Source organism: Micropterus dolomieu, linkage group LG17 (assembly GCF_021292245.1).
Source record: "Micropterus dolomieu isolate WLL.071019.BEF.003 ecotype Adirondacks linkage group LG17, ASM2129224v1, whole genome shotgun sequence".
NCBI classification, from domain to species: Eukaryota; Metazoa; Chordata; class Actinopteri; order Centrarchiformes; family Centrarchidae; genus Micropterus; species Micropterus dolomieu.
Window position 1 is genome coordinate 28,558,386 of NC_060166.1, and position 72,089 is coordinate 28,630,474.

At 39.4% G+C, this 72,089-nt stretch overlaps 3 protein-coding genes across 4 annotated transcripts in view; 1 reads left to right on the forward strand and 2 right to left on the reverse strand.

The window, feature by feature from the left end:
* Positions 1-3,884: 3,884 nt before the first annotated feature.
* On the reverse strand, positions 3,885-43,608 carry traf4a (tnf receptor-associated factor 4a). The gene is made up of 7 exons (XM_046075058.1): positions 43,085-43,608; positions 16,247-16,298; positions 11,671-11,775; positions 11,286-11,447; positions 9,666-9,827; positions 8,657-8,812; positions 3,885-7,430 (listed from the first exon to the last, which is right to left on the reverse strand). Exons 1-7 carry the CDS (start codon positions 43,225-43,227, stop codon positions 6,798-6,800), a joined length of 1,413 nt encoding a protein of 470 aa, XP_045931014.1. The 5' UTR covers positions 43,228-43,608; the 3' UTR covers positions 3,885-6,797.
* Positions 43,609-45,402: 1,794 nt separating this feature from the next.
* On the reverse strand, positions 45,403-58,718 carry nek8 (NIMA-related kinase 8). 2 transcript variants are annotated; one of them, XM_046074886.1, is made up of 16 exons: positions 58,656-58,718; positions 55,580-55,785; positions 54,319-54,551; positions 54,070-54,201; positions 53,462-53,670; positions 53,250-53,329; positions 52,963-53,147; positions 52,823-52,870; positions 52,176-52,323; positions 51,597-51,673; positions 50,619-50,736; positions 50,316-50,466; positions 49,597-49,760; positions 49,168-49,320; positions 47,775-47,933; positions 45,403-46,230 (listed from the first exon to the last, which is right to left on the reverse strand). In XM_046074886.1, the coding sequence occupies exons 1-16, from the start codon at positions 58,700-58,702 to the stop codon at positions 46,202-46,204; spliced, it is 2,139 nt and encodes a 712-aa protein (XP_045930842.1). In that variant the 5' UTR covers positions 58,703-58,718; the 3' UTR covers positions 45,403-46,201. The 2 variants fall into 2 exon arrangements, with proteins under 2 accessions (XP_045930842.1, XP_045930843.1); XM_046074887.1 differs by lacking the exon at positions 52,823-52,870.
* Positions 58,719-65,574: 6,856 nt separating this feature from the next.
* tlcd1 (TLC domain containing 1) overlaps positions 65,575-72,089 on the forward strand; it is a 12,236-nt gene continuing 5,721 nt past the window's right edge. Inside the window, exons 1-3 of the mRNA XM_046074811.1 lie at positions 65,575-66,147; positions 67,229-67,311; positions 69,218-69,300. Of these exons, the coding sequence (XP_045930767.1) occupies positions 65,942-66,147; positions 67,229-67,311; positions 69,218-69,300 (372 nt within the window). The 5' untranslated portion in view covers positions 65,575-65,941. The remainder of the gene's footprint in view (positions 66,148-67,228; positions 67,312-69,217; positions 69,301-72,089) is intronic.

Here is a 72,089-nt window from a genome sequence, read left to right on the forward strand (position 1 = left end):
GAAAAGAATAAAATGTTGCACAGTGAAAGCATCAAACAGGGCTCTAATTGAATTACATGACTCATATGTGGTTAGGGTCTCAGCTGAGTATATCAGATATTTATTATGATTTATGTATTAGATGTGTGTTAGTTACATACTCAGTGCACATCACGATATACACAAATTATGTACAATAAATGTACACCTTTGTAGCTGTCCCAGTTTGTTGTAGAATTATATCAGTGACTCACAGTTAATGCTTTTTGGTTTGGAGGGAGAGGTGGGGTGGAGCTGGTGACTAATAGAAGATTAGATATTGTATAATCCAAGACAGAACGTGCAAGAAGGTCAGATTACTCAATGAGGTTATTCTGATCCTCAACACCTTTCAGGTAGACTCAATCAATGTTGAAAATTTGTTTAACATTTTACCCCACATTCACAGTGTACATACATATGTGGTATCAATAACATACTTAATACCAGGACAAACATATACTGTAAGTGCAAGGGAATAAGACAAGAGGTTAGGAAAAGATGGGGTAAAAGCTTTGTCTATGTTAAAAATAAATTGTACTTAAAGTATTAATAACTAAAGGGTACCTTGATATTGTTATCGGGTAACAATAGGTAACAGTTTCTATATTGCATTGTAACGAAATAAATGATTGTTTCATATATTTAAAACATGTATACTAATTTACAAAGTATTAATTTAGTTTTTATTTATTTCTAGGTCCCTCCTGAATGAAAATATCTTTACGAGCTTTTTCCAGAGCTTTCAACCAGATCTCACAGTCTGCCCGAGTGCATTTTATTGCTTTTGTCAAACTGATGTGTCCAAGGTCAAGAATGAACCTTTGTCCTCAACCAGAGAGTTTCTTGTCAGATGATTTGTCCAGCTTGTGAGTGAACTCCTGCTGTGCATCTCAGATATTTATCACTCCTGGGAGGTTTTTCTTTGCTGTAGGACACCAATTCACCAACTCACACACACCCCCTGCTCAGTTCCTGCGCTGTGAGGCAGAATTGTTTAACTTCAGTATGAGGGACGACAGCATGGCACCACTTCATAAACCACAGCTACTCTTTGATGTGTTATTTTTTTATGGGCGAGGAAAGCCTCATGGGTTGGGCCTTTCTCCGCCTTCACAACCACCACCACCACGTCCTCCTCCTCATCCTCTTTTAACCCAGCTGGCATCTAGCTTTCAGCATACATTGACCAAACATTGGGTGAGCTTACCAAGCAGGAATGACACTGACTGTGTGCACAGTGACTATGAGAACAGGACTGTACCTGCAAATCATTTACCAAGTGGGCGAGGGTGTGATTTGAAAGAGAGCAAAGCCAAAGGACAGCACTGTACACCGAGCTGCATATGACTCCCGCTCTGCATGGGAAACATGGAGCTTGCTAACATGTAATTAGCTGTTGCTATTTTCACTCTGCATTGCCCTGAAGCAGCACAGGGCTGTTGGTTGTACACCGTGTGCCAGGAAAGTTTGAGGCTGTCAGTATGGCTTTTGAGTCTCTTCACTTTAGCTATTAACTTTCTGTATTGGTCTAAGGAGAGACAGAGGGGACTGCCCTGACCAGAGGACCCCTCCCTGAAATTAATGAATGATCCCTCTCACTGTGGGGAAACTTAAAAACAGCTACCCTGAATGAAAAACAAGTTCACTCAAGAAGTTTTTTTTTCAAGCATATTGGCTATATTCTAAAAAGGAAGATATTGTAAAGAAGCAAATAAAAGTCATGCAGTATTCCTAAAGCAGATGTTGTTTTCATTTTAAAGGGGGAAAAAGTAGACTCAGAGAGTTGAGATTATACGTTCTAGGACGACTTTGGCCTGCTATTGCACAGTAAGTGGAAAAGAGGACTGTCCTCCTGAGGGACCTCTCAGTGACTTTGACGTTAAAGCTCATTTTCCTCTTTCCTAAATCCTGCTGCACTGAACATCATCCAAACTGCAAGCTAATGCAAACTCCTGGCTTCGCATCAAAGCAGGGCTGGTGTCTGCCTTACTTCCTCTGCCCCCTTTCCTCTGCTCCTTCGCTCCTTTCCATCTTGAGCAGTGTTGGCGCAAAGACTACAAAAAAAGGCAGGACAGAAACTTCTTTCACCTCTAACCTAGATCACTGAGTAGGTGAGGAAATGAAAATAAAACAAATTTTCTACTGTGGATAGTTCAGAATAGAAGCAGTGCCTCTCTTGGACTGGAGTACTATTATGGCTTGCTGTAATAAAAGTTTTATTTTGTTTGTTTTTTTTAAGACAAACAACCACTTGGCTACTCTTCGCCACTGAGCTAAATGTGAATGCTGAAATGAGCTTTATAGCCTTTCAGTATCATTAAGTATTAATATTCATAATACAATTCATTAATAATTCAATGGTGTCCATGTGTTTTAAATGCATTCAGTACTTAGTGATCAGACCTGTAGTTAATTCAGAGAATCAGTATCTAACTTCTTCAGTCCAAATATATCAAACAAAACTGAGGATATACTGAGGAAGTAAATGTTTTAGTTGGTAAATCATCAGCAAATATTTCCTCATCAACACATTTTTCCATGAAAACCTTTTTTTTCCTTAATAAAGGAAAAGTCCATAAATGATACTTTAGGTCTTCACAGGGTCCTAGTGACAAAGGGTAGGGTTAGGCTGAAAATTACATATAGTCTAACCAGGTTGGGAAAGGTCTTGTTTGTATTGCTTCAAGTCTTTGTTGTTTGTGTGTCAATATATTTAATACCTGAGTGGATCCGAGTGGGCGCGCAATCTGCTTTGATGTGTTTTTTAAGGTAAGATAAGGAGTGTGGTACTGTGAAGTGCAGGAAAATGGCATGGCTGTTCTTTCCGATTGCTGTTACTAGTTGCTTGGTAAGTGCTGCTGCTGCCAGTGTTGGCGTTCTCTCCACATTAAGGTCTAAGTCACCACATTTTGGGTCTTGGCTATATTCAGATCCGGTCTGACTCCCTTTTGGAATTCAAAATGAATTTAACTACGTTTATGTTTTCTACGGGTGAATTTCAGAAGTCAATTTACTTGTCATGGACTACAGATGTTTAACGAAAAGCTGGTGTTACAAATTTGGGTTGTGGAATTTGAAAGACGATCAAAGAAAAGACTACCAAACTGAATTATGGGAAGTGTAGGATGCAGGCTTTTTGGAGCTTGACACATACTTGACTTAAAGCCAAGATGTCTTGGCCTGTGCCGCTTTGATTTTGACCACTTTCTAAAATCTGACCTGAGTACCCCTTAAATACACACAAAAAGGCGTTATTAAAACCAGTGAAACATAAAGTTATTGTCAAGTATTATTCTTGACTTTTTATGTTCACAAAGTGTTTATACAATATGTGCCATGGCATATGGTACATTATATATGGAAGTATGACGGGACATAAAAACATAAAGTCGTACCAGACATAACAATTACAAGGAAGTTCTTGTACACCATAAATTCTAGGTGTGTAGGATCAATTGTTTCACCTAGGATTCAAGTGCTCATTTCAGGAAAGTCACATTAAAAGCATCATCCAGTTGGAAGGATGCAGTAGCATAACTGTGAAACTGGCACTATGAGAGAACATTTGCCTTTAGTATGATTTGTACTTATTTTATCCATCCTTGGATAATGATTTTTTTTATTGGAGGTTGGTTTATTCTTTGAAATTGGAAAACATGTTTGCAAATATGTTTCAAGTTGGTAAGGATGCTGGCAAGTGCTGCTGGCATCCTGTGATTGGTATTTTTTTCCCAGGTCAGATTTACAAATATGGTGTGGGAGCTGTTTGACAATTTGAATTTTACCTGAAATAAAAAAAAACTGAGTATAAGTTATCAACAGTGTGCGAAGTCTGCACTGTTCAAAATACTAATAGGTAAAGCAACTATAATATATGGTATTTTATTTCAGTTAAGAAACTGACAAGCACTCACCAATCAACATTTTAAAACATTTGTGCCATCTGTGCAAACTCACATGACGGCTCCTTAAAATAAATACTTTTAAGAGGAAATAATACAGACAGAATATGTGAGGCTCAAACCACAAGTACAAACAAATTATCCAAATGTCCAAGAGACAAAAGGGTCTGAAAATTCCCAAAGTCAACCCCGACTCTCCAAAGGAAAAGTGTTTGTATAAAACAGCTAAGTATTTTTAAAAATACAGAATCTTACAAAAAAGTTTCATCTTCTCACTTCTTTAAATCACTGTAAAATATCAGCTGGTATTATGACAAGAAATCATGATTTTTTTCCCCATGTATAATAAAAGACAGAATGTGCTTCTGCATTTTTACATTAGTATTCACATACATCATGAGTGCAGTGTATCATTAAAGTCCTCCAGCCCTCTAATGGTGCCGTGATGGAGACAGGTGTATCGCACAGGGCTGCATCCCTCAAAGCGCTCCTCGTTGCCACATTGTGTGCCTAGCTGAAGATAGACACCAGTGACCATGGTAACAAAACAGGAGTAGTCAGTCCCACGACACATATTTGCAGAGATCAAGTCATTAACTATCTTTTCAGACAGCACACCATCCACGCCCAGGCTATTCACAGCCAAGTGTTCATTGTCTTTATAGGTTATATTTCCAAAAGTGTTCACATTTTCTGTATATAAAACAAAAACAAACAACATTAAAAACAAATATTTTTGACAATGTGTCAACTCTCAAACAGTCCAAAAAAAAGAGACGAGATAGCCATCAACGGGAGAGGATTTCAAGAATACAGGTTTCAGTACAAAAATGTGGTCCAGGTGGTAGCACATGAAGCATGCATGTGTTTATGTTGCCCTGCTCAACCCTAAAACCCTCATGCGAAGACATACTGTATAAAAAGGCCACATGGCTTTTCCTTCACTATTAAATGCGCATGTACTCCCCCGACAACTGGCCTCTTTGTCTGCTCTCCTCATCCGAAGACTGACGAAAGGTGCTTCCCACCCCACCCCCATTGGTGGAATCCACAAGACACAAAGTCACTATGAATCGTGTGTTTGGTTCATCTGCAGGCTCCTGAAGCTATTACGACTGGGTTAACTACTGACAAGTTACAGACAGATCTGTAATTTCAATGTTGTCGGGTAAAAAACTTTCAAACTTTTAAAATAAAAGAGGCCTGGTTGAGCTTGACAGTTGCATTTCCTTTCTTTTTGGTGCAGTTTTGAAAGCCCAAAAGATGAATGATTATTAGTTTATAGTGATAGTTAAAAGGAATAGTTTGACATTTTCACATCACATATCTTTCCATTTAACACAAGGCTACAGCTAGTAGCCAAGTATCTTATCTTAGCATAAAAACTGTAAACAGCTGGCCTGGCTCTGTCTAAAGATCTTTGTATGTATTAAAAACAAGATATAAAATATAATGGATTAATTATTGAGCTTTAGAGGTGCTCGTAAGCAGATTTTGTTATCTTTGGAGAAGCAAGCTGTTTCCAGTCTTTATGCTAAGCTAATTTAACCACCTGCTGGTTGTAGCTTAAGGTTTACCATACAGACATGTGAGTGGTATTAATCTTCTCATCTAACTCATGGTAAGAAAGCGAAAAAAGTGTGTTTCCCAAAATATCAAACAATTATTTTAAATATGAAGTTACAGCCAGAAGAGAGTTAGCTTAGCTTAGCATTGAGACTGGATAAAGGGTGCTGGCTTTGTCCAAAGCCATCAAAATAACCTACCAGCACTTCTAAAGCTCCCTAATTTACACATTGTATTTTGTTTGTTTAATCTGTACAAAAAAAACAAAGGGCAAAATTACAATCTACCATTTGCTGGAAGGCTATTTCTCAGGAGCAGTTGCCAGGCACCCAGTGTGAGTTAACTGCGCCCAGCCAAGAAAACAATTGTTTTTTTACTAGTATGCACATATTGAGTATGTAGTGCATAGTATGCGATTTCAGATGCAACCATACTCAGGCATATAAATCACCATAAAATGAGATATAACATTTTAATTAGTGCATGTCTGAGGTGGTGATTTTGTTTCCCCATTTTCTAAAGATTGCTAAGCTAACTGGCTGCTGGCTGTAACCTTGTATTGGACAGATATGATAGTGACGGTGATCTTGTCATTCAACTCAACCAAAGTGTCAGGTTTCCCTTAAAACACAAAAATTGCCTACATTTAAGCTGCAAGTTTCTCACTTGAAAACATCCACTTGATGTTTGTGTGTACACAAACCTCATGAGTAGTCTCTTACCAAGGGCTCTGTGTTTGTTAAGGGATCATTGGAAGTATACTGTATGAGTGTGTAAACAAAAGGCAGTTGGGCTTGAGCTTGAGTCTGCTGAGCTTCCTCTTCTTTAGATCTCCCTAATGGGCGTCTCTAACCAGCTTCTAACGTTCTCTTTACTCTAAGTACAGAGGCTTAGTGAAGCCCTTCACACTTATTTTTATATCTTTTCCATAATCTTTAACATCTGTACTGCAGTAATAACAACAAAAATATAACTTAAGATAAACTCTCTAGGCACTGTTTGATTTCCAAGGCTTTTTGTTGTAGACTGTGATAAAAGGTCAGCAAACAGATAAAAAAATTAATAAAAAGAAACACCAGAGAGTGATGGTTCTGCAGACCAAACACTTTCTCCTCCGCGATATATCAAGGTCCTCCGAGTCAGCTCACACAGCCAAACAGACTCGCTTCAAGCTCTGTGGTGGAGAGGCTGTAAGGGCAGAAAGTATCTAAAGGGTAAGTGTGTAGAAGTTTTCAAGGTTAAGTGTCAGTTTTTGCCAGCCTTTAACTCATCTTTCTCCTTCATAAAAAGAAAACAAAAGATCAGATCTTAAGCCATTATCTTCTGGGGAATCTCTATAGAAGCCTTGATGAAGATGCAGTTGTCTCGGATGTAGTTCCTCTTCTTAATCTCCTCGTGCGAGATGAACTTGGGGTAGCCGAAGCCCAGGGTGCTCTCGTCCAGCGAGTTGCGGCTGCTGCTGGGCTTTTGGAAGTTCTTCCAGTTGGGGTCGGGGTTGAAGGTCTCGGTAATGTGCTGGGGTTTGGAAAGCGACGGGTCGCTCTGGTCCATAATGGAGAAAGTCACCTTGTAGGAGAAGGGCCACTCCAGCAGGCTATCGTACTCTCCGGGCAACACGCGGATGTAGACGGAGAGATGCGAGCCCTCGCCGCTGCCGTTACCATTCAGGAAGGCCGACACCTGCAGCTTGTAGCCATAGCGGTGAGTGTAGAAGGGTGGGCTGAAGAACTCGTGGTTGCTTCGGAGTTTGGCCTCCTGGAGTTTGCGAGTGTAGTCGTTGAGCTTCCAGATGAGAACACCGTCGTGACTGACAGACAGCTCCTCCATCTCTCTTCGCAGCTCCAGAATCTCCTGCCGCTGACGCCCCACCAGGTTACACATCATAGTCAGGTGAGACTTAGTTGTGTCTTCCAGGTGACGCCCGATAGCCAGTTTTGGGCACTGCCAGAGAGACAGCAAAGCAAAGAGATTTATTATGTAGAAGCTGCACAGTGAGTAAGTGAGGAGATGTGTAATACAAACAGATTCTATGCATACAAAGCTACATCATAATATACATGTCCATATTTGGATCTAGATTGCTTGATTTGTTTTTGTTTTCTAAGCCCATTTATATTTCTCACATGTTTAAGTCATAAGTTTAGCTGCCCACAAAATACAAAAAGCAACACAAAATGTTAACCATGTACCTAAATTAATCTAATAATAAAGCTTGATTTGCATGTGAAACCCACCTTCAAAAAAAAGGAAAAAAACTGTCTAAACTGGGTCTAAAAAACTATGTAACAGTTAATAGTCCGGATGGAAATGAATGAAAATAAATTAGGAATCGCATGAGGACATATTTCATGTTTTGATTTGAAAAACATGAGTTTTGTTTATAATGACAGTCACTAACTACATCTTGTCAACTACTACTAAGTCACGCATATTGCCAGGCTTCAATATCGGACAATGAGAGAAACATAACACCTGTGCAACATCACTTTCAGTTATTGAGGATGAACCTCGCCAAAGGTCTGAATATTGAACTTTAAAGTATCTATCTATCTAGTATCTGTAGCCCGTTACCTAAAAATAATGCGAAAATGTGTCTGTTTATCTGATGTTCTTGTATTTGTTTACATCCCCAATATACCATTTACAACTGAACACTACATCCATAGGTGTGGACACTTGGATTATTATATTTAATGATCCCTCTGCTGTTGTTGAGACGTGTTTTTGTGTTCCATAAGGCCATCTGTTAATGTTATACATCATGCTTTCCAGATGCTTTGTAATTCTTAACAGATCGAGGAGCCGACAACAAAGAGTATGATGCTCATCTGCCGCTCTTCCTCGAGCATGTCCACATTTTCTCAAATTGATAACAGTTTCAAAAATAGACTGAAATGCGCTGTCAGAAAACAGAAGCGTTGCTCTCATTAAAACAGACCCTACAGACACTGTGCTGTATGTCAAAAGGAGAAAAATCTTCATTTTGAACCCGATGAGCAAGGGCAGTGAAATAAAAATATAGTAAAAACAAGCTTATAAACAACAAATAAGCTTGGCAGTTAGATAAGAATATATCAACAGTAGTGTTGATATTTGCTTATAAATGTTCCTCCACAGGCAGAAATAATCTTTTATAATAATCGTTCAATGATGCAGGTCAGTCTTACCCGGTGTTTGCAGCCGGCATCTTTGAAGGGGCAGAGAACGAGTGCGCTGCCACAGTTGTCCTTCACATGGTTAGCCAGATCCTCTCGGGCAATGTTAGGAGTGCCACACTGGTTTGGGCACTGAACAGGAAACCGAGGGCAGTGGTACTGGTGGTTCTGTAGAGGAGTCAGGAACAGTGTTTAATATGCAAAAATATAACAGAAAATAAAGAAAACAACTCATCATTCAGCCTGAAGCCACAGAAAATACTGCGGTCACTCTGCCAATAGCATACGCAAAGCCCAGCAAATCATTACATGTACACAAATCTTGCAATCAGTGTAATAAAACACTCAATAACTGACTGGTAGAAAACAGATCAGAGATGAAAAAATTAACTGATGGAGAGAAAATTAATCAAAAGTAAGTAATTTGATAGTGAAGTCATTTTTTATGGTTCTTTCTTTTTCTTAAATTACAATAAACTGAAGATCTTTTTTTTTTAGACTGGTCAGACAAAAAGGCAATCTGAAGATGTCACCTTGGTCTCTGGGAAACTGCAACAGGCAATTTACTCCATTTTATAGACTAAACTATCAATTGAATAATCAAGAAAAGATTAATCAATAATGACAGTCAGGGAAAAAAAACATCATAAATGCATTATAAAACACTGAATCCAAGATTTTGGTAATAACATCTTGGGAGGGGAGAGTGACTGCTCAGCCTCTGGCCAGATGTGTACTGAGGCAGGTGCTTCCACATAAAAGCCCAAACAGCAAAACAGCCAGCTGCCACAGGACAGAGACACCATGAAAGGCAGCATCCTACAGCTGCAGCTGCTCTACTGAGGCTGGAAACCCTGTATGAAGCCACATGCAGGACAGATGACAGGTACTAATAATCTGGCAGGAGTCGCTTTTCACAGTTTTGGCACTTAACTGTCTTAAAGATCAAGTTATTTCACTAATATAAGCAGTCATTTGGGGAGAACTGACAGATTCTGATAGTAAACTTTGTGTGACAGACCTGGATTGTGTCGAAGACAAACTCCTTGCCGCAGTACTTGCAGGGCTGCGTGCGTTTGGGACACTCGGCCATGCCGTGTTGGGACAGCAGACGACGCATCATCCTCGCCCCACACTTGTTCTCACAGTAAACGCTCTCCTGAGGACACACACCCTGGTGGTTCTGGGATAGACAGGAAACACGTGATTCCAATTAAGAACAAGTAGATACAGTAGGTGTTACTCTTTACTCAAATGCATTTTATACACTGCAGTTTGCACTGTTCAAAATCAGACCATACACGACCATCAGTAAAACCAAGTCTTCTAGTACAGACTATTAAAAGTTAACAATTAGCTGCTGGAAGGGTTAAAATAGGGAGTTTTTTTTATTGTTTAATCAAATGTTGCCGATTTTTTGTTGCCGATTTGAATACAATTTTACTTTAGGCTATTTGTGGGGATAGCTGACAATCAAATTTAAGAAACGTTTATAAAGCTACATTTACTCTGCTGGCTTTTTAATACATGATATGCATTCCTTATAATCGGTCTAAAAGTTCAGAAAATGTCTGAATCAATCCAGACAAATGTAAAAAAGTAAGCCAGTGTGACAAAGTACATGACACATACCAATATTTTTAAAAATACTAATCATATCATATATTTATTGTCGTTAAAGATTATTTTAATACAGGTGTGTGCCTTCGTTTAATGCTATAATTTTGTTGTTAACAAACAGAGAAGTGTGTCTAATTTTCTTTAATTAAAAAATACTTTTGTAGAAGTTGTATTTATGTCAAGAGTAAGCTTTTTTCTTTAGTATTGGTATTGAAACTCAAGCAGTGGCGGAGAAAGTACTCAAATCTTTTATATAAGTAAAAGTAGCAATACCACAGTATATGACAGTATACAAAAGTAATACACATCAAAATATACATGTATAAAAGTACTCATTATACAGAATGGCACATTTCAGAATATTGATATTGATACAAGGTGGGGTTAATTCCAACTACTCTGTATACTAGTCGGCAGATTAATTCAAAATAATATGTTGTAATTTATTTGTTGATTTATATGCTGTATTAATATTATAAATCTATAAAGTATCTACTACCTAAAGTTATCACATAAATGTAGTGGAGTAAAAAGTATTGTAAAATTGTGACTGGAAGTGAGTTACTCGGGTATCATTTGTCAAAATGTTTTGAATGACATCTGGTGATAAACATGACATGCATAGTGTAATTTCTATGCCAGACCCAAAAGCTGGATGAAGGCCCCTGTAACTGTGTGCACATGGGGGACCATGTGGGCCAGAGTAAACAGATGATGGGGGGGGGCAGCGTAGTAGAAATGACAGAGGTGTTAGTGAAGTACAGACCGCTCATTGAGGAAAACACATTCAATATGAAAGACCCAGTCAAAGCTTCTTTCCATCTGCCAACACACGCGTTATTTCAAAATAGTCCAAGACTCTCCAAAGGCAGTGACACACGTGCTTTAGTCTCTCCTGCTGCTTTTCACAAAGATGCCTTTCATATAGGGATGGAAATTATATGGCGTCACTTGGGGGTAGTTTATGAAAAGTTCCTGCTGTATTGTAACAGGGAAAGAAAGGTTATGAGTTGGTGTTTACCTCGTAGGCTTCACCCGTGAACTCGCTGCCACAGAACTCGCACTTGACCTTGCGTTTGGGGCAGTCGTGCTGCAGGTGGTCGGGCAAGTCACGGCGCGTCAGCTTGACAGAGCAGCGATTGGGGCAGGGTATCACATTGAAGGCGCAGGTGGAGAAGTGGCCCTGAGGGAGACACAACGTCAGAGAAGCAATGTGTCATAAGACTCTCACACATAACACCCGCATGTTGGGCATTCAGCCAGACCGTTGCCAGAAAACAACACAAGGTGAGGGCAGGGAGGGCGAATAACAGGTATCAGAATCCACAAGGCAGAGTGTTTGAAAAGGCAGCAGAGATAAAAGAAAAGATTGAGGGAACGTGAGAGAGGATATCGAAGCTTCTCACCTGCAGCTGCTTCATCTGGCCAGTCCAGCGGCATCCCTCCTCACTGTGGATGCAGCGGATGGGCAGCGCCAAGATCTGCTGCTCCAGTTCTGGATCAGGGTAGATCTGAAGAAGAAAAGCAGGACAAAGTCACAAGGCGTTACAGTTGGAGCTGGTCATGCTGGAAGTCTGTTATATACCACCCTCATACAACAAATGTGTGCATAACATTTTCTCCCGAGTCATCGCTGTCAAATGCAAACCATGTACCTCCCACTTTTCCTTCCTAAAGTTTTCCATCTTGTCAGTATTCATCAGTTCTTTCATATTCTTCACCGCTAAACATGTAGTAAGCCTCTCTCGGAAGAATCACACTATATAAATACCAAATAAAGTCAAGTTTAAAGGATACGTTTTCCAATTAACTAGTTGACCTATTAGCAAGTGTTGTTTGTGAAGCTAAAGCCAAAACGTATTAAACTATTAAAAGCACATCAGTGAGCCACACTGTTGCAATGGGTGACATTTTCCTTCATTACCATGAACATTTGGACTGTTGTTTATTTTGTGTCAATCCTACATACAATGTCCTGCTGCTGGAAACACTCACTAGAGCACCAAATGTGTATTAGTCTGCAAGAGAAGATAGTCCCTTACAAATACACTATTTACTACTCATTGAGTAATGTTTGCTTACAGTGTCAAGTAGGAAATAAAATACTTACTTAAATAAAATTAAAGTCTGTATTCGTGATTTAAGATTCAGTCTTCAAAAGGAACAAATGGTCAGTGGGGAAGTCTGATCGACTAATGGATTGCTGTTTTGTGTATTTTCATGGGATTTGTTGACAATAACAAAAATATCTTATCAAGTGTTCAAATCTTTTAGGTTTTCTCTGCATGGTTGCTTTGTCACACTTATTGTCACAATATACTTGCTCTCTTGCTTTCTCTCCTGCCCTCTTTTCTCACCTCTGTCTTTTTGGGGGAAGTGCTTTAATATTTTTGCTTGATGAAAGAAAATTAGTGTAATAAAGTTATTTTTAAATTCAGTTCTGTCTCTTACCCTTCAGAGAGTTGATTAAAATATGTTTGAATGTCAATATCAATATATTAATATAAAAAAAGAGATAAAAATACTGGGTGCTCAGGGTTGTAAAGCAGTAAACTCTATGTGAATTCAAAGTGCTCTAGCTACCAGATTAGTAAACTACAGAAAAAAGGAGGCCTCTTGGCTAGTTTCAGGTACACTTTCACTGAGCAAAGCATGTAGTTTATCTGTTGAGGGCATATCAGAGTAAAAAAAAAAAAATCACAAAAGGAGACGCTGACTGGTTGCGACCCACACTGGGTCTTCATCAGGGAATGGCTGGAAAGAGAAGTAAATGTAGATTTATCTGGGTAATCTCCAACATGTAACTTCTGCTAGAACCAGAAATTGACGGTTTAATCTGTTTAATTAAACAAACGGGATACACTGTGTAACATTTTATGCATAGCTAGCCTAAACACGTCCTTCTTTACTGCAGCTCTGAGTTAAGATTGTTACTGACCGGTGTCTCCCAGAAAGAAAGCAAAAAAGTGTTTTTTGCCAAAATGGTGAGATTTCCTTTAAATAATTTTTATTTTACATGTTCATTTCGATATCATATCAGTCAAGGTTGATGTTACATTACAGGAAGAATCTTTCATCCAGACACACAAAGTGTTGGAAACTTTAGAAATCGTGTTATAAAACTGCAGCAGTGAGTCGAGCCAGCCACTGCAGGGATAATGAGTTAGTTTGTGGGTTTATAGGACCTTTGAGAGTGAGAGAGAGAGATAGAGAGATTTTATTTTTTTATTTTAACACACACACTTTTACTGTTTTATTTACTTTATTTATGAACTGTATGAAATTAATTGTTCTTTTGCATTATATTTTAAGCTTTGGCAATATTGTTGTTTAATAAAGCTGAACTGAATTGAAATTGAGAGAGCGAGAGCGAGAGAGAGAGGTGGGGGGAGAGAGGGAGAGAGAGAGAGAGAGAGAGAGAGAGGTGGGGAGAGAGAGGGAGGAAAGATTTATTTTTCCTTGGTCACTGAGCAATGGGGATGAGTCAGTTTTCTGCCCAAACACCCCAAATCCTCCCCTACAGTTTGCTGTCCTGCGGATTTACAGCTCTGCTCTGCATCTCCATCCCCCCATGTTGTCACACAAGCAGAGCACTGGTCAAACAAGAAAAGCCACTTCCTCAAAATGTCACAACAGCCCTCTAATCAAATAACAGCTCAGTAACAGCACGACTGCGCTTATGTGTCTCTGTACTGAAAAACATGGGAGCCAATGGCGTTCAAATTGGAAGTTGATTTGGAAAATAATCTACAATCAAACATTTCCATTTATCTCACTCATTGTTTCTAACTGCCGTGTTTGGAGATGCCTCTGGCAGACTAAATAAGTGTATTGAAGTATGATATTAACCTGTTAAATATGCTCTAGAAATACACAGATACATCTAACATTAAAACACATGCTTGACTTGCTGCACTCTACTTATACAGCAGAAGCAGACAGGTTTTTTTGCTGCCATAATCACATTCTTTCAGGGGAGGAAAAGGGGGAAAAGCAAACTGAAACACTCTCATTGTTCCAGACTTGGAATCTGTGGGGAGAAGGCAATAATGACCTTTTAATAACTTAGTCCCAGGCAGATCAGGGGGGTTAAGCTCTTTGGTGCTCCTACTTGAGGGTTTATTCTGTCTGCATTAGCCATTGTTAGTCCCACACTACTACTATCACTTCAGCTTCACAATGCCTTAATGACTGCAACACTCTTCTTCTGTTGGATCGAGGTTGTGTTTATGCATGTTTTCGAAGGATAATGTGCAGAGAGCAGTACAATAACCCTGACAGCAGACCACCAGGACGGGGTAATTTGTAGGCGACTGGGAGCCTGTGAGGGTAAATAACAATGTCTGACAGGTGTGCCATGAGCACATCCTTCCCGTTGGGAGTCCCTGCTATTACAGACGCCTGCATCGCTCTCAGCACAGCATGCAGACCTGCACTGCTGCCCCGCTGATCCCAATGCAGCTCCAGGCTAATTGCTCAATGGCTAATTCAGGCTAATGCTAACTAAGTGCATGGAAGAATTACATACAACAGTCTACTCTCAATTGATGGCAAAAACTGCTCAGAAACAGGGATGATAATGTACTGTTCATTTGTCTCTCGTGCATAGTTAAGCCCTTATCCTTGTGCTGTACTCTCTCACTTTACAACGGGGATATCACGTGGGAGACAGACATCCTCTGACTCTGAATACAGTTAGCCACTATCTGTTTCCCCCTCCGGGCACAATCTGATTAACCGCCTTTAAATAACAGAGAAAAGGACTTCAGTTGAAATGTAGATCAGTTTCCTTGTCTGAACTGACACATAGTAGACGTAGTGGTTCAGATCAACTGAATGCTCTGCTTTCCCACTGTAATGAAATAAAATGCAACCTCTGACTCTGGGTTAAGGGTTATTGCTTACGTGTTACAGAGATTCACTAGTACAGTTTTTCACTTTTACATTTTAATGTCACCATTCTAAAATAGTTTACCTCTTAAAGGCTTACAATTTGCATCTCATGCGTCAAATACTGCATATTTAGATGTGATATAGAAGGATTATATTTATGTCCCTATCTGAGCTGCTCGTATCCTCTCTGATTTGCATTTGTTCCTGGTTGGTGCACACAAGCTTATTTACATTCTTGCAGCACCTGTATGTTAACATTTTCTCTGTTAACAAACTGGTGTTTCTTATTTCTGCTAAATCTGTAACACATTATAAATCACTTTTAACTTTTTAAATATTCCCAATGTTAATAACTTGTTTTTGTTTTATTTTTTGCACGTTCATCAATGTTTTAATATTTTATTTTGTGTTTTACTTTTAAATTGGCTTTAGCATTATAATTATTTTTAGCTATACTAGCAGCATGATGTCAGTCTGTTGGTCAGACTGAACATCTCTAAAACTAGCGGATAGATTACTTTTGAAGATATTCATGGTCACCAGAGGATGAGCCCTACTGATTTTTTCTCTAGCGAGGTTAACATTTTGAGTAAAATATCTGAAAAACTATTGCATGAATTGCCATGAAATTTTGTAACCTTACACATGTTAATTTCCCCTGCAACATTAATTGAAATAAACTTGGTGATCCACTGACATTTTATTTCTTGCCATAATCAGGTCAACATTTCAATTTGACCAATACATTTGTTTATGACCAAATACCTGCAAAACTAATGACATTCCCATCAACCTCAGCTGTGTTTAGTACTAACTGACAGTACAGCTTCATCAAGTCGATAACACAGCTGTAGAGTCGTAGTCTTGTTATTGTTTACGCTTTTGTTTTACTGTTACACACTTTGTAACTCTTAAAAAAAAAGTAAGTAGATATAAATATAAAGTTTTATAAAGTTTTATTATCATATTTGAGAAGACACTGAGTGGGCTTTAGTGGCACTCTTAAGCTACATATTCTCAATTCATTTTAGCCATCAATTTGGGATGAGGAGTCGGTGAATGTGTGATGTGTGTGAGTGTTAATTGTACCTTGGCATAGTCCAACGGCAGCTGATCCTCTGGACACTTGAAGACGCCCTCACTGCAACAAAACAACAGAAAAGTTTTGTTATTTTTGCAAACACTCAGAATAAAAGACGACTGCAGACAAAAACCGGTTACAAGCATCTCAACAAGGACAATCAGCCATTTTTAAAATCACATTCAGCATCCAGTGAGAGGACTAACTGTGACCCTGACTGAGAACAACCAGAGCTAAAAGGCACTTCTTTGACAGTCTGTAAGAGCAGCGCTGCAGTGTCCTTAGTTTTATTCTGTCTCTTCAAACACAGTTAAAATGAGATCTCTCTGACTCATCACGCTATATGACGTACAAACACACACTCACACACATACTGCACTTTAAAGTCAGATCTTTGAGACACTGGCTTTAATGACTGACTCTTTCATCTTCTCCCCCTCAGAGGATACATCTGCACAGATTTTTATTACAGCAGGGAACAAAATTACAAGTCTGACCCTGATCGGTTTATTTATAATACATAAAGGGATGATTGATGATTCATTTCCCAGCTACTTTTACCATTTCTCTCACAGCTTAGAGTGAGTGGTTAATTTTTGCCCTTGTTTTGCAGTCTAGATAACAATGTGCTAGTTTCGACAGGCTTCTGTTTCTCTAAACCTCTCCATCCTCCTCGAGGCTTTTCCTCAGGAAAAAACAATGATTTGATGGTTTGCTTATGCAAGAGTGAGAAGAGTTTTTGTTCTTTTCCCCTTGCAGCAGTTCAACACGTTTTACTGCAGGCCCGTGCACAGTTTTTGTGGCGCCACAGAGGAGCCCTCACTGGCCTGTATTAGGGCCAGATGAGCGAGTGCCACAACTCATTAAGGCATCCATACCCTGATGTCATCATGAAATATTCACACTTGTAAATAATGGAGGCAGCAGCCACTATGGGTGAGCTTCTACACAGTGTCTAAGCTTGCAGCTGGACAGCAAACTCATCCAGACACACGGAGGTTACTTAAAAAAACAGAAAAGGCAATCAGTGGCTGATGTCTTGAGATGTCAGTGGTGTCGCAACTATCTCGAGCTCCCCTGCTGTTTCTGGATCAGAGATGCTTTAGACTGTCTTCATTTCCAGGTCTTCTCTTTTGATCATTTAACCAACGGCAAACATTACTGTGGTTCCAGCATTTTCATTGACAATGAAAATAATATTTAGCTGCAGCTCTGACTTCTTATATTACTATTTTTTTTGTTTTTCACATGAAATCTACTGAAACTACAGACAAAAGATATGTGTAGAAATGTGTTTTTGTTCAAAAGTCACATGCCCTGAAGCTTGATCTGACCTCCTGTGCAAAGAGGCCTCTCATAACTCCGACCATGCCTAAATTATGTTTAAACTAATTAAGGACAACAGTGGGCAAACAGTAAGTAGATGTCCCTCGGTGCTTTAATTTGGTTGGCTGCAGTGTCACCTGACCGCGTCTCCCAGAGGCCCAGGGACATGTGACAGGATGGGATTGCATGTGCACTTCGCCCCGTCTACCCAGCTGCTATGAATCCAGGGAGTGTGCTGCAGGGGGGATGGAAGCAGAGGTTAGGCCTGAGAGGGGGGGAGGGCTGATGAAAGGGGGGTGGAGGAGGGAGGTTAATGCATGACGAGACAGCAGTAATTCTCCTCCATTAGGGTCACTGTGTCAGCAGGGAGCTGGAGACCAATTAACAAGCCACAATAGGCAGTAAAAGAGGGTCAATCGATTAGAGGCTAAGAGAGCCCAGTCAGCATCTCATGTGTAGTGTGAAGTAATTTACAGTGCTCATCGCCATCACCGAGGAATCATCTCACATTGTGGAGGGAGAAGTAAAGAGAGCACTGCCTGTCCCACAACCACACAGCGAGAGGAGATGGGAAGCGACAGGCTCTCAGCTCTGGACAGGGGATAGCCAGAGGCCCCGTCCAGCTCGGGCCCCGTATCTGATGCACAGAGAGGCAGACAGGCGAAAAGAGCCTAGTCACAGACTGTCAGGATAATTCCTCCCCTGGTTGCAGAGAAGCTCCCGCAGCCTCACATTCATGTGTTCGGCCCCGCTGCTGATAATACCGCTCGACTCTCTTGGTCGCTTGTGAGTCGGAATTGCTGCCACTTTGTGACAGCACATTAGCAGTGAAAGGTGGGGCCTATGTGTAACACAGCGCCAGTTCAATTCCATCCAGCTTGTCTCTGGATATTGAGAGGAGAATGGCAATAAATAATTGAATATCACAAATAGGTCTGTTGAATAATCTATTGCGTTATTTTTCAAATAAATTGATTCATTATTTTGTCCAAAATATGACATATGAAATATGAAAATAGCAACAACTTCTATTACAGCTTCCCAACCCAAACCGCAAACCCAAAGCTTTGCAACCCAAACCCAAAGATACTCAGTTCACTGTGATAGCAAATACTCAGAGAAGCTGCATGGGTCAAGTTAATGTTTTGCATTTTTAGCCATATGCCTACTAGCGGTGTCGCTGTAAATTAGCTAATGTTCGCATGCTAACACGCTAAACTAGGATGGTGAACGTGGTAAACATAACACCTGCTAGCTACACATCAGCAAGCTAAAACTGTCATTGTAAGCAGGTAACATGCTAAACTACGATGTTGTATAATGGTAAACACTGCGACACATCAGCATTTAGCATTTTCATTGTGAACTGCTTATTCTACACCCTCACAGAGCTACTGGCATGGTTGTAGACTAGTCTTTTGCTTGTCAGTTACTTGGTGAAAGGAGTAATTTAGAGGCCAAATGCCAGGTTTGCTCCCCCAGCTTATCAAATGTGAGTATTTGCTCTTTTTTATGATTAAAAACCAAAATACTTGGGGGGTTTGGGGCCGTTGGTCAGACAAAACACTAGGGCACTAGACTAATTGTACAAATAATGCAGAGGTTAATCGTTAGTTGCAGCCCTAATGCAGTCATTGAAGGATAAACATTGTTACACAAAGCCCAAAGGGAAAAATCCTTTGCATTCATCCTTGCAAGTGGGAACTTGCACCTCACGAACCGCCAGTTTCACACAAATGTTTGTCTACCACAGTTCTCTGACCACAGTTCACGCCCTTGTCAATGAACATCCAGGGTGAGAGGCTGATAAACAAGTGTTTCAGTGCAGTGTTGGGATGTCACAGGGGAGCAGCTTAAGACTGGACAGCATACAGTATAATACAATCACCTCATTAAAATTTCATTGCCTCCTTCTGTCCGCTGGTACTAGGAGAGCAGTAGAGGCTCTACAGCTGCTCTGCTGCGAAGACAATCATGTTTAAATCACCTCAAATTCACTGTCAGACAGGCGTACACACATTATCACATTTTGATAGCGTGTAGAAAACACATTCACTCCTCTGCAGGTGAAATGCACCCACTAGTCAAACCCATCATCGCCTCGGACCTTAAATCCCTCTCCCCTCTTATTGCCCTCTCTCTTCCCTGGCCTCAAATCTTCTTTTCAGGCACAGATTAAACAGCCATCCATTCATGCAGCTGATACCACGAGGACAGCCATCACAACATGCTTCGTCACTGTGCGCACGGCTCCTGACAGGCAGACGGTGAGAAGTACAAATCCCTCAGGTTTAATCTCACCGGTGCAGAGCAGAGGAATGTTTTTCAAGCGACAGCGACCAGCCTGCAGGCCACACAGAGAGAGCATGTTGGTGACAGGCCCTCGCCTCACAAACCAGGACCACAGAGTAACCTTGAAACCTGCTCTATATTAACCAACTGAAAGACTACTAAACAAACCTTCCTGTGTTTGCCAATCTAGTGGGTAGGACTGTCCAGACACACTAAACAAACTAAATCAAAAGCATGAGGCCTTTGGAGAGTACAAGTCTACAGCACATTAACACTTTAAACAGACCTCTGTCACACTGGGTATTTTCTCAGATAGCATCGGGAGCCTTGACTGAACTTCCTGCTTATCTCCTGCTGGAGCTCACCGTCAGCATCCATATTTATCCTCCCGCTAAAACCTTTTTGTCTTTTCAAGCTATAACCAGGATTAACTTTTATATACACAAACAAAACCTTAAATTCCACCAGTGCCCTCAGTGCAGGCATCTGGTCTCACAGCTGAAGCCTGCATCTCCTCTCAGGAAGTTGGGAGAAAACAGGAATTTTGTTTTATCTCAGATAGAGTTCCTATAATCTCCCAAATCCATCTGGTTTTGAATTTGTGTACATAAGACTGTGTGCAGTCAAGACTTCTTTCTTCTGAGCCTTGTATAGTAAACAATAATGACTGCTGACAGCATAGAGTGTGTGGTTTTCCTCCATGTATCATCAGTCTGCAATATCAAGTGTTTTCCAGGAGTTTTTCTGATATGTCTGAAAGCTGATTTTTTTTGTTGTTGACACAATTGGCTGCTTTTCTTACATTACATTAAAATTTTATATTTTAGGGTTTTGCACTGTTACTTGGACAAAACGACATGTGAAATACTATATTTGATGACATCACCTTGAACTCTAGAGGATTTTTCACTGGCATTCACAGGACTTTTTCCCCCCACTATTTCCTGAGGAGATTAATTGATTGAAAAATCATTGCAGCCTTACATTTTCTTCTTAGGAATATGAAAACATGATGCCAGATAAAATATTAGTGAGTTTTAGAGGTGCTTATAGGAGGATTTTGTTACCTTTACCTTTTGTTAAAGAGCCAGTAGTAAGCTGTTTCCCCCTGTTTCCAGTCATTGTGCTAAGCTATGCTAACTGGCTGCTCATTGTGACTTCATATTTAGCGTACATACATTACAGGTTGTATCAATTTTCTCCTCTAACTCACAGCAAGAAAGAAAATAAGATTCATTTGCAAAATGTTGAACCATTTCCATAATAATTTTCTGTTGGTGCCTTAAATTACACAGAACTAAAATATCACTGTCCTGCGGAGATGAAGTAGGCTACTGTAGCTCTACTGCATTAACTAAATGAAATATGATTAAGAAGAAAAGCTGATAAACAATGTCCGCCCGAATTCAACTTGTAAAAAAACACAAAACAAAACAGATCTTTGAGGCCAGCGTAACAGATTCCACATTATACTAATATTATATAAAGTACTGTATAAAAAGTACACTACTTAACAAACTGGCTTTTAGTATAGAAGAAATCAGTGTACTTAGCAGTTTTGTACTGACAAATTATGTGTTATTTTGGACAGCTATTGCACTTTAATTATGGAAACTTCACAAAGAGAAAGCAAAATGTTTTTTCCAAATATTTAATAGTTTTTTTTTATGTTTTCCCAGCTGTCTCTGGGACTGTCTTATCACAACCCACAATTTGTTTTAATTTCTTCCAAATGAAAATTGAGGAACATTTCTGTGGCTCAAGCTATTTGGAATAATAGTGTACATCCACCCCTACAGGCGCTGGCACTTCTCAAAGCAACTGACAATCCATCCTTGAAACATCTTGTTCTCACTTCCTGGACTATAAAGCAAAAGGTGTTTGGCCTGCAGAAATTCTTCCTCACGACTAGCTGGATTAACGCCCTCATGTGAGCAGTCGGCACTGAGTAAAGTAGCCCCTAAATGATGTCGAGTGACAGGGGCTGAGGCTGGTTGGTGTTTCCACCAGTGAAACCTTATACACCGTGAGCACAGAGCACTCTTCGCCCACGGCAGAGTTGGCTTTGAGCCGAGCTCTCTGCAGCCCTCTTGTTTGTCTGAAAAGGGAGGAGCAGCTCTTACTTTCACAGAGTGTGATGACACACCGGCCCACAGGTGGATCGACTGCTCCTTCACAGCCTTTATGTGTGGGACATCCACATAGAATGATGCTGTGACAGCCTCTTGTGTGGGATTTAATACCTACAAGATAAGCTGTCCATACCTGTGGTTTGCCAGAGATTATATTGTGCATAAGCCCTCTGACGTTTGTGGTGACGTTCTCTTCTGCCACTTCTAATAGGAAGGCAATGCTAATGTCACCTGCTAACGCACTAAAGCAACGTACCTGATCTAATTAAATGAGTCCACAAGAATTTGTCTGTAACTGAGCTAAGCCTGTTGGTCATGTCTTCCAATATCTAACACTAAAACCAACCAACTATCATCCAATCATCATGTGAAGAGGAGCTGAAATGATTAGTCGATTGACAACCTGCAGTGATCAAGTAATCACTTATCCGTTTTATAAGTAAATAATCCAAAAGTTCCCTTTGTTTAAGCTTCTCAAATGTGAAAATGTCTGCTTTTCCTTGTCATGACAGAAAACTCAACATTTCTGAGTTTTGGACACTTGGTTGGACTCTTGGTTGGACCTTGGTTGGACCTTGGTTGGCAACTGTTATGATGTCATGCAAATGATTGATTGATCGATGTGGAAGATAATCTGTAGTTAGTTAGATGCTGCCCTATACTGAATATCTTTCAGTTTTTGACTGTTAGTCGGAACAAAACAAGTAATTTAGAAATGTCGTCTTGGGAAATTATAATGAGCATATTTCACACATAATAATCTATCAATAGGGAAAACAATCGGCAGAGTGATCGACAATGCAGAGATCTAAACCTTTTAACATGTTGGAGCTGGTTTCTATTGCTATCATCTGTTGATTCACACTACCTTTGGCAAGTTTCCCTGTAAACAAAGCAAGTTAGATACAAAGTCTTACAGGATAACATCTTCTTTATGTATCTTAGTATTGTCCTTCCAGCACCTTGCAAATCCTTTCAGCCAGTTAAGCAGTGGATACTTTAATCCTTAGGAAGAGAGACTGAAAATGATCATCCACTTTTCTGTTTTATGGGATTGGTACAACCTGTCATCCTCCTATAATTTTATAGAATTTGTTAAATTCTTAATCAAATAATTATGTCTGGTGCAAACAGGCAATATTTCTCTTAAAGTATTTGATAACTTTTTGAAGGATTTCAGGAACCTGTTTGTTGAGTTTAGCAGAAGCCTGTCTACAATATGACACCTGTAAAATCCCATCTGACTTCCACTGCTCGCCACTAACAGCCACTGGCAGCTGTTTCATAGGAAGTAACAATGGCTGACAGTGTGCAGGTCATGGTCATCAACAAGACAGAAATAAATTATATCTGACTCAGTGTCAGACAACCCTAAAAAGACAGGCGGAAAATTAAACTGCTTCCAATTGCGATTACACATATTCCAATAAATCAAGCAGAGCTAAACTTTTTTTTCTCCGGCATGTTTAAAATCTCTATTTTATGCTTACTTATCCAGACGAATGCTATTTTTTTATTGTGTTGCTTTGCCAAAGCAGGAAAAATGATGCAAGTGGAAGAAAGGCACTACTACGAGAGCGTAGAGTGTATGTGTGTAGGTGGATGTCTGGCCTCTTTCCCTGGCTTCATCTCCAGCACCCCATGTAACACGCTCACTGGGACCAAATGTGGACCAAGATAGAAAAACCATTAAAAGGATATGAGCTACACTGGCACTACCTAAAAAAATGTGAAGAAAAGAAAGCAGGTTTTTGATGCTGCTGGGATTTTGCTTCCTATCTTTTGTAATATTCCTACGCAGAGATAATTTGTACAACCACACAACAAACACAGTGGATCCTGACTGTCAGAACGCTTGAGGCCATCCCCGCTCATGCCATCATCATCGCTTATGTAATGATATTCGTTTCTCCTTGCAGTTCACCTCACCATGCTGACATTTATGAGCACAAGCCATATGTGAGCGGGTTCACACAGCTATAAAGCATCCAAAGGTTAACAAATTCTCCGCTTGTTTTTCTTAAATGTCAGCTTTGCAGTAGCACTGGCAGCAGATTAAGAGTTATATTACTGTGTACTGTGTGTTGTTTAAGGATTCTGATGGAGCTTATTAATATTTCAACCTAACAACCCAAAATATTTGGTCTTTTTCATAATAGCAAAAGATTGTTAAATAGAAAATGAGTGTGGAACAGAAGTTGATTGCTTATTTGTTACTTTATACCTGGACAAAATTGCAGATAATCTTTTGGCACAGGATAAATATCTATTTAAAACCATTCTGGCTGCAGGCAAACCCTTACAACAAAGAAAGACAGGACTACAATATGAACATTATGCAGAATACTGGAAAAATGTATCATGTATACGTGCCTATAAGATGTAACCCATGTCATAGAAAGACCATGTTCCTGTACAAATATAGTAGTACCTATGTCAACCCACTCCTGTTACTTATAAAAATTATAAAATATAAAAAATAAAGGACAAAAAAAATGACAGGCCAGAAAATCTATTGAGAAGAGGTCTTCTCTCTTTTTTCTGCATTAATAATTGCAGTTAATGGTGTAATAATCCTGTTAACATAATGAATTTCCCAATGATGATACGGTTACTTTTATACATAAGGGCTTAGTAGAACAGAGATTAGACTTATTGTTGTTGGTTTATTATATTCTTTCCTGAAAGCAGACCTACATTTCCTGGATGGAAATATTTGCTTGTGTAATTACAAAAGAAGCTCTGAGAAGCTGCTGCGGCAAAATCAGTCGGTTTGAATTTGTGAGCAATTAGACGATGACTCATCAGATTGCCAGAGGTGCATCTTAGACACAATGTCATGATAGCAAACCGTAAAGGAAAGAGCCACCTGCCAGAGGACAAGCTGGCTACAAAAACAGAGTAAAAAGGAGGAGATGATAGGGAGGAAGGAAGGATGGATGAATAGATGGAGGGAGGGTCAGCGGGAAGAGGAGCAGCCATCTGCAGGCTGAGCGCAAGCCTGCGAGATGCCATAATCCATCCTTAAGTGTGTGAAGAGGGGAGACAGCCTTTGCAAGTATTCATAATCCCCTCAAACTGTCTCCTTCCATCAGTTTGATCGGGCTTTGACATTGAGTCTTTATCACAAAGGGGAGCATTGACATGAAATGCTAAACCAGCTCTTCTTAGTTTGTTTATGTTGACTTTATGAATTTATAGTCCTCATAAACTCAAATTGTTTACTTCCTCCTAACTCATGATATTATGAATTTGGAAGAATTTGACATTTGGGGAAATACGGTTATTTGCTGTTTTGCAGGGCATTAGATGAGAAGATTTATACCACTTTAATGTGTGTCTGTTAAATATGAAGGTAGCACCAGCAGCTAGTAAACTTAACTTAGCATAAAGACTGAAAACAGGTAGTCTGGCTTTATTTGAAGTTTTTTGTATAGATTAAACTAACCAGATGTAACATTAGTGAGCTTTAGAGGTGGTGTTACCTTTAAATAGAGACACGCTTGCCATTTCCCCCTAATTCAAGTGCGCTAAGCTAAGCTAACCAGCTTCTGCCTGTAACTTTATTAGGGCTGGGTATGTTAATGCATTTACACATTAATTAATTAACGCCGACAATTATTTTATCGCACGCTAATGCAGTTTTTATTATTATTATTCTCCTCCCATTACTTTCTGCTGGTGTTTCTGGCTCGACACCTTCTGCTACAATTAATGTTACTAGTACTATTGTTATTAGTATTATTATCTTTAACATTTTGATTATTATCATTAACACTACTATAAATATCTGTACCATTGTTCATTCAGTCTGTACCTACATTACCTTTACTGTGTGTATATTGTGTAGCCTGCCTCCTTCCCCCCCTCTCTCTCTCCCTCCTTCCCTCTCTCTGTCTCTCTCTCTCTCACCCCCAACCGGTCGAGGCAGATGGCCGCCCACCCTGAGCCATGGTTCTGCTCGAGGTTTCTGCCTCTTAAAAGGAAGTTTTTCCTTGCCTCTGTCGCCTAGTGTTTGGTCTTGGTGGGAATTGTTGGGCTTCTGTAAATAACATCACAGAGTATAGTCTAGACCTGCTCTTTTATGAAAAGCGCTCTGTGATAACGGTTGTTGTGATTTGCCGCTATATAAAAATTGAATTTAATTATTTTGAAAGTCGCTGCTTATTGGCTCTGAATACATGTACAGTTGTACTGGCTCTAGACTCTGATGGTAACTTGTTTTAAACAAGCTAGATAAAAGGTAATGCCCTGGCAGTGGCAAATAGCTTTGGTTTAATATTTGATTTGACTGCATTAATGTTTAAGTTGAGATTTACAAGAAATATTTTATTGCTACTGTGTAAAGGGAATACTGCTGGTAAAAATCACCTTCTTTGTTTGAAGTGTTTGCAAACCAGGTTAATGCACTTAAAGCAGTACATTTAAATTAAAAGTGCGCAATACACTACTTTCATTATTCAATTGCGCGTAACTGTGCGATTAAAAATTCTAATTGTTGCCCAGCACTAATCTTTATATTTGGCAGACAGATAAGTAAAAAGTATTGATCTTCTAATCTTACTCTTGACAAGAAAACATAATTCACAAAATGTGCACATGTGATGTTATGAGTTTAGCTGAATAGTTTGACATTTAAGGAAATATCCTACATTTATTCATTTTCTTGCCAAGAGTTAGGTAAGATTGATACAACTCTGTCTGTCTGCTAAATATGAAGCTAGTGCTAGCAGCTAATTACCTTAGCTAGGCACAAAAGCTTAATTAACAAAACGCCTCAAACAAACAATTCAGGAATTAACATGATATTATATTTAAGGTTTAGTTTGTTTAAGGGTGTCATCTGCCAGGTTTTTTCTTGGGGGATGGTGGTAGGCGAATTCTGTTACCTTTGGGCAGAGCCAGGCTAGTTGTTTCCCCCTGTTTTTTCAGACTTTGCGCTAAGCTAAGCTAACCGTCTGTTAAAGACATGAAAGTGGTATTAATCTTCTCATTGACCTATTTCTTCATCACCCTGTGGAAAGAACTGCTGGACATGGATTTCAGTTATGCAGTTCCTTACAGATTTGTTTTCAAATGCGCTTGACAGGCAATAAAATAAACAAAACTGCAAATGTAATAGAATGCTGCAGGATCTTTTGTTTTCCTGGTCGATTTCATTCCCCTAGATTATACGCTCTATGCAGCAGGTACAGGAAAATCAATCCACTTTCATGAACTGCTGCTGATCTGGGTGCAAGGTGGGGGGTTGAGAGACAGAGAAGTCTGTTCCATCGGTTGTAGCGGGAGCTGAGCTCATGCATGCATGAGTGCAGTCACCCTCACACACGCAGTACACAGCAAAAAAAAGAGACCACCATAACAGAGGCGTACCCACACACACACACACACACACACACACACACACTGCGCACATGAAAAGAAAGGAGGGCTTGAAAGGAGATGCTTTACGTTTGATCTGGTTGAAGGAGGACTGCGCCCAGAGATCAATGAAAGTCCTGAGCTTTAACATATCGCACATGTGAGAAGGACCTACTGGTCTGTAAAAGAGTGCTAAAAGCTCCTGTCAAGGTTGCAGTAGGTGTGAAATACCCCACCCTCCATTTTACTACCTTCTGTCACACATTTGTGAAAAATCAAATGCTGCGAAAGAACAAGAGAGTGATTTGCCAACTTAGAAGCCCAAATGGAAGAACTCACAAGCTATAAATTTCCGCAGGCATGTGTAAATTTTATCTATTTTAATCACAGATGATTGGTCTAATTTTAGCTCAGATTCAGAGGGCAGATTTCTGCTCAAAAGGCCGATCTGCAGCGACGGTGGCTGGCTTCGAGGAGCTGTGGCACTGCCACACTAATCCTGTGGAATGCTTGCACTGGACGGAGGGGCTCTAGTATGCCAAGGCATTGCCTGGCCTATTAAAAGGAGAGCTGCCTGCCAAATGTATCCATATGGCATTGGAAAAGCAGTACTAGATACAGTCACTTCATTTTGCCTTCAAACAAGCATTAATGAATCAGCTATTGGGAGTCACTATCATCAAGAAGAACAAGCTGCCTATCAAAATAGGAGTAAATGGATGTTATGCATTTTCAATCAGTAGGCCTATGTGAATTATGTAATTATAATTATTATATAATAAGGTGTGTCATCCAGAAGACAGGAACTTGCTAACGTGCAGGTGTTTAGTTTGAGGTCATTTCTGTTCCAAATTATTTGCCACTGGTTTTCATAACCATATCTGTCCATGATGATGTTTATTATAGCAATAGCTTGACATTTTGGGAAACATGCTTATTCGCTTCCTCGTTTTCTCGCTAAGAGTTAGATGAAAAGATTGATACCGTTCTCGTGTACATATGCTAAATCTGAAGCTACAGGCAGCAACCGTCTAGCTTAATTATCTTAGCACAAAGACTTGAAATAGGGGGAAACAACTAGCCTGGCTCTGTCCAGAGATAATAAAGTCTACCTACAAGCACCTCTAAAACTCACTAATTAACCACTTTATATGTTCTTTGTTTAATCTGTCCAAAAGCCTGTTTCCAGTCTTCATACTAAACTAAGCTATAAGCTAGTTGATAGATATGGAAATTGGATCAGTGTTTTCTAACTCTCTCCAATGTCCCAAAAGGTCATACTATTCCTTTAAGTTTCAGGAAGTGTTTAAACCTCTTTATAAACTTCTGACTGAGTGAACGTATTGCTGATGGCCAGAATATCGGACAGATGGTTGATAGGGAGGTTAGGGTAATGCCCTGTAAATCCATATTCTGTATCATATAGCATTTTACTTTTAACACACTTTCTCTGATTAGTTGGGATAGTAGCAGATAAATCTGTCCTAAACAGGAGATTCACACAATATTTAAATGACATTTAAGCATCCAAAGGACAGGTGCAATTTTGAAATATGAAACCTCCATCAGTCAAAGACAGGATCGAGCTTTAATGGAGTCTTTCTACTATCCTCCCTCACAGTAATAAAGATTAAAAGAAAATCAATCCTGACACAAATCCCACAAGGCGTTTGTGTTAAAAAGCCATTAAAATTTTTAAAAAAGATTTTACATCCAGAGGTTTCATGCTCCTTTAACCAATTAAGACACAGTGTATGAGGTCATTCCATAGTAGGATAATTCACAAGCCTTAAGCTGTGTGGATTTCAGCAAAGCGTCAAAATGCCTTTTTTTGTCAAGACAGTCTTAACTCCATTGAAAGAATGAATAGGGAATATGCCAATGGCTTGTTAGCTGTTCCTAACGGCTCATTATTCCTGTGTAACGACCTCAGTTTGCTCACTGTAGGGTTTGTTTTACGAGTTTCAAAACCACCATGATCTGTTTCCCCCAAGCCCAGAGGCCAAGAGGGACAGTTCGTCTTTAAAGAGAATTTACTCTGCTCTTGGTCACCAGAGGCAGGACATCAATCAGAGGCCACTTATAGTAGAGGTAAAGTTTCACGATTTAGCAGCACCTATTATTACACAAGCTCATAGCACCAGAAGAGGAGGAACGACGCTCTACTGCTTTGCATGCCCTCATCATGAATCACATTTTATAGCAATTCGTAAGCAGAGTACTTCAGTTCACTCATTTATGGAGTCTTCTCTCTATGCCAAAGCCAATAGCAGACAAAGAAGACAGTTGTTTTTACTGCATGCATAGTATACCCCGGGGAAAGAGCCTCAGAGAAATGACAGCTTTCATCACCCTTTAATTAAAGCTATTCTTTTATTGCACAGTGACTGTCACTCCTAAATATGTGGAGCAAAAGTGAGTTGTAAACAAGCTGAGAGGGAAAACAACATAATATCTGCAACCAGACTAAAAATTAACAAAAACAGCTACCACAATACCTTCTTATATCAGACCGACAAGCAGATTTCCTCCAATGCGACCAACAGCACCAGGTGGGCCTTGCAGATAATCCCTCCAACCAGTAACATCTTAAGGACAATGGATCTTTTAATTAACCCACACCTGTTAACCCCGTGTACCAGAAACAGAAATACCTTCAATTTCAATCGGTTTTAAAATGTTTGCTTGTAAGATGTTGAACATTTTGATTAAATGAGCCTGTATCAAAAGACACATAATGCGCTTTGAGTTTCCATCTATTTGTTTTAGGCGCTTTATGCATTTCCAATTTGCGCATTAAAAACAAATCGCGACAAAGTGCAATGGAAACAAACTTAGGGAATAAATCATGATAAACATGAAGCATTTGTCTTAAACGTCCACTGAAGAGACAGAAACATCAGACCTGAGTGGAGCGACGAGGAGACTGAAACATTCCTCAAATTAATACATTAATGATATGTCATATTTTCATCATGTTTTTTTTAAATCTAAGGTCTGCTTGGCACTCATCTCATTGTGCCCTCTTCTTCTGCAGTGTGCACCCAGCAGGAGAATTAGCACCCCCCAGTTGTATATCTTGATGAACCAACTTCTTATATTCGCATAAAACCAGTGGATGGAAATTCATTTGCATTTTCTTTTGTTGATTCTCTAGAAATTATGTTCAAATTTATGCTACATTTGAATGAAAACTTGGCTTGTGTCGGCTCTGCATGTAACTCAGGAGAAAAAGGATCATCCACCATTGTTTCTTGTCAGTAGTTCACTGCAGACATGATGCCCTGCTTTGGTGCTTTGAACACAAACTCATCAAACCGCCACTAACACCAGAAAGAAACACTCTGCAGTCATTAACCAGCTGTCTTTTCTTTCCTGTCCTTCATAGATAAGTACTCAATTCCACACACACACACACACACACACACACACACACACGCAATTCTCAAGCTGACCTGCTATGTGCGTGCGAGATAGCAGGTGTGGGTAAACCATTATCAGCTTTGCTATGTGAGGGAGTATTTTAGTCCGATCGCACAAGAACACCTTTGAGAAAATGTGCAATGCCCTCCGTGACATATCTATTAATTAGCTAGGGGTGGAGGAGTCCCATCCTACAGAATCAGAGTACAGATTGAAAATGTTGTTTTACCTGTAGAGACAATGACTTAACCTCATTGATTATTTGTTTTAAATGTTGTGAAACTGAGGTCAGCGCCTGAGGTCACACTGAAGTAAAGACAGTGCAGATATAGGAGATAGAATAATGATTTGGATCTTCCCTTGTCAAAGTCTGTGACCTGCATCGCAGTGATTCACCGTTATCACTGCAGAATGCGGGAAGTACAGACACGAGTCTGATGTGTCATGAGTCACTTGTGTTCCTCTCAGGCTGGAAAACTAAAAACTTTTTTCATCTCAGCCTTGTACTAACTTTCTTCCTAGATGCTGCTTACCTTCAAAAAGTTGTCAAATTGATGCCTCACTTTTCTTCCAGACATCCAAAAAGAAAACAGCGTTATATAATGTGAATTTGCGCTTCTGGCTCATTTGCATTTCCATTGAACTGCGAGCGGAAAAGCTCCTTTTCCTGATTTGTCAGTCTATGAGGTGTGCACATCACTGGCAGTGACAATTTTAGGTCCTGTGCTTTTGTGTCCATGGTAACTGGGAGGGAAGGTGAGGGCTTTTGAGGTGTGTGTGTGTGTGTGTGTGTGTGTGTGTGTGTGTGTGTGTGTGTGTGTGTGTGTGTGTGTGTGTCTCAGGGAGCAGTTGGCAGACAGTGAGCACACACAGACACATGCACTAATTTACAAAAATACAAACAATCACTGCTCACTGCTCCTAAGACATGCTCTGGCTGCTGTTTTTCCTTATCGGTCTGAATCTGGGAAGAGTACATAAAGATAATGTCCAAAAAAATACAGAAAAGCGCCCCAGGCCTGGACATGCCCTCCTGTGACTGACTGTGAGCCAGCTCTGAGCTGCGCCTCCCGCAGTTGTCTACTTCTCTGCTTTGTGGATGCAGTTTCTTTGTTCAGCTAGGCGAGGTGCTGACGTCAAATCGCCTCCTTTGTTTCAAAACGCTTCAGCTGCATTGTTCGTCTAGCATGAATTCTTCAACCTGCCCCTGTTGCTGGGAGCAACAATGAGATAAATGACAAGATTTTTTCAATCAGTGCATAAAAGAGCAGCGGAGGAGCAAAGAAGAAAATGAAAAGAAGAATTAGCAACAAATAGAGACGTCAACCATTCCCCCAAAAAATTGTTGTTTTTTTGGCAGCTAAATTATATGCTTCAGCTGCAGCATCAGAACTACTCAGTTGTTTATTTTTTTTTTACCGTTACATTCTGCAACAAGTTGGTTTAATAAGCAGCGGTGTTCCTTAAGGCCTGCAATTGACCAGATGTTTATGCATTGTATTGTGTTTTGAATAATTTCAATTACTGTCCCAACTGAGAATATTTTCTGCCTTTCTTTGTTTTCTATGAAAGTAATCTCAATTTGTTTTGATTGTGGACTGTTGGTCCAACAAAAAAAGCGATTTCAAGATGTCACTTTGGGCTTTGGGCATTTTTTTTTAATACTATTTAACGATTAACTGATTGATCGAGAAAGTCATCTTAAGATTAATCGCTACAGAAAATAATTATTAGTTGCCAAGTGCAGTGTCCCACTTGTTAATCTACCACCATAATCAGCCAACCATTTCCATGATGGGTGAGCAGAGAAAGTCTAGAAAACAAGCGCTTCTTCATCCTGAATGATCCATCTGGACATGCACCTGACAGTGACTTCCTGTACGACCCTTTCATGGGATCAATAGTTGACTTGTGCTGAGGGAGGAAGGAGGAGGTTCAGAGCAGTAACGCTGTGTTGACATATATGTGAAAATTAGCTGCGAGTGAAAGCCTGAGACACAACACAAGGGAGTTAGTGTACTTGACAGAGTCATTGAGCTGTTTGGTTAAAGGGCCGCCGCAGTAAACACACCAGCTGATGAGAGGAAGATGGAAGAGTCTTGGCAGGAAGGAAGCCCTCATCGCTGGGAGAAAAAAAAAAAGGGCGGAAAGGCTGAGGGGCAACTGGACAATGACCTTAACATTGATAGGGCCCCTGTGGATAAATGACTATAATTCAGACTGTGTGCGCTTCAAGTGAAGGGCTTAACTGCTCTGCCGACACCTGTTCAGCTCTACAGAGGAGCCTTTCACCGAGGACAGGTGCCTCGGCAGCGAGCCGCCAACTTCCCTTCGCTCTCTGCTCCGCTCCCAGCTGCTCTCCTTTCAAACCTCAGACAGATTCCTCACATGCCTGCCTGTCAGCTCAGCAACCACTGCAGCGGTCACTCAGCTGCCTGCTACTATATGGACAACTCCACAAAACTAACGAGGCATCAACCAGAGCATCACAGGATTATCTCACATTATGTGGACATTGGTGATTAAGTGGAAAACTGCAGGGTCAGTGTGTTAATGATAAATGTGTACATGCTGCATATTTGTACACTTACAAAACAAAAAAGATGTATTAAAGCACTTTTCTCAATCTATTCTTGATGGGAGACAAGTTCCCTAGAGTATGTACAAGCTTCACTTCCAATATGAATAACAACATGACATCCGTTACAATCATCTGTTCTTGTCAAAACCAAGACAAGAACTTGCTGTGTCAATCATTTCTTGACTTCATTTCCTAACTGGGAAATTGCAAGAGGGAATGATACTTGTGGGAAGGGCTGCTGCAACTAATAATTATTTTCATTACTCGTTTAATTGGATTAATGAGCAAAGTACTATTTAGATTAACCTGTTAATCATTTGATCTATAAAATGTCAGAAAACAGTTTTTAAAAATGCCTGTTCCGATTTCATAAAGCTCAAGGTGACATCTTCAGAAAGAAAGAAGAAAGCCTCACAATTCAGAGGCTGAAACTAGGGAATATATTGAATATTTAAAAAAAGACTTAAACTGTTCATTGATTATCAATCAGTCCTAATTGCAGTCTCATGGATATCTGACTCTGCATTCAGAAATTATTTAACACACTGTTTTGGAAATTCAGTTATGCAGAAACGCTTGATGCAAATCTGACTTTTTCTTTTCTTTTTCTTTTTTAAAGCATCCTGCTGGAATAATATCTGTGGGAGTTTGAACATGTGTGTTGCTGTATGCCCACTAGGTCTGTCAGTTCCCTGCGTTGCTCAGTGACCTGTGCAAAAGACCAACAGATTGGGGGCCTGAAAATGAACAGGCATGGAGAATGTATGATAAACATACCTTTATCTAAGCTGTTTCACATAGCATGCATACCCGGGCACGTGTAATCATTAGCCATGCTTTTCAGATGTGGGCCAAGTGGCTGCAGTCCAGCAGCAGCAGGGCTGGGTTTGGCGGCTTGGTCTCAGCATGCTCGCTGTGTGAGTGGCAAGGTGCTTCGCTGCATAGCTGGAATGTTTTCCATCTTTGTCTGCCCCAAAAGGGTGGGAGACTCATTTTAAAGGGTTTCTTATGGAAGAGGGCAAGTTGAGGCATGTCTATAACTGGCTGCATACACATTGCTGCTGCTGCTGCTCCACTCAAATCATATGAGCTGTCATTTTGTAGTCATTGGATTTAGGGATAGTAATATTTTAGTTATCCAACAGAGTTTACACACATAACTCTGTTTGAGTATAAGATTGAGAATAAGAATATAGAGACGTAATCACCGACACACAAACCTCATATCTTTACAGAAGAATTCCATTTTTAAAATTTTTTTTTTAGAACTTTGAATCAGTATTGTTAATAATAAAGAAAAGAAGCTTTATGGGGCCAGAAACACGAGCGGTCAAACGACCAGACAGGTGTTGAACAAATCACCTGGACAGTGTACTATATTTGGAAGAGAAAACAAATTATTACCCAAAACTGTCGGTTGTAAAATTGCCTGTTTTGTTGCACCAGCTGTCCAAAATCTTTGAAGACTGAAAAGAACAGCAAATATTCATATTAGAGAAGTCAGAGGCAGTGACGTTTTGGCACTTCATATTAGAGAAGTCAGAGACAGTGAAGTTTTGGCACTTAAAAGATGACTTTTGAGAGAGAACATTAATATGCTGTAAAATGCAATTTAGCATTTACTCAGCAGTTTTGTCGATAAAACCTTGGTTGGTCTGGTATGAACCGTAACTTGTAGGGGCTAATGTTAGCAAACTTTACATAGATACTGTTTTAATAAAAGGACATTAGTGAGTAATTTTGCTGTCTTGTTAGCTCTTCTCTTCTTGCGAATGCACTACTGTCAACGGCAAAAGTTACATAGTATCATAGTAACAACTCATGTTTTTTGATCCGTTAAATGTGTTTTTAGCGATGCCTTAGCATAGCCTTGTTCCCACATCAGAAACTAACTTGGTCAGTATTTTGTCACCATAAGCAGCAGAAATTACCATGAATTTCCCCTTCCCCTCTATTCAACAACAACCAAACCGCCTGTGACAATGAGTTCAGCTCAGCTTCATGTAACTTGAAGGCAAACAGTAATTGCAGCAATTTGAAGTTGTTCTCCGTGAGTGATTCAGGTGTATGAAGTTGAGTCATGGCTTTAGGACTTTTACTAAACCACAAATTGCCTTTGTCTAAACGTTCATATTGTTCTCGACCACATAGCAGATAAAAGACACTGTGTGTGGTCACTGATTTCGACAAGCAGTCATGTAAAAGTCAACCAGAGTTGAGTTAAAGTACTCAGAAATGAGCAAGTCGGAGCATTTAGGATGTATCCTTGTCTAAAGCTGCAGCTGGCTGAAATCTCAAGGCTGTTTTGCTTGTGAATGAAGAATCAAGTCTTTCAAAGCAATGAATTATGCTTGAACTGTCCCTCGCAGCAGACAGATGATGTGACACGTGGAGAGTTGCCCCGTCACAACAAGAGGCTAAAACATCTCAATGACAAAATCCACCGAAGTCCCCCTCCATCTTCCGAGAGTTTCATCCCGACACAAGTGCCTTCTCTCGTTCTTTACATTCAGCTGTCACAATACTGAGTCTCATTATATCATCTTCTTTGTGTTGGGGGACCTCTGCAGCTGTGTGAAATGGTCAGGGTACTTTCTCTCAGCGATGTCATCATCACAGCTGCATCTCTAAAGCCTCTCGGTTTCCTCCCGTGAGATTCGCCACAATTACCTTATCCTGAAACAGGCCATCTTACATCTATCTGTCCGTCCGTCTCTGTGGTGATGGAGCTTTGTGAAGAGCAAACGCTCCAGAGCAAATTCACAAATGTCTTCCTCTGCTAATGTCTTTTTGGCCGTCAAAACCACAACTAGTTACTGGATAAGAACAAGCAAAATTCTGCAATTTCTTTGTTTTCTTTACTTCAAACCATAGTGGGAAAGTGTGCTTTTAGCTTACAGGCGAATCAGGGCATGTAAACAAAAGTCAAATGGGCTCACATGTCATCTGTCATGGTGTTTGTTAGAGAAACTGAATTATTTGACTGTCTGTAAAAATCTACCTTCTCTGGTGTTAGTCATAGTGCACTCCTTTTTTAACTGCAGATTGATTCATTTTTTTCATTCTAGCCTTTCTAAACAAACAACTACTGGCTATCGAATGTCAACATCCATTTCCTTACACTCATTAAAGACTGTGATTTAGGGTTGTTTCCTGTTGTTTGTTTAGATTAGATTTGTTTTCATATTCAGCTTGGTGCAGTTACTTTAATGCGCATCCAAGTTCAAGTGTCACCGGTTCTAGTCTCTCACATGTGTGAATTTGTTGCTTTATAACTGTAAAGTAAAAGATTTGGGGGTTTTATGTTGTTTTTGGTTAAAACAAGCTATGGAATATGCCACCTTTGTCATTTTAAACTATTTTCTGAAATCTTGCAGACAAAATGATTCACCAATTCATAAAGAAAGCACCGTCAGATTAATCAATAGTGAAAATAACCGTTTGCTGCAAACTGAACCAAACTCCATGAGTCATAAGTCTCCATAAGTCCATATTTTGAATTAAACGCTTCAGACATGCCTTTGCTGCAGGAACTCTTTTTCGAATTCAGAGAGTAATATGTAAGTAGCAGTAGAAGTAGTAGTAAAAGTAAACAACCATGTTAAACTTTAAAGATCAACGACTTCTCATGCAGTCATTAGTGTCAAAGTCCATGAGTGTGATGACGTGCAAAGTTCAGTAGCATTCAGCAGCCCTGCTAGAATAAGGCTAAAAGAGTGGGCGGCACTACTTCACAACAGCTGGTGTTTGTCCCTTGACTTTACAGGTACGTCACATCATGGAAGTGTAGGTACATTAAAGTAGAGTACGAGCACTGACTGTTCTTCTCCCAGACAAATGCTTTAGTTTCTCACAGCATTTCTTTTCTCTGCACTTGTCTCTCTTCTCCGAGTGAGCGTCTCCTTCTATGCATTGATGTGTTAAAATTTACTGAGCTGTAAAAAAGGGCGGAAAGGCTGAGGGCTCCGTCACCCCGAATACATCAGCTGACAGCAGCCTCAGTGGCCTCCACAGACCCCAAAGTGCAGAACGGAGGCCTGAAGGCTTTTCACTCAGCAAAACACAACATCCCTCTGTGTGCAGCGCACTGACCAGCGTTGTCGTGAGAGAAGGATGAGACAGCAGAGTCCCCTCGAACTTTCCGGATCTGGACCCAGGATGTCTGTGCAGCCTTCAGACACCTGCGGGGGACTTTGAATGTCTCTGTGATGGGACTGAGAGATGGGGATGGTAATGAACACACAGTCATTCATCAGCCATCCATGGCATTTCTCCCATTCAGATACAGATACCCACTGAGACACAAAGCCACAGCTGCCTCAAGTGGCAGACTTACACACAACATTGAACACCAATGCAACACAGCTCCATTTAGCCCTTTAAAAAACACCCTGTCACAGTGGCCAAAGTGCCTCACTTTACATCCCTCTGCACGGTTGTCCGCACAATGGACAGAAGTGGATTCATCATGTGTTTAAAGGAGAGAAATAACCTAGATTACTACATGTTGACAGAGCCAAAGGCATTTCAGATTTTCTGTTTGATTTTAAATCACTTTCTACAGCTTTACAGTCAGTTATCAGCCATTAATCAAAATAACTTTTGGGTTATCACATTGTGAATGATTCCTCTGGCAGGTGTTTCTGTTTCTGCTCCACCAGGACATTGTCTTTTCAGCTCTGTAAAGGAACAGTTTGACATTTTGGGAAATCCACCTACCAGCACCTCTAAAGCGCACTATGGGGTTTATGTGCCAGATATATTCTTTTTTTGTCAGAGAACAATGACTTTTGCAAATTGTTGTTTTTCCATTTTGGTTTTTGTACAGATTAAACAAATAATTAATTAAATTAATCAATGAGCATTAGAGGAACCAGGCTAGCTGTTTCCCGGTTCCTTTTTTCTCTTTATGCTAAGCTAAGCTATGCTAAACTAAGCTAAGAGGTTGCTAGCTGTAGCGTTTATGGCTTAATAGAAAGCATTTCTTGATCTATTCCCAATGTTTATAACTGCATCATCACCAAAAAGAAAGGATACATAAATAAATACCAGTCAGAGGGATTCTACACAACCTGGTAACCCAAAAGCTGCCAAAAGTTAGTTGATTGGTCAATCATCAGAAAATAGCTCAAAACTATTTTGATAATACATTAATCATTTAAGTTGTTTATCTTGCAGCAAAACATGATCCTGCCTTTTGCATTTGCTGCTTTTCTCTGTTTCATTTAACTGTAAATTGATTTTGGACAAGACTACACATTTGAAGAGGCTTTTTGTGATAGTGATGGCATTTTTTACTATTTTCTGTTTTTTTATCTACTAAACAGTTAACTGAATAATTGAAAATTACCCTAAAGATTTATTGACACATTATATTCCCTTAACTTATAAGAAACTAGTATTGATTTATCTCTGCCCACATACTCAAATGAGACAGACAGTTGCAGGTGGAAGAAGAGTAAATGACGGAAGAGGTGTTGGGCTGTAGAACTTATAATGCTGGTGATTGTGCATCAGGGCATTCAGATTATAAAAGCGTGGGAGAGCGCAGCAGAAGAAGTGAGTATCACCTACATCAATGAGAAGAGAAAAAACTGCACTACACACAGAGGATGTGTCAAAGTTAAAATGAATCACGGCCCATTCCAAAAAACACTCCCCTGGCTTTTGGAAAGTGAATAATCGAGCAGTGAAAAATTCTCATATTAGCCCACTTTGGAGTTCCTCGTGACTCTGGGTAAGTCAGCAGTTGCAGCACTACACGACTGCATGGAGGCCTGTAGGAAGAGGCTCCCGAGCCGAACAAACCAATTACACCCCTGTCAAGGTCTTGGCACAACACTGCATCATCCCCATAGAGACACCACTGTCACATTGCATGGCATTACACTGGCTTAGTACTCCCAGGACTGATGAGCCATAAGACCTGGCATGTGTGGTACGGCCATAAGCCCTACAATTAAGTGTTGATTCTCCTTTATTAAGGAAGCAGTGTTGCTAAAACAAAGGCCTGCCCCGGTCACCACGCACTCATTGTTAAAGCATGTGACTCATGTTTGATTGCTGTGAGTGTTAAGGCCGCAGGGCTGGGCTGCTTTTTACCCCATGACTCTCCCTCGGAGCTGGGTTAGACTTCAGGACTGCTTTAGAGTATTTACACATTCCTCCCAGGGCGGAAACACAGCCCATTAGCATCACATGCTAACATGCCTGTGGACATGGAAAAGTAAGAACAATTTATGTGTTTCCTCGAATGCATCTCAGGAAAGTTTATTTTGAAATCCTTTGAAGTGAAAATACAGGATTAACCCTTTTTGAAGTAACCCAGTGTGACTGAAGTAACTCTGACTGAGAACTGGAGAACACGTTAGCATGTAGTAGATAAACATCTAATAATGGTTTATGACCATTTAAGGGGGCGTTTAAGCAAAGTGATAAGGGACTATTTCTTGAGATAGGATGATTACTACTGAAGCAATGCCATGCAGTAGCATTCTTGGGTGGCATGTTGCAACAGAGTAGCACGCTCTAGAGAAGGCTCTAGAGAAGCTGTCAGTGTGAAAGTGGGCAGACTCGGCTGGCAAGCCCGGACTGGATGTTACACAGCCTTCAATAATTACAGAAAAAGGATCAACCTAGTTGCACAATGGGCAAAGCATTACCTAACTACTATCTGTCAGCCTCAATAAACTTGACTTGTAGTCTCCTCACAAAAGATGCATGTGCTTGACAGAACTGGGCGAAATTGGCACACTTTGTTAATTGAAGAGGTGAATATGCAGCCGGTCGCCTCAGCTGTGGTTTTGTTGGAGTTAGTGAGAAGAAGAGCAGCTGAAATATCATCTGCTGTTGATGTAAATGTTTATTTAAGTTTTATTCTACTTAAGAAGTGAACCAGGGACTCTTATGTAAAGCAGCAGCTGAAATGAGTTGAGTTCTCAGTGAGAAACAATGTGATCTCTCACACCGAGATGCCAACACATTGATTATGTGAAAAATCTGAACGACTGAAACAATTCCTTTGGACTATCTGATGTAAAATCTGATATACGATCATAAGGTTCCGCTTTTTAATAAGGCACCCTTTATGAAAAGTTAGAATATTATTTATTAACAATTAATGAAGCCATTATAAATCCTTTTTGAAGGGAGCCTTCAAGAAGTATTTTCCTGCAGATTTGTGCACGCATTGTATAAAAGTTGTACAGATCTCACAGATATGGCACCACATCTTTAGGCCAGGTCAGACAGGGAGGAATCATATTCATATCTACACTCACATCCAGACCAGTTACTCAACAAAAACTTTTAGAAGTTGGGAAACTTTTCTGAATTCAGTCTGTGGGAGTAAATAAAAAAAAGAGCGTAAACTGGAGGACGAAGGTGGAGGCGGGCAGGATGAGGCAGACAAAGTGGCGGGCCAAACTCATTGATCAGCAGCGAACGCTGTTCCTCCCTCGCTCTCTTTGTTCATCTGAGTTTCTGCTTTTCAACCAGATGCAATTTGCTGCTGTTTAGTAAGCCAGAGGAGGTTTCCTGATGACTCAAGGTGCAAAGTAGGAACTCACGACAGAACTACTCTGTATTCAGAGCATTTACATCTCCACCTCTCTCCTGTCAACTAGTAGACTATTTTTCTGACATAGGAAGGTAATGAAAAGTTGATATAAAGATGATACTTTATAATTACATTAGATATTCTTCATTCCTAATAGGAAGTGTTGCTTTTAAACAAGTTGTATTTGCTTGTGAGCTTCCCTCAGCCTGTCTTCAAGTTTCATGAAGTAAAACTGAAGATATTTTAAGATCTTTTTCATTGCTGGTAGCAGTTAAATAACAGTAAGACCATTGTGTAACTGAATAAAACTGCAAATCGGTCAGACTGAGTTGATTTCTCATTAGAAATACAGCACGCAAAGAAACCAGTGTTAAAACTGACTTTAACAATTAAAATGCTCTTTAAGTACATTTGAGAGCCTTAAGGCTTTAACTTCTCAACAGAGAGTGACTCGAACAAAAATGAGCAAACAGCAAGTTTCTGTTTTGTCTTCCTCTCTTTATTTTTCCATCACTGAAACTCTGGTTTCATTCACGCAACATATCAACATCCCAGGTCAGCAGCACAAAGGCTGCTCATATTCATCTAGAAAACACAACATTGCTCTGTGTGTGAATTATGAATATCTACTTTCATTCACAAAATACAAATGAATTCCGTTTTTATTTTATTTTTGTGCCATGCATGGCATTGACTGACGTATTAATTAATCAACTAATTGTTGCAGCCATATTAACAACCATTTCAGAGATTTGTGGGCCATTTCATAGGGACAAAAGAAGACATGTGAAGGCGTCACCTTGGGTTCTGGGAAACTGTGATTAACATTTTGTGTTATTTTCTGACATTTTAGAGATAAAATAACTAATCAGGAGGAAGGCAGGAAAATAATAATAATCATTAGCTGCAGCCCTAGTTTGTGCTGTACAAAAGAACACCCAAAACAAATAAACTCTCATTTTTGAATCTGCCAGAAGAATACACCTTTGAACTATTATTATAATAACTTAAGATCTTTGTCTTCTAGAAAAACGAGACGTAACATACAATTAACTTTTCTTCAAACATCAACAAAGGCACAAATTATTCATGTCCAGAATATCATCCTACTGTCATCCTATGTTATCCATAACATCCTCAAAGACTGAACATGGTTCTTCTGCACATGGAGAACTGTGTGATTTTCTCCTCATAAACACCACACACAGAGATAAATCTCCAGTCACTCTGTCTCCATCTAATAGAAGTTTACTTAATGACAAGGCCACACTTGCAGTGTATCAGCCTGGCAAAAAAGTTCATGATTTGCAGGTAAGTAGTGGTTGGTATTAAAGTTGAGTGCATCATGTGAGTTTCTTCCTTCTGGTGTGTGTGATAATTAGTGACTGTTTTAGGACAGTGCAGTCTACCTAAAGATAAAACAAAGGCTTTCTGTCTACAAGTCTTAACACAGACTTCAATGTTCAGCAGATTAGGAGGTGAGGGGGGCAAACTACCCAACACACACACACACACACACACACACACACACCATCCTCCAGTGGAGACCCATGTAGACTCCCACCCCGGGGCAAAAACACAGACAGGATGGGGAGACAGGGGCCCTCTGCAGGACACACCACAGAATGAAAGATGAAGCCTATTAACACTAAATCACTTTACCCTAAAATTGTTTTTGTATTTAACGAATAAAATCTGCAAAATCACAAACTAAATAATAATTTGTAATAATAATTGCAAGTGTAATTTTTTTCACTCATGGATGATGAAGCCAAAACAAAACCCCTCAGCTTTGTTTGAACAATGACAACATCATAAACCTGTCCTGTATAATACCCCCATGACTGATCCAACGAAAATGATCCTCAGTCATGTTTTTATGTTGAAACAGCTCATTAAATCTTTATGTTGAGCAGAGAAACACACCTGCGACTAAAAGGACGGGGATTCAACCCAGGCGCTGTTTACCAGGCCCTGTGCACTTGTGCAGCGACATGAAAGACTAAAATAAATCTAAAATCCTGCTGAGAAAAGGTGAGGACACACCTACACACCCTTTTATTTACTGTCGCTCGACCGAAACTAGACAAGGCTGTACTGTCGCCTCCAGTATCGCCTACAGAGAGGCGGCTCTCTGTCTCAGATTTCTCATCTGGACAAACACACAACGTACCTGAGGAATTCTTGCAGACAGGTGTCACAGAACCGATGTCCACAGGTAGACACTTGGACGGGCTCCCGCATAGCCTTGCTGCAGAGCGGACACTGGAACCGTCTCTTTGGCTTTTCCAGAAACTTGTAATCAAACCCGGGCATTTCTACAGGTTCCGCCGATATTTCTCGGCCTTCTACTGCAGGTTAAATGTATTTAAGTGTTCTCTCTGATCCTCAGTTAACCCCCCACACCCCCTGAAAACGGTGCTATTTAAGCTGCACGGCCGTTTAAGCGGATGAGGGGTTCATATCACGTCCCTTCCTTCCGCCACCGACCGATCGGGCTTCAAGGAGGCGAGTCCTCCCCAGCTTTTTCTTCCTGCAGCCCGGCGACTGATGGCAACAAAAGAGCAGGACTGCACCGTCCAGGAAAAGGCTGCAGCAGCGCTCTCAGATATGTCCTCTGTGCAGGTTTATAGCTCAGAGTTAATGTGGCCGTGAGTGGCCCTGTCTCCTCTCTCTCCTCAGTGGATGCAGCACTGACACACTGAGCACAATGCATTCATTACCCCACCGTCTGTTTAGGTGCACTGAGTCCCGCCTCCTCCTCCACGCAGGAGGAGTCAAGAAGCCGAAACACTCTGTTCACACCATTTTATCCCTCTGATCTCTCTTTATGGAGCTTTAATTGAGCTTTTGTGCGGCTGCAGCATCCTCTAATGAAATACATTGTTTTCCATGCACATGTTTAAGATTTATTATTTATTTGGCAGATGTAAACCAATATACTTTAATACGTACACAAGACATAGTCATTACTTAATTAAATATTAAACAAATATAGGTCTAATTAGTAAAAAAAAAAAAAAACAGAGGTGAGGAAGGTTTTGTTGTTATGGTATAAGTGGAATTAATATAAAAAGTGACCTAATACAGAGGCCTACAGTAGAGCCAGACATGGCAGGTGCCCTCTGGTGGTAGAGCAGGCAGACAAAGTGAAGAAATATAATATTTTCTCCCTGTATTTCATGTTGAAATATTGCCTTTGTTCATAAAATAAAGCCTGACTAAAATTGTTACACTCACACACTAAACGAAACGTAAACTGGAAATCATTTTTCTGACAGTGAAAAATAAAGAGTACATCCACATATTCAGATCATTTTTCACCTGCTGGATTGCCACCAGATTACATCATCATTGCATCATCACACAAGACAACAATGGTAAACGATCCATGTCCTCAGAAAAGGTGTGAACCCATCTTAAATACGAAATAATTACTCCAAAATTTCTTATTAGATTATTGATATATTGATGAAAAAAGCATATTAATCTACAGTATAACCAAAAAAAAATAATATTAGACAATATTGATAACAGCTCTGTGAAAACTACAGATTAGTAACATTTCCTAGTCACGATATGGACGTTTAATATTTTATTTCCAGACATTTTATGTTTAGGTTTATTCATTTAGCTGACGCTTTTATCCAAAGCGACTTACAATTGCTATACCTGTCAGAGGTCACATGCCTCTGGAGCAACGATCGGTTAAGTGTCTTGCTAGGGGCCACAATGGTGGATGGTTCACAGTGGGAATTGAACCTGGGTCTCTCACACCAAAGTCATGTGTCTTACCCACTGCTACATCACCCCCCCCACATCCATTAGCAGCCATTTTTTTCTCTGAAAAAGATGTGTCTGATGACTTTTCACTGTGAAAACTCATACAACATATGGTTTATCACAGGAGTTGTACATCTTATTGCACATTTAAGTTCAGATTTCAATTTCAGATACTTGTGACGATAATTCTTGTCTTTTTTGTCTTGTCTTGTTTTTTCATCATGACAATAATCATGACAATCATAATCATAACATTTGATAACATTCAAGAAAATGTAAATATAAAAATACATATGTACTACAAAGATTTCCCTCCACCAATGGTGGAGAGTAACTAAGTACATTTACTCAAAAATGTACCCAAGTACAGTATCTCCATGATACGATACTTCACTACATTTATTTGGCATCTTAAATTAATAATTACTATGCAGATTCAGATTATTAATACAAATTATAATCAACTAATAATTGATAATGTATTATTATAGATTAACCTACCTGTAAGTATATACACTAATTCAATTTTATTAAGCAATTAGTACTTTTTTGACTTTTGCTTACACCGAGTATTTCTAAACTGTGGTATTGCTAGTACTTCTTCCTTCACTTTGGCAGTTTTCAATTCTCACTTCACTTTGGTAGACCAATGAATACAGTTTACACAATACACAATATACAATGATTAAGCAAACTGTAGATGATTCATATGTGTGAAATCTCAATTTACTGCTCGCTACAATGTAAACTACTGAGTGTCTACTGTGTAAGGAGCAGTGAACGAGTGAACGAGTGAACAATGGAGTGATTTCGGACACAGCCACATTCTCTAAGTCATAAAGACGTTGTTCAGTTGAACCCTACACAACACATCATTATCTGATTTGAACGCTTCTGTTGAGTTACAAATGTATTGGCGGGCTAATCCAATAAAGCACAATGTGGCCACTGACGACGTCATCAAGATTACTGTGTTTGGTTCATTTGACTGATGAGTTACTAAACACTCAAGTGGCATTTATTCTTTGCGTTTCTTTGAATTGTATCATCTCATTCAATAGTGGCTTAAGAGAGCTCAAACCAGTTTGGCTTTTACTGGTCTTTATCATGCTAACCCTGCACGTGAGAGAGGACAAAAGCTCACTGCGTGAAAGCTGCCTAATGACTTCCTGTAATCCAGCTAACAGTGTTGCAACATTCCTTTAACTCACCTGTTGTGAGATACACCTGCCGCAACACACAGGTTTTGACCTTTTATGTGCTTTGCGGCCTGATATCAAACCACCAAATGAAACAAACATTCATTCCAGGAGGAAGGGGTGAAAAAACTAGATGGAGAGGAAGACCAAGTGAAAGTCTGAGGCCACAGCTGCAGTATGAAAGGGAATCTTTCAACTGCAGCACAGATGGGCCTCTGGGAGGAGTTATTCAGAGGAAGCTGTCTTTCACCTCATGCCACCGCCGGGCTTCATGACGAACGCTGAGTGGGTAGGTTTTTAGAAAAAAATCATCTCGGGACAGGTTCCTCAAGCAAAGCTGAAACAAGGGGAAGAAAGGGACATGGGTAACAAATCAGTACAGCTGAAAGCACAAGTCAATTAATCAATGACTTGCTGGTTTTCTTCATCATGGATACTAGTTATCTGAGTTATCTCTTGTTGTACTCACTGTTATATGCTCCCTTTAAAATGTATGTTGTTTTAATTCAATTTGTTCTGTTTTCCTAGATAAAAAAGAAGTGGGCGTGTCTTGCACACAGATTGTACAGTTACACCTGAAATACCTGTACATTGCTTGTTTGTTGCAAACTCACTTACAACACATGACTTGTTAATTCTCTGGCTCTGAATAGGTGGGGTAAAGAGTTTTAGTGTCCGATACCAGTCCAAATTACATTTTAGATGCTCATGTCATAAAAAATTACTAAGAAATACCTGGTATAAAAGTAGTCCGATTTCAAGATATTAAATATCTGCAGAATAGTTGGAGACTTAAAAAAAACCCATCAATATTGGTTTCATCTCTCATCATGACAAAAGTCAGCTGTTGTCACAAAACCTCTGTGCAGGAAAAAGACCTCACAGACACACTGGAGAAAGAGTTTCTGACTCAAATCCACACCACCACCTAACTATGATTTTGTTGGTTTGTTAGTTAACTTTAAATAAGCCCCCCTAAAGACATGACTTTCGCTTCCTGTCCATTCATGATAGAATATGCATTTAATTTTTTAATAAAATCACAGTGTTTGTGTGTTTAAGATTAAGTGTTCAAATACTGCTTTTTGATCCAGTAAAAAGTATATACTGTACACAAAAACATACATCATTACTGTTCAGCTTCCGGTACTGTCCGATCAGTATTATGTAGACCCTGCTAATGACATCTGTGAGTGTTAGTCCATGTTGGTCTCCATGTCCTTGTCACACCTTGCAGGTCAAAGAAACATTTAAACATCAGCCTTGTGGCCTGTAGCGAGGATTACCAACGTCTCTGTTACTTATGAAATTGTGATGCAGTTTAATCTTCTCTAAATCTGCAGCTATTTTCAATTTGGAGTGTAGAGGGATGATTTAATCCCACATTCACTGTTTTTCAGTTTCTATTAGAATCTGTGGCTTTTGCACCGTCACTGTTGGGAAAAAGGTACAACTTGCTCTTGTGTGTTCCTCTAGGTAGGAGGTCTATGGCCATTTCATTCAGTTCAGTCTAAAATCTATCTAATCTTCAATCCAATGTTACTAATGTAACATTGGACTGAATTATTACTTTTGGCATGCAGATGGAAAGATTCTGATCCAGTTTGCAAAGTATAGCTGAAAGTAAGTAGTTTGTTGAGACTGGAAATTCTTTATAGATGTATTAAAGCTAGTGTCATGTCTTTAGCCAGTGAGCTTTCAAACTTACAAATGACTCCCTCCACAATTCTGCATGGTAAACCATGCGTCTGTGTTGACGTTATCAGGAAAAGTTTATCTCAAGTTCTTTCATCTGGGGATTAGCACTCTCTGAGATAGATTTCACCGCATCCCAACATCTCCCAGTGCTTGTTAACAAAGGAGTAATAAGCAAAATATTACGTTTCACTGCCAGCAGAGTGTTGCCATGACAACAGGCCACTGATGTCACTGCGAACGAGTGACTCTCGTCAAGCTGCACCGCCTTCGGTATCCCAGAATCCTCCTCTTTTCTTCCGAGGCGGCCTCGGGCGCCCTTTCCCCAGGTGTACACCTCCCCTTCTGTAGAAACATGGGAGGAGAAAGAGCTGGTCACCATTTCTCCAAATTCACAGCACAAACCACAGGATGCATTAATTCACACAAATCTTTAACTGACAGCTCTGTCTCTCCTGCAGTGGCAGCATAATGGCTCAATCTGAAGCAAGTGAAAGCTGAACAAAGACTTTCCTCAACAAAAAACCTACAGGCAAGGCTGGCACTGCTGGCTTTCTCCCCAGGGAGCCAATCGCTGGCACAATATGACATTTTACCCTCCGGTGTAAGAAAAAAAACATACACTTACAGACACGTAAGCACAAACACACACATATGTTACCGATCTGTTAACCCACATGTTTAAAGAACCATACTAAGGGTTTTGTATGTTTAGCCCACTAGCTAAAAACCTTGTAGAGTCACATGACTGCTAACCATTTTCATGTACTACAACCATTAGTTTTAAACTTTCAGTTTGACATGAAAATAAACTTCCAGATACTTAAAATCCCTCACAATGAACATTTAATCTGTTTTGTTTGAGTTACACTGCTGTTGTGTGGTCACATAGGGCCATTTGAAACAGGATGACTCTCATTAAAATGCAGACTCCTCCCCTTTTCTTCCAAACCTCAGATATCAGTGGTGTTGTCTCAACTCAGAGCTGAGATGAACCCTATTGTATTTACTCCTTCTCAAACATATCTCTAAACAACTTCTTTAAAGCGAGTGATTAACAGTAAGGTAAAATAAAGAGAGGCTTTTAAAATATCTTTGCTTTGTGCTCAAAAGCTTGTTGGAAAATCGGCAATCTCAAGTCAGCTGTAAAACCACCACCTTTTGCGAGACTCTTCAAAGTCCAGTTGGTTTGGATTGACCTCTCACTCATGAAATGTAGTTTGTTTATTTTCTTGTTTTATACCTGCACAGTGAAGTAATATAAGCCCCTGCTTTTGGCCACAGCATACAAGGAAATTTCACCTGGCTGGTCTGTCTGCAGCTTAAGGCCTACGTGTATGTGTGTGTGTGTGTGTGTTTGTGTGTGTGTGTGTGTATGGTGTGTTTTATCAATATCTCCATGACTCTCCTGTTAGCCTTGTTACACCTGTAACAATGGGACAAATTAATCACTCTTATTAGTTCACATATGCCCCAGCCCATCTTCAACATGAGCAGAGGTCTCATTAGCCAAAATAAGTGAAAACGCCTGTGAAGGTATGCAGGGCCTTTAAAAACAGACACAGTCCTCTCTACTCACCAGATCCAATAGCTAGGGTGAAAGCATCTCCACAGGCAGCCATGGTGATGCCCTGCAGCCCAGGCACCGGGTAGGGCACACGGCTGTTTCGACGGGAACTGCAGCCCATCTGGCCATGCTGATTGCTGCCAAAGGTAAAACACTGACCCCTTTCTGTAGAAGGACAATGTGGACGAAAGTGGTGATGCTTAATTTAAAAATCAATATCAGTGTTAAGGCTTTTAACACAATAAATGAAACCATGCTTGATTATTAGGTGCTACAACTTTGCTGAAGAAGTTGAACAAGTTGGAAGTGATTTTCCCAAGCAGCCTTCATGTAATCTGGTTTTTAAAAAGATTATGGAGGCAATCACACAAAAATGCATATAAGCAAAACAAGTCTGCTGCAAAAATGTTATTTTACTGGTTAATAATTATAATATTTTACCTGTAACAGCCACAGAATGGGCAGTCCCAATGTCAATGTAAACAATCGTCTCACTGCTGAGTGGGGCTGACTGGACAGGAGTGTAAGAATGAACTTCTTCCACCTGATTCGAGGGATTTGGTTCTTCTCCAGCTGTTATTCTATCCAGCCCAAGCTTGTTGAACCTGACCACAACAACATCAATGTACTTATAATAGAGAAAAAGATATTCATTTTAAATCACTTCTTCAATATACAATGTATGTTTATCACAATAATATTGTATGTATGTTTCCTTGTCTACAGGTAGATACTGAGTTAAAGGTATTTGAACAATGCTGCTCCTACTCCAGAAATGAAAGCTGTTTACTGTTATTTACTGTTGCTTCTCTGACTCATACACAGCTATACATCTAGTCCAAAACCTCTCTGAGAGAGAGAGAGGGATTAAAAATAGACAAAACAAGAGTTTGTCATTTTAGGAGAATGCTGTCTCATACGTTGTGCATGAGGAAAGTACCTCTGTGCACCATAGGAACTCCTTTCATCTATCACCACCCCACGCACATGAGGTTTATAGCATACCTACACCTACAAATCGCTTACAGAAAATTTACAGTGGCAAACGGAAAACAGTGAAATTAGATGTTTCACTGCTGATCACTGGCTCAGGTCAGTCAGTGACATGTTTACAGAGACTACTGGCCATAGGTTTGGGTGGAAAAATATAGAGTAACTACCTGTTGCTTCCACAAGCCACAATGCTGTATTGGGTGCTGATAATTATGGAGCAGTCAACTCCACACACCACCTTCTGGGCCTCAAATTCCACAGGTAAACACACCTGCTGTGGAGAGTTATGGGTGTCTTGGGTGCCTAGCCCGAGGCGACCTACCAGAAAGAGGAACAGGGACAGAGACCCAACAATTCAGCTGTGTACTGAGTTGCTGCTGTCAAAAACCAGTCACATGCAAACAAACACCAAAAGATAAATACTAAGATAGATTGAGTGAGTTCAAAAATAACTGGATCGATTATTATACCATTGTCTCCTCTTCCCCAGGCAAATACTTCTCTTTCATTGGTCACAGCGAGTACGTGGGAAGCACCACATGACACCTGAACCAGCTCGTAGCCGAGGAGTGCCTCAACTATCTTGGGCTGAGTAGAAAAACAGAGAGAGAAAAAAGAAATGTGATCATTGTAATGTTTATATTACAGCTTTTTATCAAACATCTGAAGGGAAGCGGTGCCCTGGTAACCCAGTCATTAACAGATATACAATATAACTTTCACATCCCTGGTTCGATTCAAGACAGGGACCTTGTGTCACACCACTCTTTATCTCTTCCCTTGTTTCCTGTCTGCCTCTCTACTATCAAATTTCCGCTAAAGGTTAAAAGACCAAAAGAAATTCTTTGGCAAGTTGCTATAATTATGGACATTTCCTCACATATAAAACACATGTAAAAGAACTTAGGACTGTGTGGAATTCACAGTATATGTTTCATAAGCACATACAGTATGAAGCAAAAATCTACAGTAAGTAAAAACAAAACTTTGGAAGACACATGGATGTATTAATGCACACTGTATTAGATTAATAAAGATGTTGCTGTTAAAATGAATGGGATCCAGATGGTGTTGTGACTTAAAATTGCATACTTTAAATCAAAAGTTAACAAAATCTGTTTACTGTACATAGTGGAGAAATACTAGAAATACTATAATAATAAAATGAAGTCTTGCAATAAATCTGGCGTCCATGAAAGTTCAAATTTTAGAAAGGTGTTGATGCAACTTTATGATCACTGTGGAATATAGAGTTGGTGGTTCTGTTTAACCATATTGTATTGTACATAACATAACAAAATATTAGAAACACCAATAGACCTTATAACAGGACTGTTTTATTAGACTGCATCAGTTTTAGTTAGGTGTAGCTCACAAACTGCCAACTGAGTGTGCATTTAATATGAGTGCAACATTCAAATATTTGCCTTTAAATGGTGGATATGTACCTGTGTTACATCATTGAAGTTACCGTGTCCTAGACAGCCATTGCTCCCACTCCCAAACGTCATGATAATACCCCTGTCTGCAAATTGAAAATAAAAAGAAGGGATTAAAGACCCTATTAGTTGAGTGTTTAGTGTAGGTGTATTCTTACGTAGACCAACAGAATGCTTCTAATCCACATCTAGGAAACGCTAATCTGCGTCACTATAGTGAAAAGCGATGAAATAGAGGCCACTGAGCTGAGAGGAAGGGTCTTTAATCCTGTGTTATCTGCTTTGCAATGCTGGATGGACTGACAACAGCCTCCTAAAGCACACTGACTAACAGAGCACCAAGAGAAACTACTTCCAAACTGCTAGGTAAGCATGGTGAGGTTTATTTTATCCACACTATCTGTTAAAATCTGGAAAAGAGCTGACTGTATCCACACTATCATATGTACGTTCAAATGCTGTCTCAGTGCTGCACAGCCATGTGGTGCAGTGTGAATAAACATTGATTTCCTTTAGCAGAGCTCCCTGCTAAGCTGACTAGGCACGGATGTGATGTCTTACTTATACAAAGCGTTGTGGCCCACCAACCTGTCATGCAGGTGGTAAAAAGATCGCCGCAGGACACAGACTTGATGGTGACTCCAGACTGACCCTCAAGGAAACGTGAAATGAACTGAGGCTGCATTTGCTCCACCACACCAGGCAGATTGGCCTCACCAGACCCCACTGATGGCGCCTGAGATAATAAATTATTATGAGTGTGATTAGCAGAGATTTGATTAGTCTTAATGGGGGCAAAAGAGTGATAATGTAATTCTTTCCTGGAAAATATAAGTAACTAAAAATGTTAAAGAAAAAATCCACCATCTGATACACCATTAGGAACCATCAATCTGTGATGTTCAATGCCTTCCAGCAGATATTTTATTATTAAGTACCCATATTCCCCAGCCAGCCTCATTTAAGTCTACATATCCTAGAGTTTCCTAGAATCCAGGAAATCCAATGCAATACATGTTGCTTTTAGCAAATTGGTGGTGGCTGTTTGCACTGATGGTAACTGCTGGTGTAGAAGCCATAAGGGGCTGATGCCAAAACCGGATTCTTATTGATATTTTTGATAGCTGAAAAAAATGAACTACATTATAGCTGCAGTAAAAATATATCAGCGTAACAATCGCTAAACTGTATTTGACTAGTTATCAGTGAGAATAGGAAAACATACATCCTCGTACATCAACAAGTTGACCCAGGAGTGCAGAGTAGATCACAGCTGTTCCGTCCTATAGGGAGGTTTTTTCCTTTATAATGCATCACTTTGTAAAGTCAAAACATGTAAAAACTAAAATAAAAATAATTAAGGGTTTACACAGACCTCCCATGTAATCAGCCGGCCTGACTTGGTCACCCCCATCTTCTGAGTGCGGCCCAGAGACACCTGAAGTACCTCTGTGTTGAGCATCGGCAGACGGAGAGGCGCTGATATACCACTTCCCCACGTATACACAGAGGACAGCGGCAGGGAATGTAGCTTCCCTGATCCCAAACTGACTGATCCATCTGTTTATGCCCAAGAAATAAAAAACAAATTGGTAATTAAAGTACTATGATCAACCTGGTCCAGCTAGTTCTCTTGTCAGATAACGGTATATTGTTCCTAACCTCTCGACCTGTTGGTAGGAACTCTCCCTCCTGGTCTACCTTGACAACCAGTTTGCACAGCAGACAGTGGTTTCTCAATCCTAGAAAAAGCCACAGGAGGATTTGTTTCATAGAATAGAGAAGAAAGAACTCATTACACAAAATATAGGAAATCTTAATCTCAAATCATGTGTTAAAACATCTATCTAGGAATTAGTCATGCATTCAGACACCTGCGCATTTTGACATTGCCTATGTCTGTGTAGAGGTTAAGCAGGGGCCTGATGCATATGGGCAGAGCCATTATTTCATTTAGTTGAGGCCGTTTGGATGGATCCAGATTGAGCATGTTGAGGATGAGCTGTCGAAGCTCAGGGCTGTACCGGTCTGAAATTGGAGCAAATGTTCCGCTCATGATCTTCAGAACGAGGGCGGGTAGATTCTGAGAGCAAAAATAAAGAGCATTATAGAGTAAAATTACAAAATGCATTATAAATATGATGAATCCCCTCCAAAAATCTCTACTAAAAGATTTTCACATGTTCAATTGTGAATTATCGATCTGTGTTAGAATCAAAAGAACCAGGCAATCTGCTTTAGAGTTAAACATGGGGACAACTTCATATTAAATATTATGAGCAATTGTAAGAATCCATCTCCTATGGTGTACATTGAGTGTAGCTCTGATGGTTTCCTTGCCTTTTTTCACAGCAATGTTTTATGCATTACACTTTAAATTAGATGGAAAATACTTCGAAAGTTAACACAAACATTGTTGCATTACTTGAATCACTACATCCAAGTAAGCGAGGGATTTTTGTAAAGAAAATGTTTTAAGTACAGCAGCCTCGAATGCTCTCTTAAGGCTCGCTAGCTCATAGAGCACACAGCCCAAAGCCCAGATGTCACTCTTCTGGTTATACGGCTTTCCCTCACACAGCTCTGGGGAGATGTAGCATGGGGTCCCGACCACCTGCAGAGTGAAAAACAGAGGCATCGATTTGTGCTTGCACATGTTAGGATTCAACACATAGGGAAATGTATGTTACTGAAGTCATTACAATTTGAAAACAAAGGCAAATCAACTCACCGTGTAAGCTTTGCTCTTGCTGACAAGGATTTTGGAGATGCCAAAATCACCAATTTTGACAATCATCTGGTGCTTGTCCAGAAGAATATTCTGTGTCTTAAGGTCTCTGTGTAAAATAAGTTTGTTGTGGACGTGGTACAGGGCAAGTAAGATCTGTACAAAGAAGTGAAGGATGGTGTCCTCGTCCAGCAGAGAGTTACAGCGCTTCTGTATGTAATCAGCCAAGGTTCCACCTGACAAAAACAAAACATTGTTTGTTAAACCCATAATAACTTAGAAATCAATCAAGTTACTGGGCTGAGCAGTGAGATGATGATACCAAAGCCAATAAGAAAAGGATTTAACAGCCGTTCAGAACACAGCAGGGGCTCTTGTTGCTCAAGTGAAATGTTAATGTCAACAAAAAACAATAATCTAGTGTAAATATCTTTTTATCTGCTACAATGAAGCAGTGTGCTTTAGATTTTTTTTTTGTATACCAAGCTAATAAACAATTCTTGCTTCAAGAAATGTTTCAAAAAAACTAAATTTTACACCCTCCTTCAGTGATTTGCCTTGATGTCAGGAAACACGACCCAATCAAACGATCAAACCATTTTGTAGCAAAGCAGGGCATTTAACACAAAATGTTATTTTGTACCATTTGTCATTTTCCTACTAAACTTTAATTTAGATTAGTTGAGAGTCTGAGGTAACAAAGAGGACATTAAATCACAGCCCTGAGCCAACTACAAAAATGTGAAGCATGACAAAATAAAACTTACCTAAACCAAACTGAACTACTAAAGCAATAGTAGGATAATGACAACAACATGGCATGATAATGACAAATAATTAAAACAATAAGATAGAAGACTTAAAAAGACTGTAAAAAGACTGAACTATGTCAAGTTGCTATGGGAGTTTAAATATGGGTTTTGAAGCTTTGAATTTCACTTTTATATCAAACAAATATAAATATATCAGTTTTAGTAATATATGGTGGTTCCACCTGCAAATCAAGAAACCCAGGCTGAATACTGGCACTGGGTCTTGCTGCAGAAATTTGGACTAACCTTTTTCACATTATGCTTTGTAATATAACAGAATGATACCTGTCCCTAAAAACAGCACCACACAGATTAGATGTTCTCGTTTGGCCTTTCCAGGCTGACATGGGAATGAGTTAAGGTATGGAGCCCTACAGCACTAAACCATGGGAAAAGTGAACCGCTAGACAATGAACAAAAGGCCATCATGTAATAAGATACAGTAAGCTTACCTGGTGCATATTCCATAGCTATCATGAGGGCCTTGTCTTCAAGGAAGTTCTCATAGTACTCTATGATGTTTGGATGGTTGAGCAGTTTCAGGACCTGACACTCGTTTTGAGCTGCCAGACGTTCATCTCGTGACATCTGCTCCACTGGGATCTCCTTCAGGATGACAAAAGCCCCGTCGTTGCGCCTGCGACACAGGTGAACAATCCTGACAAGGTAGGAAAATGAAGAAAAATTAGATGTATATTTTATTCCATACACAATATAGTAGGATGATCTTTTGTAGTTTAGGTCTGGTGTTCCAGTGTTACTGAGCAATGGCAATCATCAATCTGAAAGCAATTTTATATATATATATATATATATATATATATATATATATATATATATATATATGTATATGTATATATATATACACACACACAAAAGTGAGTACACCCCTCAAATTTTGTAAATATTTGATTATATCTTTTCACATGACTGAACAACATGACAACACTGAAGAGACACTTTGCTACAATGTAAAGTAGTACCCTCAAAATAACACATCACACACCCATTAACGTCTAAACCACTGGCAACAAAAGTGAGTACATCCCTAAGTGAAAATGTCCAAATTAAGCCCAAAGTGTCAATATTGTGTGTGGCCACCATTATTTTCCAGAACTGCCTTTGGCCATGAAGTTCTTCAGAGCTTCACATGTTGCCATAGGAGTCCTCTTCCACTTCTCCAACAACATCACAGAGCTGGTGGATGTTAGAGGCCTTGCGCTCCTCCACCTTCCATTTGATTTGTCCCACAGATGCTCAATAAGGTTTAGGTCTGGAGACATGCATGGCCAGTCCATCGCCTTTACCCTCAGCTTCTTTAGCAAGGCAGTCGTCGTCTTGGAGGTGTGTTTCAATACTGCCCTGGGGCCCAATCTCTGAAGGGACGCTCTGCTTCCGTATGTCACAATACATGGTGGCATTCATGGTTCCCTCAATGAACTGTAGCTCCCCAGTGCCGGCAGCACTCATCAGTACTCCTCACCTGTTTGCTGCCACACACGCTTGACACTATCTGAATCAAAAAAGTTTATTTTGGTCTCATCAGACCACAGGACATGGTTCCAGTAGTCAGTTTCAGTGTTGTCACATGAAAAGATATCATCAAATATTTACAAAAATGTGAGGGGTTTAATCACTTTTGTGAGATACTGTAGGTGTATTTGCACTAAAATGCAATATAGTATCAAAAGACAAAAACACTCTTTGGATCACACAAGAATATTTCCTATCACACTGCTTAATTACTGTTGTGTTATTTTTTAAGAACTACTGTACTGTATATTTTAATGTTGTATGTAACCCAACAATTCCACACACTGCTGGTTTTGTGTTAAAAAGGGTAAATAATGACAAAGAACCAACCAACATGGTCCTTCCAATTGCTTATTATGTGTGAAGAAGGGAAATGTGTGTTTCCTTCTGTAAAGTCCAAGGCCAGTCAGACAATGATTTCCAAAAACAATCACTACATATTTAACACAGATAAAGATGTAATGCACAAAAATACAGATTTACATTATTTTCTGCAATTGACAGTAAGTTAATAACGCTCTTATATAAAAAAATATTATTATAATATAATATTATTATAAACACATTTCTGTCACTCTGGCTCATTAAAACTCATTAAATAATAATAATAATAATAATCTTTATTTATAGAGCACTTTTCAAAACCATGTAACGAAGTGCTTTCACAATAGCGAAGACAATAAAACACATCAAATAAAGGTAAAAACAGAAAGAAATTTAAGAAATTAAAATACAGTTAACAGAAAAATAGATACATAAATAAAATCAACTAAAATCAGAAAAGACTCTCCTTCAAATGTATGATTTAAGAAGGATTGAAAAGAGTTCACTGACTCAGCTGCCCTGCTTTTCTCGGACATGCTGTTCCAGAGCCTTGGGGCCCTGACTGCAAACGCTTTGTACGCTTTATTTTTAGGTCGACACTCTGAAACAGACAAAATACCTCTGCCCAAGGATCTCAAGGTACATGCTGGTTCGTATGGGACTAAAAGGTCAGAGATATAACAGGGACTGAGACCATGAAGAGTTTAAAAGTAATCAATACAATTTTAAAGTATTTCTAAAATATGGCAGCCAGTGTACTGAAAATATAACAGGAGTGATGTGATCATATTTCTATGTTCTGGTCAAAAGCCTGGCAGCTGAGTTCTGGACAGTCTGGAGTCGATCAATGGATTTTTTTTGGGTCATGTATAAAGGCTGTTGCAGTAATCCAGGCATGATGATATAAGAACTTTGCATGTAAAAATAAACTTATGAGTGTACCTGGAGAGCATTTAGTTTCACATTTTAATCTATAAAAAGTAACTGGTACATAGTGTATAAAGTACACAAGTACCCTCTGAAATGTTGTAGTAATATTTAAATTTTTATTACAGTTGTACTGTACAGGTCCTGAGTGAACATGCCTCTGCTGAATATTTAATTTTTAAATAACGTTTCAATTCCACACAAAATGAGTAAGGTTAAGGATAACTCCAGTTCTGGTATATTATTTGATGTAATCTCATGTCTCACTTTGGAGAGATATTCCAGCAACTTCTTACCTATCTTTAAATATCAACTTTGTCTTTCAGATGTGAAGTACCGTCAAAAGTAATTCAAAGTGATGTGAATACAACAGATCAGATGACTGGCTGAGTGTGCGAGTGTGAATGATAACAGTAACTAATGTTACGTAATAACTAGCCTAGCTAAAACGTCAAAACAAAATCTGAAAAGAAAATCCACACAAACTGTAACTGACAAAGCCTACATAGTTTATTGTAGAAGCCCAGAGTGGCTTTGGCATTAAGATTTAACGTTAGCACAAAGATAGGCTCGACATGCTTTTCAAGTAAAGTTAACCTTTTTTTGTTAAACAATGCCCCGTTATTTCTAGGAAAATTGAGGACTTTCGGACTTCTAGCTTACTTAGTTAACACTTGACATATATTTGTAGATAAGGCAGAATGACAGATGTGTCTAACACAAAGTAAAGTAAGTTTAGTTTACCCAAAAGCTCCTCTTCCGACAACTTTAATTTTCTCATACTTCTCCATCGCTGCTTCCAAACGTTTCCGCCGTCTCCTGGCAACCTGTCCGCAGCACTACAGGACGCAACGAGGGACAAAAAGAAAAGCAAAGAAAAAAACTATCCTGCCAAACATAAAATGGAGGTTTACAGAAGTTTTAGTAATGATCAGTGACTCACACTTTAATACATGTTTTGACAGAGGAAGAGTTTGTGAGCCAGCATTCAAGACCAGGACCCTGAAACTGAAGCAGCAAACATCAATATCTTTAATATATAACATCATTAATACGGTGTCTGCTTTGAAAAAGGCCTTGGAAAATATTGTCCTTAATTTCTGTCCCCGTCTTTTATTCACTAGGTTTTAATCACCTGACATTGCTGAATTATAAGGTTTTTAGCAAAAATTTTCTCTATATTGGGAAAGTTTTTGTAATTCTATCTTGTGATCTCATTCTTGTCTTACATTTTAAAAATTAATCCAACAAAGATAATTTCTGAATCCCTTAAGATGTTGAGGAATGTCAAAGATGCTTTCTTTATGTGAAAAAAATTGATGATGATGATGATTGATGTTTTGACAAAGCATGATTCACCATTTTTTGTTGTAGTTGACACAAAATGCATTTTCACTGTTGTTCAATGTTTTGTAATTTGGGACACAGTTTTTTAGTGTATGCGTTTGCTTTTAATGTCAGTGACATAGGCCTTTTCAAAAAGTAGGCTATTTTAAACAGGGTAGACTATTGATAATGCTGTTAAAATGATTAAAGACTAAAAAAAATATATACATTTTATTTGTTATCTATTTCTTGGATGCCATTCTATTCTGCAACGGACCTTAAATTCATCATAGGTCTGAATAAAACCATAGATTAAACAAAGTGAGTAGACTAGATATTATATTAAAATCAAGCTGAAGCACATGTCATTTTTCTCAACTCCTGCTTTTTGGGATCAACTTCCTTGTTTGATGCAGACCAAGGAACACGGCAAATAATAAGAGGCAAAGAATAATAGTGAGTGATCTGGCTTTATTTTGCTATACTTAATTTCCACTTTTTCCACAAACAGCAATCTGGTTTGAAGTCTATCATCTGAAAAGTCTGAAAACTGAAACGGAGACAGTGAGGCAGCGAGAGAAACACAGAGACAGATATGATTAGTGTAGCTTCTCGAGCATGGACTTCAGATACTGTAGTCTTATACATCCAGACGCCTGGTGATTATAAAGCGCCTTCCCCTTGTCTGAGATAAGCAGGAAGGAGGCTGCATGAGCACTGTTTCCCCTCTCTGCCACGATGGGGATAATAAATGCTTTGTGCTGTGACAAAGCCTGCTCTGTGTTGTACTGAAGTACATACCTCCACTATTATCATCAATCTGAAATAATGATATATCACCACAAACAGTGATCTTCCTGTAATTGAACCTTTTCTCTACAATTTGCAGTTTTAGAATGAAGTTAGTTCGAGGGAAGATATGTGAGTAGGCGGTTTAACAAACAATAGTTAGTTCTCTTTCTCACTGATATAATATGTCAACAAAGGTGCACCTAAAGGCGCCCTGGAGTGTATACGTCATTGCTCAGACCAGCTTAGTGACATATTTGGCCTGTCTTCTGACAGCAGATCTGTCTCCAGATGCAACAGTCAATGTCCAGGAATGCAGTGTAGGATTGTGTAGCCTAAAATATTCAAAACCCCATGAACCTGTAAAGAGGAGCCTTTCATCTTTAGAGATGTATCAAGGCAAGACAGGAAGTTGTGGATGAAGTTGTTTCATCACAGCGATGCTTCATCTCTTTTTCTCAGCCTTTTCACACAATACATTACGACATTACACAAGAGTAAAAGCACATGTGTAAATAATACAGTTAATTAGGGCTGAATTGTTAATGTTATAATAACACCTGAGTTTATGACAAGTCAAAATGTCTAATGCGAAACAGGCCTATTGACATGCTTCTTCCACCTTCACCCTTCCTCTTTACATCCATTCATCCATTAAACCTTTAACTGACATATTGTTGTGGTGTGGTTCTTGTTAGTGAAAGCAACTATTTAGTTAAAACATGATGAATGCAGTATGGGCAATCAATGTCAATAAATGATTATTTCCACAATTCTCTAGAACGGAAAAGTGCCATTTTACTGCCAGAGAATGAAACTGGATCTTCCTGACCAAGACAGACCTGTATTTTGTTTTGTTATTTATGATGCACTCAATGGAAATGATTAACCCCCAGTTTTTTTCTCTCTATTGGCTGCTTGCAGGGTCTCAACAGTAGCTGTTTCTCAACATCCCCCAGGGGGAAGAAAAATCACCCCAAAATCAATGTGGGTCAAAGCTGAGCCAGGCACAAAGAACCACCTCTCAAACACATCACATGATATTGGGAGACTTTCTCAGCAGACAGTTTGTTGTGGCCTGGCTGCAACAATAACAACTACAGCTGTATGGAACTTTTTGTGCGCTGTCAGAAATCCTGAGCTGTTTCTTTGGAAACCTGAAGCTGTGAGGAATTACATTCTTCTATGATCAAACTATGAAAGCCAGGCTCTCGTCCTCTCAATCTACAGCAAATCTACCCACAGTGAAACACAATAAATGGAATTAAATTACATTTCTCTCTCTAACCATAGGGGGTTGTGTTACAGATAGGCCTATACTACTTTGTTTCATGCTTGAAGTTTCATATTTTAGCATATTTTTAAGAAAATGGAACCTTGGACCTGTTACCAACACTGATAACACATATTTAGTCATCTCTTTCTATTTTGTTTGTCTCTTTCATACACATTTTATTTCAGTTAATTTAAATAATTACTGGAGAACAGTGTAACTTGACTGTTTTGAATTTTTAACGAAAGGAAGCACAGTTTTAAAAATCACAGGGAATTTTCTATCACATCTCAAAAATCACTACCCCAGAGAGGTGGGTGTTCCTGGAGGTTTTTGGAGAGAGACGCCCCCATGTGGTTTGATGAAGAACTGGGAGCCACTGAACTGAAAAATAGAGATGTCACACAAGGCTTTGCAGCCATCTAGTGGTGTCTTTTTATATTCTGGCCGAAGCCCCGTATGATGTCTTTCTGAATAAAGGGAGCAGACTCATTTTCTACAGTAGGCTATGACATCAATTTTCACTGCTTTGACACAAAATGCATGCAGTGACCACAGCTTTCAAAATTCATGAACTGTTTTCTCACTCAAACCAAACACAACAACAAAACTCAATTTTGCACATGTTTACATGCTATTGTAAATATACATATACAGAACATATCACACGATTACTGTAAATTTGTGAGCAATTTGCAATATTCTGCTAAAGAGAAACTAAAATAAATAAAAAATACATAATCTCCTAATTGGGGCGGTGGTGTGGTGGTTAGCACTGTCGCTTCACAGCAAGAAGGGTGTGGGTTCAAACCCCAGTTGCCCCAGCCTTTCTGTGTGGAGTTTCTGTTTGCATGGTGTCTGTGTGGGTTCTCTCCAGGTGCTCCGGCTTCCTCCCACCTTCCAAAGCCATGCAGGCTAGGTTGATTGGTTACCCTAAATTGTCCTTAGGTGTGAGAGTGAGCGTGAGTGGTTGTTCGTCTATGTGTGGCCCTCCGATGGACCTCCCTATGAAAGGGGGCAATTGAGGCAGAATCCAAAACATTTTGTAATTGTATGGGATGATGTGGTATTTCACTGTCCTCTTCAGTCACAGAGTTGTTTACAGCCCATCCCAGGATGGTGTCACTTTTACTTCCACCTTACTCTCCCTTCCTCAACCCCACAGAGGAATCCTTGTCTTCATGGAGGTGAAACGTTTATGACCACCAGCCACATGATCAGATGTTCCTCTTCGGAACAATGATTGTTGGCTGTCTGGACATATCTGCAGAAGATCTCCAGGGACTGATCAAACATGCAGAAAGATTCTATCCCATGTATTGCAAGAGAAGAGATAAGGTGTGATGTGGATGAAAACTTCTTGCCAAATGCAAAAGGCATAGTTAGCACTATAACTCTTCCGTAACTGTATCTTTCCTGGACATGTCTGTATAGTAACTATGTATAATTTGTATAGCATTTCAGTGATTAGTTTCATTTTGTACACTTGGAATCACTCATCCATGTTACACATTACTAAGTCATGCAATAAAGATGTGACCTTATTTTTGTTGCAATGGAGTCTTGTTAAATAAATAAGTAATACTTCAAAGACAATAATGATACATATTGCAATGCTCTACCTGTTGTTGGTGCTTTTTGGGTCACTGTGTAGCGAGGAAGACAAATCTTTTTAGTGTTCTGGTACAAAAGTTGATCCTGAGTGTTTTAGTTGCGTTAGTGCATTTTAGGTGCTGTTGTGCTGAGCTGCATGTCGGTAAAGATAGCTGTTTTTAAAAAGGGTATAATGAAATGTGTGTTACCAATTATAAAAAACTAGACTATGTTGGACTTTAGATCATAGTAGAGGTTGAGAAAAGAGTTAAGAGGTAATAGGAAATAATGGTGACAGGCAACAAAGGTCCCTGGCCAGAAACACACTATTAATTACTTCTAAACCACAGGGATAAAAACACATTAGTATTTATGATATAATTAATAAAAATACATAAATAATGAATAATAAATAAAAAAATAATACAAAAGTTGCTGCTAAAATAGATGAAGTATGTGACCTACACAGTGGAAATGCAGCAAAGATTTGATCAGCATGAAGAGCTGAAATTAATTTAGAGTTAATTAGACTCAGTGTGTTAGTTGTATAACTCCATGACAGACAGTCATTGTTCATTTATCTGTACTTTGTAATAGCAAATGGAATGAATTAGTAAACATTGAACAATTGTGAGAAAGTATGGGTCATTTCAAAGGAAAGAAGAAAAACATGCATCAATAATGAATTAGAAGGAGCAGGAAAATAAACAAGGAATAAAAATGTACACATAGGATTAAAGAAGTTGTGAATAAACTTAAAAACTTTTAGCAGGTAAGAAAAGTAAACTCCTTGTGTGTGGGTTTATATTTCACGCAGACCGCTGTGGTGCAGGCGGTAATGTGTGTAAATGGAAGCCTCTTAGCTGTTCCTCGTGTGCTTTAGTCAGCTAGCTTCCTTTCCCCCCCCACCGGGCTGCAGGGAGGCCAGCTGTGGGGAATGAGGGCCCACTTTGTTTATGGAAAGAGTTATGGCCAGGGAAGGAGGCCGGTACTGTTGGGCAGCCTGTTTAACATACCAGATTTACATTGTTAGGTTGCAAACATAACAAAGATGCATTTGGTTATATTATTAATCAAATCTATACTTACAGTAACAGCACTTACTGTTGACATTGCCACCAGTTTACCTAAATAATTCTGTATTTGATCATTAAATACATGCAATGTATTGAAGCTACTATCTTTATGCAAGTATGAACTTCTCTAAAATATTACAAGGCCCAAGAGAACTTTTAAGAATAAAGAAACAAAAAAGATTAGGCCTACAGAAATTTAGTTGTGTGAATAAGAAAATATCTACATTAAAGTAACCTATATACAATAATGAATCATATTAATATGATAATTATCAGATTGATCCTGTATAGTTCAAATCCAAGTAATAGCAATTTGGGCAGAATGTTTATGATTTGCAGTAGTCCATGTCAGAGGATATAAAAGCATCAACTACTTTCTCAACATCTCAACTATTAAAAATTATTGAATTTAGCTGTTGTTCTCAAGGTACCACACTGGGTGCTTGTCAAATAAAAAGATCAGAAAGTCAGCTGACTACACTGACAGAACTGGTTTAAGGGGAACAAACAGTGGTGTATCATCAGCATAAACACGTTTGTTAAATATTTGCCCCATTTGCAGCATGCAAATGTAAAAATTAAAGAGGACCTAAGATTCACCTTTGGTGTTCACCACTGGCCCTCACCTCCCAACATCAACAATGAACCAAACCATTAGGCTATTTTTATCCCCAGTGTTGACAAAATTTATCCCCCCTCAGAGTGATCACTGCTACTTCAGTAATGCAACAGATCACAAAACTTTGGCGCTTATAGCTCTGATCCAGCTGCCTCTCTCTGTTTGTAGTCACGGCTCCCGCCCACGGGAAATATCTGATTGGCTACAAGTCACAAATTTAACAGTTATGAGAGCAGAGGACTAAAGCTGATCTGACAATCTGATAATCTGTTTATATGGTGACAAGCAGCCCAGTGTTCCTGTTACACCAGTGAACATACCCGAACAAACAGCTACGGGGTTTCACTAAATGACACTCTTGAAAGTGACGGCTTTTAAATCTGTCCTTACCCACTACGCTTCAGAATTAAATACAGCTTGCATCTGTCTTTTCTATCTTTTCAAAGCAACTCTCCATCGCGATGTCACGTTATGTATTTACTACTATTTACTACTTTAATTATAAGCAGTGGGAGAATTTGTTTTTGCTGCTTTTTTTTTTACAGATCGCACCCTGCTAACAGGTATCTAGGCCTACAACTAAAAAAATACTTTTATTTGTAATAACATTGTGGTACTGCTACTGTCAGCCTACTTCTAAGATAGATTATCCCCCTATGGCATATTTTCCTGCTTCAAACATCAAAACACAAAAATGTGGACAATGGCTTATAAATTAGGCTAGTAAAGGAAGCACAACCTGCGTTGGAGATCATTATTAAATCTTTAGTGTTGTTGTTGTTAATAGGCTAAATTACATGCAGGCGGAGATTTCACAGCGGCCATAAAAAATATTACAATGCCGCTGAAAATACGTGCAAAGCTCGGCTCTGTGATTCCGTTTCTTGCGTAACATGATCGCAGGCTCTGCCCCTCCTTGTTTCGCTGGTTCAAGGGTGCAGCAAAAGCACCACCCACTCCGCTCCCTCTCCACCACTCCCATCTTCATTCTGCAACAGACGGGCGGGCAGAGAGGTGGCACATGACGTTACAGGGCGCTGAGTGAAGACAAACACCGTCGCACTGAAGCCTTCCTCTCCATGATCGGGACGCTGAAAACGTGAGAAAATAAAAGGCTGCGGCATCACCGGGATTTCAGCTCTGCGGAGAGAATACGTGGAAAAATAAAAACAGAGGCCCGTCTCCTACAGAATAATCTCATAACATACCGTGCATATCTGTCCATCACCGGGCCGAGGAGACGCTGACAGGAGCACGAAAAAGCCAACAGGAGGAAAAGGACGAAGGGACCTATAGCTGTAGAGAATAAGAGCACGCACCCAGAGGCAGGGAGAGCAGGGGTGGGGAGGAGAGGATGGACGCCCTGCTTCCTGTGCTGAAGAGTCATCCAGGCCAGTCAGTGCTAGTGTGCTCTCTGCTTTTCAGGGTGGCCCACCGGTTGCTGCAGAGGCTGCCTGTGCCTAAGGTGGTGAAGGAGAATGACTTCCGCTCCTGGAAGTGGAGGAACCTCTCTGTCTCAATGGTGCACTCCCTGCTGACTGGGCCATGGGCTCTGACCTGGTAAGTTTCCATCCAAACATCTATCTGTCCACCCATCCACACTGGGACACCATTGTCTATTCACAGTCCACATGATGTGTTATGTGTGGGACTGTGTGTGCAGCAGTGACAGTCTGTGGCAGCTAAGAGAAGAAGGGCATGTTCAGACAGGGTGAGGGATGGGGGAGACAATGGCATTTTTAAGTGGGGAGGGAAATGCCACTGTACAGTATGAACCACACAGAGCTCTTATTGCTGTTTGCTTGTTCTGGTGAATTTGTGTCAGACTATGAGGTTTTGTAAGGAGGTGAATCTTTTCAACACCACATTCAGCCAATAATCAGGGCTGCTCAGGCGACAGCTCACAAATATACAAACTTGAAAAACCTGCTAGCCAAACGAATCTTATGAAAGCATCATGAGAAACTATTTTTTGGGGCGGGTACCATCTTTGTGACTCATCTTTTAACATTTATCAGTAGAACCAAGGTGACATTTTTGAAAGCTTTCAGCACCCTGCTACAGCTATTGCTGCATTTAACATGTGAAAGTATGAATTGGCAATACCCCAGATGAGTGCTTCTGTGGAGGTGAAAGAAGGAAGTTTTCTTAAGTATTCAAAAGTAGGTTTTTGGACACTGAAAGTACTGCCAAGGAAACACATGAAACAGTACAGTGCTTTATATGTCACACAAGGCCTATAGGTCATTTATTAGCAATAATTATGTCATGGTATGTTTATACAGGGAGGGAACACACATAGAAACTGTTGAGGTGTGTCCCTTTTGCCAAACAGTAGCAAGAAGCGACAAAGAATATTGCAAAATCAGCGACTTTAGTGATAAATACTTGTATAAAAATATATTTTTAGATATATAGACACCGATATAAACTAGATAAAACATAGTATCAAAATGAAATAAAACATTATAAGCAGTATTTTTACAACTGCTAAAAAGATGGATTTTTATTGGTCAGGTGGTTGAACAAGCACCTGATGTTAATGTCTTTGCATAGTCAGGTTTTTTTCTCCAGGAGTCCTTGTACTGTATGTCTGAGTGAGGCGAATGCGCATTTATCCACAATATGTGTCCCTCTCCAGTGCGGTGGTTTGGCCAGAGACGTTGAGCAACCTCCACTCTTACAGCACCCCTCTGTCCTACATGCTCGTCTGTGTCTCAACAGGTCAGTGAAAAAACAAGTAACACAAATGCAAATTTAGGTTTTGGTATCTATAATGAAGATGGACATTTTTGTTTTTGGTACAGAGAAGTTTGGATGTGTTTGTGAACTTTTCTTCAAATAGGGTTATTACCTAGATTCATCCATTGATGTTTTTGTCCATAAAATATTTAAAAGTGTTACAATTTCCCACAGCCCAAGGTAGTGCCTTAATATGTCTCCTATGACTCAAAAATATATAATGTGTGACAGAAAACGATCAAATCTATACAATAGAGAACGGGAAAGCAACATATATTTGGCAGTTTTTGCTTAAAAAATTACTACAGTGATTATTTGATAATCAAAACAGTTGCAGACTAATTTCCTCATTGTAGCTCTAGTTTCATGCATGAGACGGGAATGTGGGAGAGGTGTTGATTGATGGCATTTTCTCATCTACCCTTCAATTGAACTGAACCCTCTGGGGGCATAAAACTTCCACCTTTCCAGTTGCTTTTCAGAGAAACAACCAAAATAACCGCCCCTCTCACATGATTCTCATAACAGACAAATGTCTCCTCTAAATCACCATGGACACCAAAGGTAATTCAGGTCAAGACATATGTGCATCTTTGTGTTACCATGAAGAGACAAATCTTTGGAGATCTGCCTTAACAACCACAAACAGCTATTTGATCCACTGAGGCAAATCACGCCAGATACTGAAGGTCATGTTCTTTGACACAGGGGCTGGTTGTGTGGCTCACTATCCACAGTGTGTCAGTCACAGACCTTCAGTTAAATGATGCCTTCATGGTTTAATTAACCTTGCTTATGTTGTGAATTGTTTAGTTGGCATCGTCTAAAGATAATGACGAAGATAGACAATTAACTATGCTGTCAGATTGGTTAAGCAAACTTTGACTCCTAACGTGTCTTGATGACCCCCTGTAACAAAAAGTAAATGTTTGCACGTCTGTAAGACATCTGTGAATTCAAAGCTGCTGTTATTTTGGACAAAACATGTTCTCACACTGGGAACATGTCAAACAACAAAACAAAATCCACATTTTTATTATTAATTACTTGTTACTGTATCCATTTTTATGACGTAGTGAGGTGAACAACAACACACTCACTGTGAACAGAAATCCAAGATTTGTCTGGTTTATCGAGTTACACCTGTCTGGTTGACAGTGCCAGCGCCATCTAACGTCATCATTTCAGTCAATGTTACATTTACACTACTGCACAAACAAAGAAGTAGCTTCTCTGATTATCTGAGCCTTCCTGGTTAAGCTGTAGTTTGAACAGACATAAAGTTATGTACATGCAGATTTAATGCGAAAGATCGAAAAATAGAAAAATCACACCAAACTCAGAAGCTTTTCATATGCAAAGTAGAAACTCTCACACATGTGATGCCAAAATATAGTGTGAACTTTTTTAGTGAATGAATGCATGAGTAAATATTTTTATTCAAGGTTTATACACCCAAAATTCCCAGTCTACATGGTCTCCAAGGACACTATTTACATTACATACAGAGGTAAGAGAAAACAAAGGGAAAGCAAGCAAACACATGCTGCCGTGTTCTTATGTGTCAAAACACATTTGTCAGGATTACACATGATATAATCCTGACAAATTAACCACGCCACAGTAAATGAAACACCTTGCATGTGTATATTTACTGTAATCAACTCCATTTGTCATGACAGTAAAATAAACAATGTTTTTTTTCTTCCTGTCCTTATCTTGGACTAGAGAATAGATGATGTTTCCCACCATTGTATCACCTGAATTTGTACACATCTTAGCATTTGACACTAGCTTCACTATCAGTACTGGACTTTCCAATTTTATAAACTGACCAAACTGTTATTTAGCTGATTAACCCTGAAAGACATTTTCTCTTCTCTGTTAGGATACTTTGTACAAGACGCAGGTGATATTATCCTGACAGGACACGGAAGAGGATCGTGGGAATTCTTACTCCATCATGCACTGGTAAGACGTTACTGATCTATCTGTAAGTCTGCATTTCTGGTTTCGATAAGACAATTGGAGTTAATATTTTAAACTGCAGCAACTCAGCAAAAGGAAATTAATGTCAAGGTGACCTGCACTGGAGAGAATGTATACAGGGAAATAACTAGAGGTGGAAAGTAACGAATTACAATTACTCATGTTACTGTAAATGAGTAGTTTTTTTGTGTACTTAAATCTGTAATTTTACTTTTACTTCAGTATGTTTTGTTTAAAGTATTGGACTCGCTATATTTTCAATCACATACATTACTGAGTAAAAACAAAAGTGCAATAAAAAACTTGCAACCACGTTGGCTTCAAGTGCAAGAGAACAAGAGCTTTATCATGCTGTGTAAGCTGTAACAAAATGCTGTATTAAGTTACTGCTAATGCTAGCTGAACAGTTCCTCCTGCTACAGCTTCACATTAAAACCAAAAGCAAACTGGCAAAACACAAGTTTTATTTTATTTTGAAGTTGTCACAGGAAATGCAATCTGTTTGTAAGTGAGATCAGCGCTAACCGCTGTCGTGTAGTCCGCTACAAACGTAATTTTCAACAGTTTACTGACAGTGGACCATTTTGAAATATTGCAGTGTATAATGCAACAGTCAGGAGCAGACACAGTGAGCTGTTAGATAAAGAGCTGCAGACGACAGGCTGCACAGCTCCACCTTCTCAGCCAGGTAACCAACTCCTTCCACTTTTGCTGTTCACAGACTCATGTCGTGTGCAGCTTATAGTCAGATCATGAGTGCTCACATAATTTTGGAAAATACCAATAACTGCCCAACAATAGTTTATTTAGCTGCCCCAGACTTCTGTGCCCTGTGGTATCAAAAGGCATCTGGTGTTACCACCAGTAACTACAGGTGTCCCATGCACAATAATAATAGTAATAGCGTCAAATTAATGCCAATCAGAGTTACATTTACAATTAGCCTACAGATTTTAACCATCACTCCTTAGTGAACTGTGTCTGTACTGCCTGAATTCTACCAGAAGCAGAACAAGAACAACGTAGTGATGAAACGCGCTCTGTAGCGCTCTCCGTTTTCAGCTACTGTAGAAACATGACGATGCAACGTGGCAACATCCATGGAAGGGGTGCCTGCGGTTATGTAGCTATAAATGGCTCAATCTAAGGTAATAAAAACATAATGGTTTATTTGTAAGGTCTTTATCCACTACTGAAAACATAGTTATGGATCCTATATTGCATTTCTGTCGATAGATCCTCAGAAATATTAAACACTGAACCTTTAGGTAGGCCTATGTGGTAGCTTATGTAAATTTATCATTATGGATTTAAGTCTACCGTGTTTTTTAGGAGTCTGTTTACAGTGATATAAGCTAATAAAATTGTTCATTTTGGTAAAGTTGGAACTATTAAACAGTAAAATGGCAATTATTTTTGAAATTCCAGCCCCCGAAGTGTCTGCTTTTGTGCCCTTAACAAATGTAGTTTAGGACCCCTGATGTAGAGGTCAGTTAAATAATAGCCTAGGCCTACTTCCATTTGTTTCTTGTTGTACTTCCAAATAAGTTTTCAGAGTTTGTTAAGATGCTTTGCTCCAAATAGCCAAAAAGAAATCGGTGGAAGTTGGTTGGCATTACCAACCTGCTGGTAACTAGTTATTTATTATACTAATGCTTATAATATCCCATTAAACTTACCACCTGTTTAGATCTAAATAGGGATATGACTTCATACTGTCCTGTGTTTCCCGCCACAGTTTCTTAATGAAGCGAAAACTTTCTCAAACTTCTCATTATAACATAAAATGTCATTGTTTTTTGCCATTGATTTGGCGAAGTTAAGTATCAGTCATACAAACTAAAATTGAAAGGGCCACATGGATTTGATCCCTTATCAAATTGCAAAAGACTGTAATTTAATTAATCAAACATATTAAATCAAGATAATTAAGTTCTTTTAGGAGGTTAAAAAAGTAGCTAAGTAACTTTTACTCTGAGTAAAATTTAAATGAGCTATACTTTTTACTTTTACTTGAGTAGATTTTCATACCAGTAATTTTACTTGTACTTAAGTAAAAGTTCATCAGAGTAATCGTACTTTTACTTAAGTAGAATACTTTTGTACTCTTTCCACCTTGGAAATAACACAGACTGTTTTTGCAGCCTGAGTTCAGCTGAGCGTAACTCATGAGATCAACTGGAAGACTTGTGTTATCTTATTTGCATAATAGTATCTTTTTGTTGGGTGTTTATTCCTAAAACATCCAGTTTCCCTTTAAGTTTCCCTTTAAGTTTGTAATGCAGTGAATGACACAAATTAAACTTTGTAACACTGAAGGAATGTGCATGAGATATGTGACAGTTTAATGTAATGTTGACACATAAAGCTAAATCGTTTCTTTAAGTTTGATAAGTAGGCCTGCAATGGCATGTTTATTGGTTAATGTCAAATTGTCATAAGACATCCCACACAATGTCAACTTTGCATTAAAAATGATGGTAACACTTTCTATGAAGGTCATCCCTATAATGACTTACATATATTTATAACACGATATAATGCGTCCATAAGACATTATAACAATTGATATAATCACTTACAAACATGCATTAGGCGTTGTAGCAAAGTTCATAATGTATTATGAACTTTTGATTTAATGATTTATAACTAATAGTAATACCAGTTTATATCAATGTGCGGCAAGAATCTCCGACCATGTTCCATAACACATTATAACGATGTGATATAAGTGATATAAAATGGAATAATAGCTTATAGTAATGTTTAAA

Bases quoted from the DNA above. Each gene is read 5' to 3' on its own strand.
- traf4a (XM_046075058.1), bottom strand. From the start codon at position 43,227: ATGCCCGGGTTTGATTACAAGTTTCTGGAAAAGCCAAAGAGACGGTTC. The intron at 11,448-11,670 runs GTGAGAAGCTTC...TGTCTCCCTCAG, and splicing joins GCCAGATGAAGCAGCTGCAG to GGCCACTTCTCCACCTGCGC. The intron at 9,828-11,285 runs GTAAACACCAAC...TGTCTATCCCAG, and splicing joins TCACGGGTGAAGCCTACGAG to AACCACCAGGGTGTGTGTCC.
- nek8 (XM_046074886.1), bottom strand. From the start codon at position 58,702: ATGGAGAAGTATGAGAAAATTAAAGTTGTCGGAAGAGGAGCTTTTGG. The intron at 49,321-49,596 runs GTAAAATATTAT...GTCCTTCTACAG, and splicing joins CCATTCTGTGGCTGTTACAG to AAAGGGGTCAGTGTTTTACC. The intron at 47,934-49,167 runs GTGAGTAGAGAG...ATGTTTCTACAG, and splicing joins CACCCTAGCTATTGGATCTG to AAGGGGAGGTGTACACCTGG.